Here is a 71,626-nt window from a genome sequence, read left to right as displayed (position 1 = left end):
TTGCCCATTAATCAGAATGGAATACCAATTATTTGAGATAACTCTAAACACCAGATCAATAGTAAATTCACCAAACCCCATTCTCCTCAGGACTTTAGTTAGAAATAACCATGATACTCTGTATATTAGGTGTATGTCTGTATATTGGGTGTATGACATGTATAGAGCTACTTCCTTTTGGTATATTATTATATATTATTGTATGTCAACTGTATATATTCACGTACATATGGCATACGACAATATACGATGATATACAAGTGTACATGGAGAGAAGAAGTTATAAAAATCATGAGAGAGGACTCTGGCGAAGAAGAAAACTTTTGTGGACAAAAAAAAAACATAATTTGAAGATCTCCAAATGGCAACGGAGCAACATCGGCTGGTGACAAAACAATGATGGCTTGGGTTTGTGGGAAGAAAAGATGAGAATTAAGAAAAAAAAGTATAAAGAGCTCCAAAATCTCTAGTTTGTGAGATTTTTTTAAAATTGTATTTATATGTTTTGTTATAAAGCTATTGCTAATTTTTAAAAACATAATTTTACCATTAGATACGATAATTAAGACCCTAATTTTACATCGCTAAGTAAAAGTCTCAAAAAGAAAAGGAGCCTTCAAAAGTAAAATTAGATCTTTGCAAAACATCTCCGATTTTAGGTACTGGCCTTACTTTGGAAAAATTAAAATTAACTTTAGTGACATATATTTTTCACTACAAATATTTATATTTTTGTATGAAATAATTCCTGTAATAAAGAGCTAAATACTTTTGTTTTTTATTTTAAGCTATACAATCTTCTTAAACTTGCTCTATAACACATTTTGGTTTATATTAGTTGCTTATAGTTTCTCAATAGATAAATATCCTTTAAAAACATTAGAGTATTGGTTTTTTAATTTACAAATTATGTTTCTCTAATCCTAATTTATGTGGCACATTTTATTTTGGTAAAATATATCGACAACTCCTTAACCTGCCAATAAATATTTATGTAGATATCAAACTACAGTTTGTTCTGATTCCTAAACACATTATAAAGTGCTCATATTAGACACTTCCAACTCAAATTTATTTTTAAAAAAATTATGCATGTTCTCAAATGCTCATTATGTAGACAAGTTTGTATTGGGAGAAAAGTGCACCCTGAGTTAGCTCATGTGACCGGATGTTCGGAGGGACCGGAGGACCTACACAGCTGGCCTCCACTCCCACCAATTCGGGTCACATCCGTCAACCTCGATCAAAGCACTATGCCATGGAGAGGTCACATCCGTCAACCTCGATCAAAGCGCTATGCCATAGAGAGGTCACATCACCCATACTTTAGGGGTTGAAAAGTCTAACCTTGGCTTGTATAGGGGAAGCTTAGGGTAGAAGGAAGCCATCATCTTGGCTTATATAAGGGAAGCGTAGGGTAAAAGGAATGCATCATCTTGTTCCTACCATTGTAGCTCTATCTTTTCCTCTCAAAAAGGCAATATACAAGTTTATCTATTTTTTCTCAGATATGGGATTATTACTCACTCTCTTGCATGATTATCTCTTGTTAAGGCTTTATTTACACATATCACCACTCTGAACTGAGCTTGTAAAAGAGTTTTCGGGATTGGATACAGTCCACTTGTCTTCAAACCTTATAAATACAAGTCTCTAACAAATTTTTTGGTTAAACTTAATTTCACGGGAAAACAGTTTGGCATCGTTTGTGGGGATAGATAGTTGTGGTGTTGTTATAATTTGTAGCACAGACTCTTAAAATCCACTCGTGTTTGGGGTTGCTCTGTTGAAATATTCCTGACCATGCCTGAAAAAGCTAGTAGCACGTCAGAGGGTAGTGCTCAAATCCGAGCAAGAAACCTGCAGGGCTCGCGATCAGTGCACCGGCAGAACTCTATAATGGAAAATGATTCGGAGTTAGGTGGACGAGAAGAAAGGGAGGAAATAGCATCACCCTCGAAGAAGGCTTACAACAAGATCCCAGCCGGGGAGAACTACTTTGACCACTTGGAGGAAAGTGGGGAAACGTTTCCCCGAGGGTGTTACTCCAGGAAAAGAAAGAGACGCCCTCGCTCTAGGGCGAAAGGGATGTACAAAATGGAGGATCCCCCATCAGAAGTAACTCTATCCATAGTTTTGGAATTAAACAACGCGATAATGGTGCGCACGGATAAGCTCTTAAATTCTCTGACTGAGATAACACCACCCAGTCGCCTTTCAAGTAACTCGGAGGTTATTGAGGCACCTGGGAGTTTCAGAGTAAACTGTTAGAGCCGGTCGAGCAAAATGCGGACTTAGCAAGGCTTACTAAGCTGAAGAATGAGCTCCATGACCGGATGAGTCAGATACCAGGGGCTCTCCCCATCTTGAAGGGAGCAAGAGCAAGGAAGAATGGAAAGATCCCATACAAGCTAAGTACGACCTCTATGCATGTCCCGAAGAAGTTGAAGATGTCGGATATACCCAAATATGACGAGACCACAGATTCAGAAGAACACATAACGACCTTTGAAGCAACCATCACTGGGCACGATCTCAAGCAACATAAGATTGAGTCAGTCATGCTGAAAAAATTCCACCAAATGCTCATTACGGAAGCACTTTCTTGGTATACGTACTCTTTTACCTAAAAATTCTATTGACTCTTTTGCTGCTCTTGCAGATACTCTCGTGGAAACTCGTGCCAGAACCCGAAGAGTTGAGACTCACAAGGAGTACAGACGAACTGCTAAGGATATTCATGAGCATGTTCCGAAGGGAGAGAATGCTGCTACTAGCTATATCAGAGGACTGGGCCTCAACCGCTTTCGTGGATGGTCTAAATCCAAACAGTTCGGATGCATCCAGGAAGTTAAAGAAAAGCTCGAGGGAGTTCCCAAATAAGTCTTGGAATGAGGTGAACAACAGGTACAAGGCTAAAATGAGGATAGAGGATGACCTCAGACCTGATGCCCGGATTGAAGTAAGGGGTAGGCCGCAAGAGAAACCCAGAAATGTTCCCCCGGCCAAACAGAGGAACCCGAGAGATTGGTATAAGCCATACATAGCTCGTCCCCCTATGAGACACCCTACCTGGTCAAAGACAAGCACAGAAAGCAATTAAAAAAATAGCTGGAACGTCAACCACCTTAAGAAGTTTTACCTCTCAAGAGGCAACATGTATGGTCGCATATCTACATCATTTATCTTGCACTATTTTGCTTCTTCTTCCTGACAGGGACTACCGACAATTGGTGTTTGCGTTCCCTCCCCTCTTCCAGCACAATTTTCAAAAACGCTTGATATAACAATAGGACGGTTTTTTCGTCCAAACTTCATGAATGGAATAAGAATCCCTACGTATTCCTCAAATTTTGTCAACAAGACACATTTTGAACTCAAAAGCATACCAGATAATATCCCAACAATCATATCCTCGAAACCTCACACCCGAGTGCCGGGGAGAGAAGAGTGTATCCAGGTGTTCAAAACATGAGATCTCCCTGAGGACAAACTCGGATGGACTGAACAACTTGCAGTCACCGCACCTTCCCTGTTTCTTTGTGTTGTCAATTTGTGAAAATAAAAAAATGAGTCGTCCCTCATAATCTCATAAACGAAATAAGAATCTCCACTTTTTTTTTTTACTGTTGTTAGCAAGGAATCCTTCGCTTAATATCTGAAAACGTTCGGGGCAAAATCGAACTCGGAAGACACACGGCTCCGTAAACCGCTTCTAACATACAAAACAGCCATAGAGCCTCCAAGCGTGCAGGTTCCACGAACCTTTGTGCCATTAAATGGGGTCGAGATGTCCTTCCCATCACCACAAAAAATCGAAGGCCCTCATTTATTGGGAATTGGATGATTAGATCCCCAATATCGGGAAAGCGTTTCTAGAAGTGACATTCCCGGATTGGGTTAGGAATGATGACCTCAAACACAAAACGCAAGAACGACATAAGCGTGCACCGGTCATCATACCTTAACTTAAACAACAAATGCTCGAATATTAGCATGGTTCCGGTAGATGGGCATAACGGTCACGCCTCGACAGTTAAGTGCAAAATTTCAACATGTCATTTTATGATCACAATTGTTGCAAAAACAAAGCGCATGTCAAAGCGTAGAGTCGAGGCTGAAAGCAAACAGGTAGAAGTCATTCATCATAAAATATAAAATGAAAGAGCCCGAGAGCTCGGAAAAAACATACAAAGGGCACGCGAGGCTTGCCAGAGATTTCGGACGACTTCGTCGCCATTATACGACCTTAAGGGGCATGGGTAAGAATCACCGACCAACCTTTTCCTACTTTTCCCATTAACTCTTTGGTTGCAGGACTGGGACAGAGACTATTTGGAGGAGGGATCAACTCGGATAGAAGCAGACAAGAATCGAAAAATACGTGTTGCACTCTTTTCCTTGGCTGAGTTTTTTTCCCAAAGGATTTTCACCGGCAAGATTTTTAATGAGGCAACAACCATAAAACGTATTGCACTTGCAAACACGACCATGACTCCATGTCAAGACTCCGAATAAGTGAAGAGGCGAGTTAAGTGCTTCCTTGGAAAGATGACCGAATCGTGGGGAGAATGCCATCATTTCACTAGTTTCCCGCTTGGAATTTGACAAAGACAGATTCTTCCACTTCCCGAACTTATGCTATAGAGGCCCTGGAAAGTGGGGGACTATCTCTATTGGGCGAAAAGTGCACTTGGAGTTGGCTTATGTGACCAGATGCTTGGAGGGACCGGAGGATCTACACACCTGGCCTCCACTCCCAATTCGGGTCATATCTAGGGGAAGCTTAGTAGGCGTTTGGCCATAGAAATAAAAAACTTTTTCACTTTTTTTGGAATTTTAGAGTTGGAGTTGTGTTTGACCATAGTTTTTGCAAATAGTTTTCTTTTTGTTTGTTGAAATGCACTTTTTCAACAAGTTTTGGTTGTGAATATCAAATACAACTTCAAGTTGTATTTGGAATTTTCATGGCCAAACGCTAATTTTTGAAAAAAGTGGGGAAAAAAATGGAAAAAGTGAATAATTCTTATGGCCAAACGGGTCCTTTAAGGTAGAAGGAAGCCATCATCTTGGCTTATATAAGGGAAGCATAGGGTAGAAGGAAGGCATCATCTTGTTCCTACCATTGTAACTCAATCTTTTTCTCTAAAAAAGGCATTATATAAGTTTATCTATTTTTTCTCAGATAGGGGATTACAACTCACTCTCTTGCATGATTATCTCTTGCTCACTCTCTTGCATGATTATCTCTTGTTAAAGCTTTATTTACACATATCACCACTCCGAACGGAGCTCGTAAAAGAGTTTCTGGGATTGGATACAGCCCTACTTGTCACTATAAGAAAGAAGACATTTGCCAATAAAAATATTTTTATTGCCATAAATAGGCTATTGTTGCAAAAACTACTTTTGACAGCAACATTTATTTTGTTGTTGCATAAATTTTTCCCATCGGTTGTTATTGCAACAACATACAACTTTTTTGCAACAAAATTAAATTGTTTGGCAACAAAAAAAGGTTCATTTTTAAAAGATTCATCATATATGCAAGCAATAAAACTAAATTGTTGCCAAATATTGAATTTTGCCAACTATATTATTTTTGTTTTCAAAAGAGCTATTGTCATTTCTATACTTTCTTGTAGTATGTCTTCAAACCCTATAAATACCAATCTCTAATTGATTTTCTGGATAAACCGGTTTCACCGGAATACAAAGTTAACAACTTAAAATATGTCGCTACTTTTAATTATACGCATTAGCCTCATTTAGCAGTAAAAACTCATGCATGTTTCAATTGATGTTGATGTATATAATTAAAGGAGGAGGCACATTGTATGTTATTAACTTATTTATGTAATGGGCGCTTATGAGCACAAAAACTTTTTCATAATATGATTATGAAGTGTCTAGTAAAAACACTTTATCATGTGTTCAAGTATTTAATTGGAACACGGCATAGTTCGAACATTTAAATTAAAATTACTGTCAAGTTTAAGGAGATGTGGATGTATTCAACCCTTAATCTTTTACTATGTCCCAAAAAAAATGATACGTTTCTATCTTTAAAAATAATTAAATTTTATATTTTATATTTTAATCTTTCACAAAATTATTTATAACCACACACGACTATTTATACTCTGAAATTACAAATTTCAAAAAACATTCTTAGAGGCCGCGTGTTCAATCAAACATAAGGCACCTAAAATAGAATGGAGTAGATTGTAGAGATTGTAAGCACCTCTTATTAAGAAATTTGCCAGGTATACGGATCTAATTTCACGAAAAATTTATTTTGTATTTCACATTGTACTTAATTGATTGAAATTGTGTGAGTCTTTTTTACTTACAAATTAATGAACGCAAAGATGTGAGATTTGAGTTCAGTAACTTGTGGGATAAAAAACTCTCACACAATTAGGATCAATCGTATGTGACCAAAATAAAGTTTTTCGACTTCCACTGAAAACACCCCTCCCCCCACTCCCCAACCTTCCAAATTTCCCCCCTTCCCCATTTTTTAATTTTGTTTTAAATTTAATTTGGTGTAAATTACTACTATATATAAGGAAGAATATCAATTTTTTTTAGTCCTCACATGAATTTTTTTGTCTCTTTTTACCCCTAATTAAAAATTTTATTACTTTGTGAACTCTGACAAATTTTGAGAACTTTAATTTGGTAGGTAGTCAAAATTATCCCGGGATTATAATCCCGGGACTAATTTATCCCATCTATTGGATTATTTTATACCATCCAAAAGATGATATAAAATAATCCCAGTATAAGTGGGATAAGAAGGGATATCCCATCTCTTGGGATGAGATGCATTTTATATCTTGTTTGGTACAAGGTATAAATGTTTTCTACCAAACATGGTATAAAAAATTAGTATTGGGATATCCCAGCTTATACCATGCACCAAACGACCCCTAAGGACTTTTTTTATGCCACTAAAGATGATGTCATGGAAAAGATTAGTGGTCCCCACAAAACATGCTTATACATATTTGAGTCTTTTATGAAATATATTAAATTTGTTTATAATTATATTTTTCCTTAAAAATTTATTACAGACACTTAAAGAATATAATTATCATGTTAATCAAATTCTATAATATAGGCTTAATTATTGAATTAAAATATTATTTGTATAATACTATTTATTATTTGTTGATGTTAATTACCAATTATCATTTGTTATTTAAAATTTTTATTCGTCCGGTTATAGATAAAGTTTTTTATTTTCTCCTGTAATTTTGTGTCGTACATGCTGGCAAAAATAAGTAATTAACAAAGATTTCACTTAAGGTAAGATTAGGTTTTAAATCAAAAGAATAAATACAAATAGACTATCATTGTTAAATATACTTAAAAGTGAATCGAAATTGTAAATTATAGTCCGAAGTACATTAATTAATTAATCAGATTTTACTTGCGCACACTTTCAACATAAAACTTATCTAATAAATTACTATATTAAAAGAGGAACTATAAAGTATTATAGTTATAAAAACACCGTAGTTAAAGAAACCAAACAGTAATAATACTAAATAATTGCAAAAAGTGGAGTATATTTTTACATTTTTAATATTAAAATATTTTGAAAAATACCGTATAATAAAAGACAAAATAGTTAAATTCAACATGAAAAAGTTATTACAATGTGAATTTCATAAAATGATTTATTAAATTAAGAAAAAGAAAAATATGTTATTGTTTAACATGCATTTTTGGAAGGAAAATCAAAGCTTAAAGTAAGAACAATTTAATTTTATGGACTTTTTAATATTTTTTTCGTGTGTTTAATTTGAGAAAACATCTACAAAAATATCTTGCTATATCATGGGTTTTTATTATTTATATTTATTTATAAGTTAAATTTATTGATTTCATCATACAATAATATTTTTTCGCAGTAAATATTTTTGACATTAGTTGAATATTGTAATATTTTTTGGTAAAAATAAGTAAGTTTAATTCAAAAAAACAAACGAAATTAATTTAACATATGAAAAGTTGAATTTGAATCATCGGAGATTTTAGTCTAAAAATATCTGAGTAAAATAGCAATTAGAAAAGTCAATGTTTGATTATTTTAAAAAAAATCTAATATATAAATTAAAATAATGTTTTCCCTCAACTTTCATATAGAGATCTATTGAACGTATCAAATAAATGTTAGAAAAATAGAGAAACACTAGCAGAAAAAATTTACAGCATCTACAAAGTGAATTTTATAAGATTGATCTGGTCGCGGGCTCGGGCCAAATGACATAGTTATATTATTATAATTATAAGTATGCAAGTGTTTTTGTCAGCCGCTGTCAATTCGATATGTATGGGAATTTAGTACGTCAATGTCGATTTCATGTATACATTGCATGATATGATGAGAGATGTCATGCATGCATGTTATCATCAAGGTTAGGGTTTCTTGTAATCCAGCTTTTGTCTATTTCGTCCAACGCTTTCTCCCAGTGTATTCTAGTTCCAGCAAGTTGAAAAGACTAATTTGCCACCCCACTATTTATTGTTTTCACACGGTTCAATACATCAATAATTCTTTAAATTTATCAGTAAAATTTATTTAGACACTTGAATTACGATTTGTTCTAATTGACCACCTAACATGACAAAGTATTTTTATTAGACAATTTTCGGTTTAAATTTTAGCAAAAACTTTTATATTTATTTTCAAGTGTCCATTACATAGATAAATGAATAACTTACAATATGTCATCTCCTTTAATTTTACGAATTCATTTCAATAAGCCATAGAACCTCATACTTGTTCCAATGGAAGTTGATGTATGTAATTAAAGGAAACAACATATTTATTGGTTAACATAATTATTTAAGAGACTCTTGAACATGAAAAAAAATCCTCATAATTACCGAATGTTTCTAATAGAAACATTTTATCATGTGTTCAGATGTTCAATTAAATAAAATTACCGTTCGAATAATTTAAAATGAAATTTATTTCGTTTTTGACTTAGTTAAATCTTGAAATCTTAAATAAAATGAGAAGCAGTATGTTTTTGTGATAGATGGGTAAATAAAAACGAGGCAAGGTGGGGAAAAGCTGTCAAAGAAATAAACTAAGAGGAGGGCTAAGAAAAATGTGTCTAAAAAATAAAACAAACGAGATTATGTGACAAAAAGGGAAAGCTAAAGAAGATTACATTGTACTTTGTTACTAAAGAAAAGAAGAAGATTACATCATAATGACGTCACTGATCATCTACCCAATTTAGTAAAAAAGGCAAAATCGGTGTGCCATTAAACATAGGGGTAATAATGCAATTTCAAAAGCAGTCTCGAGATCGCTAAATGTAATGTGTGGGCATTATTGATCATTACAAATGATTTTCCCGAAGATACTAACGTCACCTGTGGTAGCATGAAAATATATATGCTTCCTCCTTCATGTTTGTTCCGCATCAATTTATGTAGCACTATTCGAATTTTGAAGGTCGGATAGTTTTTTTTTCGTGATTTTTTCATGTCTTTTAAATATTTTGAATTGTTAATATTGTGACTTATACCACATGAAAATATATATGCTTCCTCCTTCATGTTTGTTCCGCATCAATTTATGTAGCACTATTCGAATTTTGAAGGTCGGATAGTTTTTTTTTTCGTAATTTTTTCATGTTTTTTAAATATTTTGAATTGTTAATATTGTGACTTATAATTTTTTTACATAGCTTTTAAATATGTGAATTTTATAACAAATAACTCTTAAAAATATTTATTCAAATATAGCATTAAAATTAATAGATTTGACTTTTGAAATTCGAATTATGGGAGGTAGACGAGGACTACGAGCACATCCCACATGAATTTGTGGTGACGTTATCATTCCACTTTTTCCAGCCGTTGTTTTAGAGTAGTTAATTGCTTATCACACATTGGATGACACGTGGTCATCAAAATTGGCGCGCATGGTTCTGCCATCCTGGGTGTTTGGCCTTCTGTTTTCATTTTATTATTATTATTGACGACAAAAAATATCCTCCTGCAATTTTGGATTTTAGGCGAGGTGTTTTTAGAGTTTTTATTTTCCCCTCCGGTTTTCGAAACTCATATTGAGGCTCGATTAAATTTTAGATTCACACCCAAAAGTCTCACATTGAAAGTTAAAGCATTTTCTAATAAAAACGATTTCGTGTCAAGGGAATTCGAATTCAGAATTTCTAATTAAAGATAAAAGAGTACTTATCACTCCGTCACAATTCTTATTGGTAGGTACTTTTAGCGGTATAATAATATATAATTGGTCCTTGCACATAATATGTAAACATACATTCAAATTTGATCTCAACTGGTAAATAAACATTTTAACTTTAGGAGTGCACGTATAAACAGCTCAACTTTAATAAAGTTGCCCTCACAAACAGACATTTCCGAGAGATTTGATGTGTGAGTTACACATGCTCCCACGTGGATAAGTGAACCAATCAGCGGCAGACAACAATTTCACCCATATTAATATAAGAATTAAAAAACACCTGCAACTATATAATCGGGGTATAAGTTTTGCTCCTTTTAATAGTCTATCAGGAGAAACAATTGCAGAAATAACCCCCAAGTTTTTTCGGCAAAAGAGTGCGGCGATTATAGAGCTAGTTGCTTCAAACTTTGTTTAATTCTATCTTTAAGATGAATTTCATATTTGAAATCAAAATTTTAAATTGCTATTGAAGTTTTGGCAAATGTCATAAACAAATAATTTCAAATCAAAATTTCAAATTTGAAGTCTAAATTGCGCGGACAAATGACACCTAATTATCAATTACAAACCTTTCTGGTGCATAGAAAAAATAGATATTCAATCTAAAATATTGAATTACTTAAACTCTCAACTTGAAAAGAAAATCATGAATAAAACTTTTAGAACGTTCCAGTTTCATTGGTCAATTACTTTTAAAAACTTATTTTCAATTTTATACATATATATTTAATTTTTATTAGAAGGGATCTTAAAATTAACACAGAGATCTTTGCAATTTCTTCTTAATTTAACTTTTAAAGATTATAGTCACCAATTTGTCATTTTTGTTACCAGGCGTCTGTAATTATAAATAATTACTCGGGGTTATCTGTAAATATAGTCGACATCAAGTGTCAATTATAACAGAACAAGCGGTGGTGATGTATGTGTAATGCAACATTCACATAAAATTTGACATAATACATTAACAACCCCTTGAACTTGTCAACAAATTTTATTGGCACAATACATAAACAAGCCTTTTCACTTGACACGAGTTGACAACTATGACCTTAAACTTTGCTAGTGCATAAGTAAGCACTTAAACTTACCAAAAGTTGAACATATAAACACATATGCTGACGTGATGCTGATGTGGCAGTAACATAACACTGAACAAAATCATGTGTCACGTCACCATTTGTGTTTACATGTTTGACTTTTGACAAGTTTAAGTGCCTACTTGTGTATTAGCAAAGTTTAACGTCATAGTTGCCAGCTCGTGCCAAGTTAAAGGGCTTGTTTATGTGTTCTGCCTATTGACAAATTTTATTTAGATACTTAAATTAATATTTGTTCCAATTAATCAGCTCAACACATAGTATTTCTATTAGACGTGTTCAGTTAATTTTTTTTTGCATGTATTTTGAAGCCTCTATCAGATAGTGGAGTTAATCACATAAAGTATGTTATCTTATGTGGCCATCTTATGTGGCCTCAACTAAAATAGGCCTGAAATTTTACAACTTATTAAAATAGGCCTGAAATTTTACAACTTATTAAAGCAAATGCATATTATTAAAAGAGAAGACATACTTTAAGTGCTCGGTTGAGAACACGCGCAATTTGTTTTTCAAAATTCGGACTAAAAATATTTAATATGAATACTTTATTATGTATTCAAATGCTTAATTGGAACAAACATTAATTTAAGTGTGTAAATAAAATTTGCTGATAAATTTAGGAGCTATCAATGTATTAAGAATCTGTTTGGATAGGCTTACAACTCATGGGTCATAAGCCAAAATCATAAGCTAGAAGTTCTAATTTATGATTTTTAACTTATATTTGTTATTTTAATTTTAAAAAAAATGCTTAAAAATATTTTTTTATGTTACCCAAATATTATAAAACTAAGACACATAAAATAAGTCAATCCAAACAAGCTTTAAGCCTTGAAATGTCCCATCATAATTTCACATGGATATGTTATATGTGTATATAACCCCCCACTCCCCCTCCCCTTCACCCCACCAAAGCTAGAAAAGAAAAAAGAGAAGAGGATTTGACTTAGTTTTGATTTAGAGAAAACAGAAGAATTGGTAAAGAATGAAGCAGACAATTCAATCCGATTGAATCCAACTTTGACGTCCGTAAACAAACACTCCTCTTTCTCTCTCTAAAAAAATAAAAAAAATACAGCTAAAGAAGCTGAATCTATCTACTGAAAAAAAAAAGGAACAGTGAACTTGAGCATTTATTCTTATACGTGCTCATCGTTATTAACATAATATATAAAAGGTCACACTAAATTATATGTGTTTTTGCTTGTAGTTCAGTTTAAGGAATAGTCAATCTGCCAAGCTGCGGTGTGTCGGTGTTTAAATTGTGTCCTGGTAAGTCTTTTTTTTTATAGCTAATTTAAGCTGTGGATCGACTTCTTTCTATTATTTATTGTGTGATTTAGGGCTCGATCAAGTGTTCAAATAAGTTGTATTCAGTTTTGTTTCTATTTTTTGTTCGAGTGTTTAATTAATTACGGCAGCTTCTTATATTTACTATTTTTTTGTTTTAGAAATTTGGGATTTTTTTTTTTTTTGGGGGTATATTCTGTACTGTTGCTTTTCTGACTAAAGTGATAAAGAATGAAGTTGGATTTCTGTCTTTGAACTGTTGAGCATAACATTCTGATTTGATGATTTTAAGTTAAGGTTGGGTTAATGGTCATTAAAATTGAATAACTCTTGCAGTGGATTATGGGAAAAAGCGGCGAAAAGACTGTTATTTGAGTGGAAATAAGTCAAGTTTGCATCTTTGGGGTCAAAAGTGGAGACTTTCTAATGTCTACTTCAGATCCAGATAGTATATTGCTCGGTTAATTGATTGATATTATTGGTTTGTTTTGGTTTGGAGCAAAATTGAAGTTTCTTGAGCTTAGTGTGGGTTTTGATGCCATTTTAGGAAGTTTCTATATTTACTCAAGTGTTTGTAGATTGTGTATTTCTTGGTGAAAAATGGTTCCAACAGGGTCGCCTCCGAATCCACTTGGAGGTTCCCAATCTGTACCGTCTTCATTACTGCGATCGAATTCGGGTGTAATGGGTAGTGGTCAAGGGGGTAGTGCAATGCCTTCACCAGGTGGTTTCCCTTCTATGGTTTCACCTCGGACCATGTTTGGTAACATGAATATGCTAGGGATTGGAGGTCCCAATGTTTCACATCAGTCCTTTGCAAATGGAGGTCCTAATGCTGGTTCTCAGCGTGGTCCGGTTGATAATGGGGCTGAGACTGATCTGCTTTCCGGTGTAGGAAATGGGGGGATGGGTTTTAGTGCTTCTTCAATGTCGTTTATGTCATCAGCTATGGCGACAAATCCAAATAGCAGTCAAGTTCAAGGACAGCAGTTCCCTACCCCCCCTGCTGGTAACCACATTTTGACTGACCAACAACGATCCCAACAGCTTGATTCTCAGAATTTTCAACGTAATCAACAGTTGCAGCAGTTTTCTTCCCCTAACAATTCCCAAACACAGCAACAGCAGCATCAATTTCAATCCATGCGTGGTGGATTAGGAGGCGTGGCACCCGTCAAAATGGAGCCACAGGTGACTAATGATCAAACACCGCAGCAGTTGCAAGCTCTGCGAAACTTGGCAAATGTAAAAATGGAACCGCAACAGATTCAAAGTATGAGAGGTCTTGCGCCTGTCAAAGTAGAGCAACAACAATCAGACCCATCTTTGTCTCTACAACAGCAACAACAACAGCAGCAACAGCAGCAGCAGTTCCTTCAGATGTCAAGGCAGTCCCCTCAAGCTGCTGCTGCTGCACAGCTTTTGCATCAGCAGAGGCTAATGCAGTTCCAGCATCAGCAGCAACTCTTGAAGACTATCCCTCAACAAAGAAACCCACTTCAGCAACAATTTCAATCACAGAATCTTGCTATAAGGCCTCCTGTAAAACCAGCATACGAGCCCGGGATGTGTGCTCGTCGGCTGACTCATTATATGTATCAGCAGCAACATAGACCTGAAGTAAGAAGAATGGGTCAACTATATCATTGCGTGGCATCTATGCACTACACCCTACCCCACAGCTTCCCCAGATAATGAAAAAGAAAGTATGATATCAACTCTAATTTTTTAACAAATTGCTCTACCTTCTTTATAGGACAATAACATTGAGTTTTGGAGAAAATTTGTTGCTGAGTATTTCGCTCCCAGTGCCAAGAAAAAGTGGTGTGTCTCTATGTATGGGAGTGGTCGTCAGACTACTGGAGTTTTTCCTCAGGTTCACTGCTTATATGGAAGCTATTTACATTTTTGTTTTTCTTAATGTCTGTTTGTTCTCTCATCAAATGAAAATATGAGTTATAATAGGTTTCATGCTACAGGTATGGTATGCTTTTACAACATAGAATTAATGTTTTCATCTCAGATGCTCCTTTTAGAGCTCGTTCTGTAAATGCTGCAGATTAATTGTAGAGCAACTGTTAGCAAATCAGTATGTATCTTTGATCAATATTGTGTAATTTGCAGGATGTGTGGCACTGCGAAATATGCAATCGCAAGCCAGGCCGTGGGTTCGGTATGTTCTTTGCAGCATCAAGTGCTTGAATATTTTCTTGTCTGAGAGACAGTTAACAAACTTTGTGGCTTTACAAGACCCTTGCTTCAATTAATTCATCTTATTTATTTGGTTTTCCTCATAGCTGATAGTTCTATTTCAGCATCTGATACTTCTCAACTCATTGTTTCAGAAGCGACTGCCGAGGTCTTGCCCAGGCTTTTCAAGATAAAGTATGAAAGTGGCACTTTGGAAGAACTTCTCTATGTTGATATGCCCCGTGAATATCAGAATTCATCTGGCCAAATAGTCCTAGATTATGCAAAAGCAATTCAGGAGAGTGTCTTTGAGCAACTTCGTGTTGTCCGTGACGGTCAGCTTCGCCTAGTGTTCTCACAACCTGATTTGAAGGTTAAATGAAGAGCTGATTAGTTTTATATTCAGTAAAGTACTTATTCATGGACAATTGAGACCTAGCATGGTGCATATTAATGCTATCATTTGTTTGATCCGGATTCCTTTTGTATCAACTGGCAGATAGTTTCTTGGGAATTTTGTGCTCGACGTCACGAGGAGCTTATCCCTAGAAGATTGTTGATACCTCAGGTTAATCAATTTTAACCCTAAACTGCATTCCACTGATGTATTATGAAATCATGCTACAGTGATTTGAATCATATGCTTCTCTTCACTGATAGCAGAATATTAGGCGGCCTTTGTTTAAAAATAGGTAAATTTTTTTTTTCAATCAGATACAAAAACTGAGGAACCTTTCTCTCTAGGTGCTTGGTTGAATCTTTTCCCCAAAAAAATTGAAGATGCTTTCCGAAAAAAATTTCAACTCTAATTGATAAGTAAAAGAGCTGCCATCTAAGTTCTTGCCATTTCTGCAATAGCAAAGGCTTTTTCGTTTCAATGACCTCGAAGTTATTGGTCTTTATTATTGACATTACTTGATATGGAATTTTATGAGAGTGTCGTGTGAGTATTTCTGATCACTATTTCCCCTTTTTTGGGTCTGTTGGTACAAATTAAATATACATGGAAGTACAAGATTTCAGTTGCATTTTTCTTCTTCTCTAGTTTCAAAATTTACCCTGTTTTTTCTTCTCAGCAATATAGAATGGTTTAGACTTATTCTCCTTCCTCATCTTGTGATATTGAAGCGGTAAGGGCTGCAGGATGGACAGCTCTAAACTGCTTATGGTTGCCATTTCTGTCCATTAATGGAAAAGAACTGCCGTTTGTATGGCATTTCTACTTGTTTTTTTTTTTCCTTTCCAGTTTTGGGAAGAGTTTGTTTCTCAAAAACATTTTTGGAGACAATTGCATGGTTGGATTAGGTGTTGGATTGTGTTTGGTTTATCTTTTTTGTAAATCAGTTGGTGGATTGTATTTTTGTTGCATCTATTTGTTTTAGCGTATATATATATATATATATTTTTGAAACTGGTAACTGTTTAGCATATATTTTGTCTTAGCTGGATGAACTTTTAGCTTTGAGTGTTGATGTTGCATGCGAAGTAGTGGCTATTGAATCATTTCTGATTTGCCTTTTATTATTTTGATATGCTGTACAGGTTAGTCAACTTGGTGCTGCAGCTCAAAAGTACCAGGCCACCACCCAAAATGCATCATCCAGTGCGTCTGTTTCTGAGTTGCAGAATAATTGCAATATGTGAGTCCAAAAACTTACATTATGCCGTTTACTCCAACTATTGGGGCTGGCAATGTTCCATAACTTTGTTTGATCGTAGTTGTTGCCTAACAATTTCTATTTAGCATATCTAATCCTCCTTGTTAAGAGGTCTAGCTAAATTTGTTTTATGGTAGTTGTTGCCTAGAAATTTCTATTTACAATATCTAACCCTCTTTATTAAGAGGTTAGCAGTGCCTAATTATTAGATCACCGTCATTAGTGGGCAGTGATGATGAGATAGGCTCTATTTGTATTTCTAACTTTTTACAGCTCTGCTTTTGGCATTGAGCTTTTATGGTCTTTACTGGTGTTGTTGCCCACTCTTTCTTAACTTAGGTTTGCCTTTGATGCTAAGGTGGGATATTCTACCGATGAGTTGCCCTACTAAGCTTTTGGCACACCAATAATTTTCTTAAAGCTGAAACTTACTGTGATCTGATTCACAGTGATTTTACTGTGTACATATTTTCATGTCTACCATTGTCGGCAGACGTAGCTTAGAATTTAGTATAATGGAGTATGGTCAATTTGTCATACTGTTGAGACTTAGAAGCTCAAACTCTTGAATCATGATTATGAATGCCTAGTTGATAAATATGCTTACCACAATGATATGGTTAGGTGCATGACTGTCTACCTTCTTTTGAAACACAAAATTTTGTGTTAAACCAAAAGTTGAACTTTAGAGTGTCGGTTTGAGTTCTCATGTTGTGAGGGGTGGGTGTGGGTGTGGGTTGAGGATGTTGACTGTGACCCGTTGGAGTGTTGCTTTAATTCTAGTCCTCTCATGCTCATCAAACTTCTCCAATTAGTCTGCTTCAGTGTTATGGTGACATATGGGAGGGGGTTGGGAGCTAGGGGTGTCATCTGGTGTCTGGACCTACCAAAAGGGAGAGCGAGGCTTGAGGAATAAATCTTCTTCCCATACATTAATCTGAGGAGCTGCGTGTAGTGGTAGGCGGTGGGAGGAGGGAAGGTAAAGATATGCATGCCCTTTGAAAGTCACAAGTGATGCATGTAAGCATAGAGTCGTAAATTTATGCTTAGAGATTCTTTGATTCTTGGAAATTCCATTAAGATTGTGTATCTGCTATCATCCTGTGTTCCTTTATATAGCTTTAGATGTATGAGTTATTTAGTAATTTTGACTTCTAATTGTGCTTCAGGTTTGTTGCTTCAGCTCGTCAGTTGGCAAAAGCTTTGGAAGTTCCGTTAGTAAATGATTTAGGATATACAAAGAGATACGTGAGATGCCTTCAGGTATGCACCTTGTCCTGATACAGAGAACTACTCTTTTTTTCCCTTCTTCTCTGTCCCTTGTGCAGGTTTCCATTGCAGGAGTGGAAATAGTCCTCGTGCATCCATTGTAGCTACTTATGCGTTTCTCTTTTTATATCTGTTTAAAAGTCAATTAGTTCTGTCGACCTGTCTTCAGTTCCTTGCTTTCCATATCTCGTCCCGTTGTATTCAGAGCATACTTCAAAACTGAGACAAATTCAGTTCTTTTAACAGCCAGTAGGTTGGGATGGATCAGTATATGAATTCAGTTGGGAATTATGTAACTTGAACTTATTGTAGGGATGCTTATTTCTGTACTTTTATTAATAAAACTCTTACCTTGTCCCAAAAAAAAAAAAAAAAAAAAAAAAAGGAAGAAGAAGAAGAAGAAAGAAAAAGAAAAAGAAAAGAGATGGTTGGTAATGTTATGGATTTTGGAAATTCTTTTTAGTAATCCGTATAATTAGCTCATGTATAGCGCTTCAGCTTTTCTCTTGCTATCTATGTGATGTAATGTTTTTCCTACTGCTGGGAATGATTATTTTACTTTCAGAACTTGACCTCATTTGAAAAATGCTCGTTCTAGCGGGAACTCAAGGTTTATTGGCTTAAGGCTCTTCTGAGTTCTGATTCAGTTTATTTTCCCAAATGTTTTATGACCGTTAATTTTGAAACCAAAACAAAGCTGCTTTTGTGTGATAACATCTGGTCAGATGATAAATTATTGTATTTATAATTTCCATTCGGTTAAAAGAGGCTTGTGATTAACTACGGATGTGTTGTGTTCTTGGTGGATTGCAGATATCGGAAGTGGTTAATAGCATGAAAGATTTGATCGACTATAGCAGGGAGACAAGGACCGGACCCATGGGTAAGTTCAACCTACTTAACCTTTCTATTAGTTCCTAACATCACATTTCAATTTTCCTGATGATGTGACAAACCAACAACTCATGAAAATAGGATAGGTGGGGTTGTTTTACTGTGATTTAGTGGTTGTATAGATAAGAAAGAGCGATTTTTCACAATGAGGCATCTGATTGTCCTTTAAAGGTGTCCCTGGGCTTTAGTTCAATGGAAAGTGGTACAGCGCGAGATGTGTGGTAGGCTTCTGCTGCTCCAAATTCCGGAATTTAAGTGGAGAAGGGTAGAGAATTAGGCCCTATATTCTTTTTATAAGTTAAGTAAAGAATGGCACCTCCTAAAGAGGATTAGGACCATTATCCTGAGTTACTAAGCTGAAACAAGGGATTTCTCAGTCAATCAAAAACAAATGAGAGCAAAATAAGGGGAGAAAAATATAGAAGATTGCCATTTGAAGTAAATTTTGCTCATACCGTGAAATTGCTTCCGAGGGATGAAAAATAGAAACTATCATATCTGAGTAGAGAAGCCATTGCAATTGTGTGACAAAGCAGATTCTGTTGCATATCTAGTCAACTTTGTTGGTAATATAGCTGACATGTGATAACTTGAGCCTCGCAATATGCATGAATGTGGGGGACTGAAGAGTAGGACAATCCAACTTTTGCAAACTAAGTCTCAATTTTCATATTGGACATTATTTATAGTTAATGATCTCGCTGGTGCTCATTGGTCCAGTACCACAGTTTTTCCCCTGAATTTATTATAAATTCCCTCTTTTGTCCCTAAATATCTCACTATTCCTAGTTCCAATCTGGATTTGGTGTTTTATCTATTTTGATAATGAGGATTTGGTGTCTTATATCTTAGTGCTACCTTTTGTGCTTTGGAGTTTGCTGTAACATTTAATCCCAGAAGACAGGATAAGTGGCAAGTGTTTCCCTAACATTCATGAAGTTCCAAGTGGTAATCTAACAAACTAAATGTAATTTGTGGGGTTCATCAAGTCTTATCAATAATCAATTTTTATGTATTGCCCAATGTTATCCTCTCAACTTGTGATGCGTATCTCAGTGGACCATATTTGTGTGTGCTATTGATAATTTAAAGTAGATACTCAACTTGCCGTGATGAACTTTTTCTATTTTCATCTAGTGTTAATAAATGCCTACATGTTTTACATGTTACTCTTACAGTTCACATTGTGCCCGACTTTTAATTTTGCAGAGAGCTTGGCTAAGTTTCCTCGTAGGAATGGCTCTTCAGCTGGGGTAGGTCCAGTTCAATCATCTGACGATCACTCTCAGCAGTCACAGCAACAGCAACAACAGCAGCAACAGCAGCAGCAGCAGCAGCAACAGCAGCAGCAGCAGCAGCAGCAGCAGCAACAGACACAGCAAACAGTCAGTAACTCGAACCATGAGACCACTGCCCAGCCTGGTGTGATGCAACTAGCTTCGAGCAATGGTATGTCAAATGTAAACAACTCTTTGAACCAAGTGCCTGCTACTTCGTCTAGTGGTACTATTGTTGGACTGCTGCACCAAAATTCCATGAACTCCAGGCAACAAAATCCAGTGAATGGTGGAAGTAGTGCATACTCAGGCAATGCTATCCAAATGCCTTCACCAAATTCTTCAAGTACAATGCCTCAGTCTCAACCCAACCCCTCTCCATTCCAATCTCCAACACCATCGTCATCCAACAATCCACCACAAGCTTCACACAGTGGCTTATCATCAGCACAACACATGAACTCTGCAAATTCCCCAAAAATCTCAATGCAGCAACCAGCCGACGTGGATGCTAATGACTCTCAGAGTTCTGTACAAAAGATTATACATGAAATGATGATGTCTTCACAGCTAGGTGGCGGTGGCATGGTAGGTAGTGGTGCTATTGGAAATGATATAAAAAATGTACATGGAATGTTGGCAACAAGTAATAATTCCATTCTCAATGGAAGCAACTGCCTTGTTAGGAATGGGACAGCCAGTGCTAATGGTACAGGTGTTGGTGCTGGATTTGGGAGTATGAACAATGGACTGGGCCAAGCTGCAATGGCTAATGGAATTCGGGCTGCATTGGGTAATAACCCTTCAGCCATGAATGGGTTAGTGGGCATGACAATGGCGAGAGAGCGAAGTATGAGTCAACAGCAACAAGATATTGGAAACCAACTGCTTAGTGGTCTAGAAGCAGTCAATGGTTATAACAACCTTCAGTTTGACTGGAAAACATCTCCTTAAAAAGGTTCAAGTTGGCAATTATTAGTTCTGCTGCTTGTGCTGCAAAGATAACTTTGAGGAGTTTGCTTCGCATGATGAGAGTAGCCATGGTTGCTGAAGCAGAAGCGGCATCAAAACTTACCTCAAAGCGTGGCATCTGAACGACTGAAATGTCATTTCATCCAAAGATCGGATACACTCTTCTAACTTGATTTTGCCTGGTTTATCACAGCTGCTGAACAGGCCTTGAATGGGACATTCAGGGAGAGACTTGGCTAATGGACTGCCGCATGCTATCTATTTATACCATGTGGAGGCGTTTGTAAACTACATATCTGTTGAGCCATCTGTTGCCCCTATTGGGCCTGTATCTCCGCCACCACTCCAGAGCATGCGGTTGTATATATTCGGGATTCTGTTGTAGCACTTCCAGGAGCTGCTGGAATTGGTGCCGGTAAAATCATCATTTCTTCTCTCTTTCCACTTGTCTTTCTATTGGGCTTTTTTGGAGTGGCTTGATGGGGCAAAAAAAAAAAAAAAAAAAAAAAATTAGGAATGCCTATCTGAAGGAATCGCTTTGACACTGAATTTTCATAGGGACATAATTTGAAGAATTTCTATTAACCTGTTCATTTGGAAATGAATAGCTTTTTCTTCACCCATACAGATCTTTGTTCTAATTATAGTATTTGACAAAGTAGAAAGAGCCAGTTACTACACTCTTGTTGCCACCTTCTGTAACTTGGCATTTTGGAGTTAATCTCTTAATTGAATTTGGATTGCGAGGGGAGTGGCTCTATCGTTAGTGCAAGGATGCTAGTCATAAAGGAGAATCTTTAACAAACCAACCTTTGCAGAAGTCGATGGCCAAAATCATACATAGAAGCGTATCACATTTGTGGATGGGAGTTTGGTCCAATTTCTTCACGAAGATTGAAGAATCTATTTTGCAGCAAGAAATACCAAAGAGGTAATATGATTGTAATGACATATGAACAACCTGGGACTTAAATATGTTTCGTCACTTAGGTTAAATGTCGGCAGATATAAAGAGTGTCATATCAAAATGTTAATTTTACGAGTAGGTGATTCAAAAGCATATGTGTGCCCAAGTGCACAAGTTTACCAACACAGCAATTTATAGTGTTCTTTCTAGCATTTGTCATGCTCTTTTAGAGATATGACGTCAGATATATGTATTTTCTTCCCTCCAATCATAACTCAAGAAGGAACTGGTGCTACTACCCTAATGATGCGTTGACGATGGTGAAGTTCTCTCATCTGCGTATGCTACTGTCCAAAGAAATCAGCTCTGATAAACGTGCTCGACACCTTAGGCCAGCCCTTTCCAAGCCCAATAAAATATCCTCATGGATTAAGTGAGACGCATACATGGGAGCTAAAAGAATGAGTAACAGTGTTGACTAAAGGAACATGTGCGCCATGTAGAAAAAGGCGGAGTCAAGCTACAGGCACGATAAAATTATGTAGTTACTCATTGGCTTGCGGTCGTGGAGTTTCTTGTCATACTTTATAGGAAAATTAACGAGAGAATAGGTAGGCGGAAGTCAGATACTCGGGTATATGCTGGGTGGTTACTCCTTTTTCTTTTCTTTTTTGATAACTCTTTAATTTCAACTTTTTACATGGATATTTAAAATTATAAGATTAGAGGGCATTTTGTGTACATTCTACATATCTTTTAGTTGAAGACCACAAGATTTAAAAGTATTTTTTATTTTTTTAAACTCCGTCCAAGTCAAAACCAAACAAATAAATTTAAACAAAGGGAGTAATTAACTAACAAGGCGACAAACTTTATCTAAAACTAACTAACATGAACAAACAGATTAAGAGATGAAACAGAGGCCAATGACGTTTAAAATTTGGCGAAGAAGTATTCAATATTATCCTGCTCAGTCGGATTTTCTCTGTTTATTGGAACTAAGCTTTCCTTATAACTAATAGGCCAAACGCTGCCAGAGCCTATATTGGAGAAATTTAAACCAAAATCTGTAACTTGTTTAGTTGTGTGGTCATAATACACCAAATTGTAAGTTTGCGTCATTTCATAAATATACTTATCATACTCCCATATGCCAAGAGGCCAATGCGCCGTTATTGGCGGATTCACAGTAACAACTTTGATCCAATTATTCTCTCCGATCCTCGCCCATATATCGTAAAAGGACGTCATAGGTTGAGCCATTTCGCTACAAGACATGGCAGCAAGAGATCCCCCCCGCAACATTAGCGCACCCCAATGATCATATGGAATTGGTGGCCCTTCCATCTCCCCAAACATTTCAGTTGTGAAGTCAAATGTTGAGATAATATACACATTGTCTTTAGTGACGCACAACCAATAATAGACCCCATTTAGATGAGTGCAACCAAGGGACGCACATAAGCTATTGTTGTAAGGGAAATTAGGTTCAATGTGCTTCCAGGAGTCATTTTTCAACGAATAAATAGCAGCAAACACTTTAGGATGAACCTCCCTTTTCTCATCGTTCATGTATGTTCGAAGCGATAAAACTTTGTAGTCTTGGCTCACCGCGTCGTACCCTATCCCAACAACATTTTCGTGCTCATCGAAGAATCGCTGGAGTTCAAATGAAACCATAGGAATAATCCTACATTCTTTGGTAGCAGGATTCCACCAAGCAAACCGAACATTACATAGAAAAAATCCCTTCTGTAATAGGAACAATCCATTAACTGGACCATAAATAGCTCTGAAATCACTAACATCTTCCCAACGGAAAATACTCTGACGGGAAGGGACAATGCCTGCGATTATTTTCTCAGGGAACAAGAATAAGTTAATAGCTCTTAAAGGGGGCTGTGGTGTATAGTTAACCCCGAATTTACAAATACAGAGACGAGGACGACTACTCTTGCTACTGAAATGCTTCTTGATAAAATCTGGGCTTTTAATAAGATCTTGCCAACTTTTGCATACACATTTGAATCGCAACAGTGATCTCACAGGTAACCTGGTCAATAAAATATCAGTTACAATTTCTTCTCGCGAATAGCTTTGGATACTAGTTGCCATTCTGCTCCTTGAATTTTTTCCTACAATATATGCAAATATCTTGGTTATTTTTAAAGCTTACATAAACATTAAAATAGAAAATTGGTATCGAATACATATATTGATGAACTAAAAGTCTAAAATCAAAAAATTAATCGACAATTGGAACACTAACCTTATATGAAGATGAAGAAGGCGCCTTTTCATATGAAGACGTGTGACAAACAAATTATACAAATGCTGAACGTACAATAAGAGTGAATTTTTCTCGCGAATTATTCAGAGTAAAGAATATGCAGATCACAAAAGGCACAAAAAATAGTGAATTCTGATGAAATTAGTCTTCATGTAGGCTGAACGTACAATAAGAAAACAAGAGATTGAGCTTATAATTAGGTAATAATCAATGAATTTCTTTATAATAACGATTAAAATAATATCCGTTCAATTCCTAAAAGACTGGGTAAAAGAATGGAGCAACATAAGGGGCATTTAATTTATAGTATGATTTACGTTTTTCTTCGAACAGTGTGTTGAATCTCATAATTGTCAAAAAAAGATCATATGGAATCTTACGAACCAGTTTGTATAATATTTCCATACGTGTTAAGCTTTAAAATACCAGGGACTGCACCTATAATTAAGTAAAGAATTAAAGTGAAATAATCATAAGGAAAATTAAATGTAAGGTAAATTGTGTGTTCAACCAGTTTATTGCCATGAACATTACATAGGAATTTCAAGCACCCCATCTCAAAAACAAAGATTGGGGACTATTGGAAACAATGTCAGAGATCTTTGAGATGTATAGTTGGTGATCTATCTGTTGAGCGAGCTAATAATTCCCACGTTAGTAGCCCAAAATAAAATAAAGTTATATATAATATGCATGAGATAGTCCTAATGGTGTAAGGTCTTTTGAGTGAAACTTTGTGGATTTGGCCCAAAACGGACAATGTTATACTAACCCGGAAGTGTACAAATTGTCTTTTTTAGGCCCCCTATTTAAGAAAGTAAAATTTACTTGGTATAGCTTACATTATTACCTATTTATGGAACATAACTAAACTTTACCATAATTATATTCAGTAGCTAAAATATAACACATTTACTTCCTATAGCTACCACTTTTTTACCACTCATCTGATAACTTCCACGCCCCTAAATTTAAGTAAAAAAAAAAAAAAAGGTCCCTCTCTCCTATCCCTCTAAATACACGCCATTATGCCCAATGTCGCTTAATTTCCTCCAATTTCAAATCAATTTTACAATAGTTCAACTTCCTTGTTTATCTCTAATTAACTACTCATTAATTCACTCATAATTCAAATCTAATTCCAAAAAAAGGTAAGATTCAATACTGATTTTTACGTTTCACCATGTATTTAACTTATATTGTATTTTTTTTTCGTTTGAATCAGCATTGCAACTCTAAATAATTAATTATCACTGTTTGTTCTTGGTTGTTTTTTGTTAGATTCAAGTGAAATGGCTAAGAAAGCTTCTACTCCGATGAGGACTAGAGGTATAGAACCCGAATTTTCAATTCCTAATGTTTTGGATTGATGTTTTAATAGTTATTTTTCATATATATTTTGGCTATATTTTAATTTTATTTTGATTATTATTATGTTCAACATTACTTGTTCTGGTTTCTGTTGACTATATTTCAGATATATTTTTCATATATTTTGACTATATTTAGAAAAAATATAGAAAAATAAAAAAAATAAAAAAGTTGCAGTGAAAACGTTGCTACCTCAATTATGAACTCAATTATGGCTATATTTTGGCTATATTTTAATTGTATTTTGATTATTATGTTCAATATTACTTATTCTGGTTTCTGTTAACTATATTTCAGATATATTTTTCATATATTTTTCAAAATTTCAGAATAACCAAAAAAATAAAAAATTTGCAGTGAAAACGTTGTTACGTCAATTATGAACTCAACTTGATTTCAATATTTCAACAGATGAATTCAAATATATATATTCGTTGTTTAAAACGAGCTTTGTTCACTGGTTTGATATTGTTATTTTTCAAAGTTTGTTGATGACCTAGTTTTTGAACTTTTTTTTTTTTGGGTTAAAATATGAATGTACTTTTTGAATTCAATTTTTTTTTTTAATTTGTTAGCTATTTAAATGAGATATGAGATCAGATATGGAATGGGAGGATATTTGCGTGAATCAGGGAACATTAAAAACTGATTTTAATTTAAATTGGAATAGATTTTGTTTCCATAAATATAGCACTTTCAATTTTCTCAGCGTGTGTATTTCCGTTATATTTATCCTATATTTAAGTCGACGTATCTATTAGCTAAATATAGGTCCTCCAGTTAATAATTGTAAATATAGAATATGTACTTACAGATTGTTAGAAGGAGCTAAAATGTAGATGTTTGTGAAAATTTTACTTTAAGAAATACGCTCCCTAGGAATCAACTTCAGACCATCTGAAATTGAAATCCCGAGTCTAAAGTTTGAATGCAGTTCATAGAACTTCAATAGAAGAAGAACTTTTTTCACTCGTGCTTGTCATCCGCTTATGAATACGGTTCAATTATTCTTAAATATGGTTAGTAACCAGATTCTCATGGGATCATTCACACAAATCCCAATTTCGGGATGGTCTTTAATTTTTGCCCCTCAAATTTGTGGTTTTTAATTTTTGCTCTTTAGCACTTGTCGTGCCGCATAAGTTTAGATTTCGCTTGGCATAATTTATATTTTCGTATCATAATGCCCCACAAGTTATGCCGGACACGACAAAACTTTCAAAACTCAACATAAAAATAGCCAAAAAGGGGCACGAAAAAGGATAAAGAACATAAACAAAAGGGCAACCCGGTGCATAAGCTCCCGCTATGCGCGGAGTCCGCGGAAGGGCTGGACCACAAGGGTCTATTATACGCAACTTACCCTGCATTTGTGCAAGAGAATATTTTCACGGCTCGAACCCGTGAGCTCCTGGTCACGTGACAACAACTTTATCATTAAAGCCAAGGCTCCCCTTCACGAAAAAGGATAAAGAACATATGTCCCAAAATCATAACTCCAATTTCTGAACTTTACAACAAATTCTGAAAAAAACTACACAACTTATGCCGCATAACTTAATTCGTACAGAACTTATGCCGAGCGAAGCAAAAGTCCAGTTTCCCAAGATAAATGTTATAGAACTTATACCAAGTGAAGTGGTTTGGATATTTTCATTAAATGAGCACCAGAGGCAAAAATTAAAGGTCACAGATGCGAGGGGCAAAAATTTAAGATCATTGCGTTTGAAGGGAAATCCGTGCAAAAACTTCATTCCCATGTTTATATCAATAATTTCATTCCGAGAATGAGTTCTTTTTAATCACAATGACGTCCTAAAATTGGAGGTCTTTTTCTAAAATTGAATTTTCAGTTGTACTTTTTAGTTTGAGTGCCAATAATAGCATAGTTGCTTAATCCTTCTTCCTTTTACCTATTTCAATACAGGTGCTTTTCATGCTACCTTTTAGGGAAAACTGATTTGAAGGTCTCTCTGTGTCTCTGAAGCATGTTTGAGCTAGAACGCGAGGGCTTTTTCGCACCCTTCCAATTTTTGGAGATTAAATTTTTTATTTTAAAAAAAGATCGTAATTACATGGTGAAAACAGGTCTTTTTCTATTTTCCAAGCCATATCAAACAAGTGCTGTGATTAAAATTCTTCTTTCCCCATTTAAGTTTGAGAGACTTCTGCAATTAGTGCCTAAAAGAATCTGATGCTATCATCGGTCTTACCAATTACTACTATTACGAACTTCGATGTTAATTTTTATCATGGTTTGGTATGGCAGCTCGTTTGACAATTCCTTCGTGGTAATACGGAATTCTCAAATTCTGAAAGTTTCTGTATTTCATTGAAGTTCTTTTCCCTACAATATGTGCACAGTGCACTCAGTAACAGATTTGATTCATTCACACTCCATTTATACTGACGAAGCAGTCCAAGTATAAGCACATACAAAATTTCTAGCGTTGTATGCTACTACTTAAATACGCAGCAGCAGTCCAAGTATGCTACTACTTAAATACGCATTTTGTCACATTTTGCACTTTTTTCTTTTAGTCATATCTTTGTTTTTAATTAGTTACATCGGAATCAGCTCCTAAGATTCTGGTCGTGCTCTTTAAATGTAAAGACTCAGTATTGAAATACATTGACAATAAGTGTGTATACGGTAAAAATCGGATATATGTTAAACCGGTGAGATCGAATACCGAAGGAGGAAAGGAACAAGAAACGTACATGAAGGCTCCCGTTCTGAACCGGAGGAATGTTTGGATTGAAGCAAAGGGAGGGCGTCATTTGGGCCGGTTCCCCCATGATCGGGTTGATTGTTGCCATTGGTCCGTTTGGTCGAGGCCGTTGGCCCGTTTGATCGTGGCCGGTGGTCCGGTAGATCCATTGTGCGGTTGTCACGCGTCGATAACGTCCTATCATGTTCAACTGCCAATCGTACGGGTGTCAGATCGTACGGTCAACCTAATCCAACCTAACCCAACTCAGAGCTTTTTCATTATTATTTTATTATTCATATTGTATGACGTCCATAGGGCACTACTATAAATAAGGGGCTTTGTCCTCCTCTTAAAGGGTTGGCTTTTTCATATCAAGAACTCTTGTAATAGCAAAATATATACAAAATCTCCCTCCAATACATCAGATTCATTCCGTATTTGTTGTGCTTATCTCTTACGTTTCTTCAATCAAGTAACACTCGTACATTAACAAACATACACAAGTGCATAACAGACCACCAATTATTAGTTGCTTCTTTATAGCATATTTATAGATTTCTTTCCTCTATCAAACAAATTCAAGATATAACCACATACCCTATACCTCACCAACAAATTTAATTGATTATCCAAATTCGGGGTAAACAGTTTGGTGCCCACCATAGGCCTAGGATAATAGTAGTTTTGATCTTAATCTCTATCTTACCCATCAAAGTCGAAAATATCTTCTGTTCGTCTCCGAAAAAATGGACCAAATGGCTGACAGTGGACAATCTGGTCACGTCAACAACAATGAGATTGTGGCCGAAAATGAAGGCAGCGGGCTACGAGGATTGTCAAACTCTACTGACCTTATCCCCGTTAATTCGAGGGAGGGCCTCAATCGTCAAAACACCGTGGACCAGGAGAATGCCACCTTACCGGCCACTGATCCTCTAAATACCCATAATTCTGTTACTTTGTCCCGGGCACAGGGCCGGAAAGAACCGGATACACCTAATGACAATATTGACTTACGTTTAATCTTTTAAATGTTGCAGGAACAGAGAGCAGCGATTGCCGAACAAGGGATTGCAATTGCCCGGTCGCAAACCCGAGGGGATACAACGACCCCGGAGAAGACGAGCGGTATTGCTGAACCCAGAAGGGATGAGGCATGGGTTATTGAGAGCAATGGATCCGGAGCTGGCTCCTCCAACGAGGTTCTAAAAATGCTCGAAACTTTGGCAAAACGGGTAGACTTGACCGAAAAGAGGGTCGAAACAAACAACTCTCGGGTGGATCTGATCCCGGGGGCTCAGCCTCTACTGAGAGGGCCGGATTCGAAGAGGTATGTCCAAGGGCCTTTTCCTCCGTGTGCGCTCCCTAAATTAATCCCGAAGAGGTTTAAAATGCCTGATATCCATAAGTATGACGACACAACGAACCCACACGAACACGTGACCTCATACACATGTGCCATAAAAGGCAATGATATGGAGGAGGACGAGATTGAATCGGTATTGCTGAAAAAGTTCAGGAAACTTTGTCAAAAGGAGCATTGACATGGTACGACCATCTACCTGAGCATTCGATCACCTTTTTCGAAATGCTCGCTGATGCCTTGATCAAAGCTCACGTCGGTGCCAAAAAGGTGCAGGCCCGTAAGGCCGACATTTTTCGTATAACCCAAAGAAACAACGAGTTACTGCGTGAATTTGTCAACCGATTCCAAAGGGAGCGGATGGAACTCCCCTCGGTTCCAGAAGAATGGGCTGCACAAGCTTTCACAAAGGGGCTCAATGTTCAGAGCTCAACGGCTTCGTTCAAATTAAAGGAAAACTTGTTGGAGTACGAGGCTGTGATATGAGCTGATGTCCATAACCGATACGAGTCGAAGGTTCGGGTGGAGGATGATCAATTCGAGCTTCCCCGGGGCCAATAAATGTGAATAAAAATTTTGAGAGACCAAGTAAGGGTTACGAAACAAAGGTTGAATCGTCGAGGGAAAGGTATCGACCATACTCCCATTCAGAGAAGCAAAGCTTTAGGCCGGAGAAATCGAGGGTTAGCCCAAGCCGTTTCTCCGGTCGGGGTAATAAACAGGTCGAGCGCCCGTCGAACAGTCGGGTCTCTCATTCAGGAGCGATGCCGGAAGCTTTGCCGGCAACAAGGACTTACCAAAGATATCAGAGTACAACTTCAACGTCAGTACATCGGGCCTCGTCTCGGTTATTGGTCGTGTCCTGGATATAAGATGGCCAAGACCTCTAAGGTCGGATCTGGGCCAAAGGGACCCGAGCATGGTGTGTGAGTACCATGGAACCCACGGTCACAGGACCGAGGATTGTCACCAGTTAAGAGAGGAGGTAGCCCGGTTATTGAAGAATGGTCACCTCCGAGAATTGCTGAGTGAACGAGCCAAAGGTCACTGCAAAGAAAGGGAGGCTCACCGAAGGGCCGAGCCAGTAGAGACCCAGCATATAATCAACATGATAGTTGGAGGTACCGATGCCCCTCGAGGGTCGGTAATGAAACGGGCTAAGGTTTCTGCTGTTCGCGAAAAGCGCAGCTGGGATTACTTACCCGAGGGCTCTATCTCTTTCAGCTACGAGGATGCAGAGGGCATCATTCAACCGCACAATGATGTATTGGTAATTTCTGTACTTATCTTTAAAACTCAGGTTAAACGTATTTCGATTGACCCAGGTAGCTCGGCCAACATCATCGATCAGATCGTGCCAGTAGCCCAGGTACTCAGCGGGTTCAACATGGCGAGCGAAATCACAAAGGGGGAGATGTTGTTGCCTGTGAACATCGATGGCATTATCCAGCAAACGGTGTTCTACATGATCGAAGGGAAGATGAAGTATAACGCATTACTGGGCAGGCCCTGGATACATAGTGTTATGCCCTATTTTGAACGGGTCCAAGATAGTTTGCAAACTTTCCGGTTCTTCTAACTAGTATAAAAGGGTTAGAGTCGCCACCTTATTTTTAAGGAAAAACAGGAAATCTATATGTATTTATGTGTCTACTCCATTTTTAGTCCACGAAACCTATGAGATTTTAGATAAGGGTTTTGATTTACCCCGAGGGGAAGGTATTAAGCATCCCTCAGAGCTTGTCCAAAGACAGTCCTTAAACTTAGTTTAACTGAACACTAGAGGGGGGTTATCTATCCGTTTATCATTATTATTACATGTTTTCAAAATGTTATGACTTCATGAAAAGCTACACTACGTGATAGTATACTAAGTATATACAGTGTATACAAATGTATTTATATCAAGTATCAAATGTTTTATAAAGAATGTATATTAAAAAATAATGTACCTCGTAAGTATAAAAGTGTATAAAGATTCGATGAAATCTTCGGGTTCCTTCCGAGTGTCGTCTTCGGGATGTGTCTCCGGTTACCTGTATAAACACTTAGTAAAAGTGTTAGTAAGAGAATGAATAAATAAATATCGAATGAATTAAAGAAATAATAAATAAACTTAACATAAAAACCCGTCTTTTGTATAGGGGAAGCCTTGGAAATCGACGAAATTTTTTTCATTGGCCAAAGAGTGTAATATTTGTAATAAATTGTAAAATGAAAGAAAAATATTTTAGTTAAAGAAGTTTGAAAAAGTCAAAAAATAAGGAATGTGACATAAAGCTTTTAAAAGGTGATTTGACACAGCCTTTGAAAAGTGATATGGCATAAAGTTTTTGAAAAGTGATTTGACATAAAGTCCTTTAAAAAAGCGATTTGACATTAACTCTATTAAACTTGACAAAAGGGAGATAAAACTTATTTTGACCCTATAATTGGTGTGTAAGAATGTATATGTATATGATATATGTAAAAAATATAAGAATAAAAAAATGAAAATATATATAAATGTAAAAATAATGTATAGACAATGTAGAGAAAATATAAAGAGCAAAATGTGTAAAAAATAATAAAATAAAAATGAGCATGTAATGTGATTATATTGACAAAAAGGTAAAAGAAAATGCTTGCAAGTGTATGAAAAATATTTATAGAGGAGTAAAAAAAAATGTATGCAAATTTAAAGAAAAAGTAGAGAAAATGTATGAAGAAAATATAGAGACAATGTATGAATAAATATAAACAAAATGCATGAACAAATATAAAGACAATGCATGAATAAATGTAAAGATAAATGCATGAATAAATATAAAGACAATGCATGAATAAATGTAAAGATAAATGCATGAATAAATATAAAGACAATATATGTAATGTATATAAAAATATAAAGGCTATGCATATAATGAATGTAAAGACAACGTGAAAGTTAATTTTCATCTTATCATTTCAGAATAAAAAAATCGGGCCGAATCAGTCCACATGGGCGACCTGCGACCCATAACCAATATCCAACAATCTCAGAAGCCAGGCATTCTGTACCAGCTCAAAGCCTTATAGCTAGATCAAAGACCGCCTTAAACTGCATCTTGAGTCTTAAAAATTGAATCCCTTAGCCCCTGGATTAGTGCGCAAGCAAAAGAACAAAAAAAGGGTCATCCCATTGTGCAGTATATATATGAACCTGTTCATTATGACTTATATATACTCAATCACATTGAATTTCTACACTTTTTGGTTGAACATATAACAGTCGATGAGTATTATTCTTTGTCCACTTCGAATAGTAGTAATTAAGATTATACATTTTTACGGTTACAGGTCCAAAGATAAAAATATTTCTCTGATCACTTTTCCCTGTTTATTCTCGTTGTTTTTTGTTTTCCATTTGTAAGAATATTTGACCATCAGAAGTGGAAATATAACCCCAAAATGACTAGTTCATGTTAAGGTAAAACATTTTTTTTTTTTTTAAATTTCTCTTGATATGCTAAGGTGGATAAGTAAAAGTCAAAATTTAATATTGGCTTAAGTGACTAAAACGCTCCTGAACTTGGCGCGTTTTGCAACTTCAGTCCCCAAATCATTGATGGACTTCAAAACACCCCTAAATTCGGTTAAATGGGTTTTATTACACCCTTGAGCTCATGACTCGGAGTGAGTGTAGTCACTCGCGGGTCCAGCTGTAAAATAAGGCTTATGTGGCCCTCGAAGTGTAAAATATTAATGCCACATGGCATTTTCATCCTATGTGTCCTCCACATAGATAAATTGTTTTGAAAAAAAATGTAAAACCGATTTTTATAAAAAAATATAGAACAATGAAATATTTATTTTAAATATGAAAAAATTGATTTAAAAAAAAACTGAAAAACTACAGTTTTAATTAAAATATCTGTAAAAAAAATAATGAAAACTTGATATTTTTTTAAGTGTCCTAAAAATACAGATTTTCATGATTCTTTTAAGACACTCTTTTAAAAAAGAACTGGAAAAACTGATTTTTTTTTTAAAATGTACAAAACCCAATTTCTTTTTAAAAAAATAATCCCGAAAAATTAGATTAGTTTTTAAATCTAGAAAAAAAATATCAGTTTTTCACTTTATTCTTAAAAAAATCAGTATCCCAGATTTTAAAAAAGTTCAGTTTTTTAATAAAAATTCAATTTTTTTTTTATTCTTTTTTAGAAAAATGGGTTTATTTAGTTTTCCAGATTTTTAAAAAGTCCAGGTTTTTTTATTACGAAAAATAAATTTTCCAGATTCTTTTTTAAAAAATAACGGGTTTCTCAGTTTTCAAGATTTAAAAAGTTCCAGATTTTTTAATAAAAATCCAGTCCAGATTTATTTTTAAAAAATGGGTTTTCCACATTTAAAAAAAATAGTTTTTTCTGATTTTAAAAAAATATACTCATTTTTTAATGAATTTTCCAAAATTGATTTTTTTTTTTTAAAAAAGCTAACGTGGCGCCTCTCACGCGCCTGTTGGCGTGTGACTACACTTGTTGTGCCACGTGGCAGCTCGGGGATGAATTAAAACCCATTTTGCCAAGTTTAGAGGTGTCTTGAAGTACAACAATAGTTTGGGGACTAAAGTTACAATTCGTGCCAAGTTTGGAAGTGTTTTAGTCACTTAAGTCTTTAATATTAATATAGCGGATAAGTAAAATGAACGGAGAAAGTAACAATTATCTGTTATCGACGCTCTGTATATGATTTCTAAGACGACACGCACTTGCAAGGCTGTATTAAATCAACATCATTTGACAAATTGTGAGGGGTAATAAGAATTCTCATGTATCTAAAATTTCAGTATTTCCTGATGCATAACGCACTCATTTACTTAGATTGGAAGAAAAAATGAAACTTTTTTTTTTTTTTGAGTGTGTGAAAAAAGAAACAGAACACTGCAAAATGGAAAAAGAAAAAAAAAATTAATCGCTACATTTACAATGGCAATCTAATAGAGTAATTAATTTTCCCTTTCTCCTTTCACCACTTTAGGCTCATTTGAGATTCATCTCGTGCTTGTTTATATCCCAAGTTATTCGGACTCTCTAAAAATATTTTCACATCCGTGTCGGATTCTCCCAAAATTAACTAATTTTGGAGTATTCGACACGCACCCATCGATATTTTTGCAGTAACCTAGTTTAAAACTTTGTGAAGAAATATTCAATATTAGACTGCTCAGTGGGATTTTCACTCCTTAATGGAATTGGAAATAAGCTCTCCTTATAATTTAAAGGCCAAGCCCATCCAGATTGTAAACGTTGAAAAAAATCGAATCCAAGATTCGTTGCTTGTTTAGCGCTCTGATCATAAAACACCAACCTGTAAGTTTCCGTTAGTTCGAAAATATACTTATCAAACTCCCACATCCCATTAGGCCAATGCCAGGGTATCGGGGGATTCAACGTATACACTTTGATCCAATTATTCTCTCGAATCCTTTGCCATATATCATATGTCGCTATCATAGGCTTCGCGACTTCATTACTGGCTGTAGTCGCAAGTGATCCACCGCGTCGTCCAGCTATTGCCTGGAATAGGTGGGCCCGGCATTTCCCCGAATAATTCAGTTGCAAAATCAAATGTTAGAACTCTGACCACATTGTCCTGGTCACATATCACCTGGCTACTGGCCATCCAATGATAAAGTCCATCTTTGTAAGTGAAATTCTGTGTCACTGATATTTCACATTCGTGTGAGTAATTAGGTTCCAAGTACTTCCACGAGTCATGTTTCGTCGAATACAGAGCAGCGAAAATCTTGGGATGAAGATCGGTCGTCCATTCATCCCAAAATGTCCTAGTCCTGAGTTGTTTGTTTTGTCGTAACCCATTCCAAGCACACGACAACAATCATTGAACGTTTCTTTGAGCTCAAATTCGAACTTAGGAATAAGCCTAATCTGTTTCGTTGCAGGATTCCACCAAGCAAACCGAATATTATCCATGAAGTGTCCCTTCTCTAATAGGAAAATTCCATTCATTGGACCATGAATATCTCTGAAATCACTTACACCATCGATATAAAAAGTCCTCTGATGAGTAGGGACAGTTCCAGCAAATATTTTATCAGGGAGTAAGTAAAAATGAAATTGCCTTGTAGGCGAAGGTTCGGTGTCGTAGTCAACACCAAACTTGGCTACTATTTTACGAGTACCAGTGCTCTCGTTATCGAGGTGTTTTTTGATGAAACTCGAGCTTATGATGAGATCGCGCCAACTTTTACACACACGTTTGTATCGCAACAATGATTTAACAGGTAATCTCGTTAAAACATGATCATTAACAAGTTCTTCTCGGGAGTAACTCTCTGTATTACTTGTCATTCTGCTCACTTATGAAGGAGGCTTACCTAAAGTTATTATTATAATAAAAAGATTGAATTACTTTACGTACCTCATTGAGAGGGAAAAATAAATAAATTAGTGCAACGAACTATATAACAATATCACTAATATGGTAATTTTTGGTGCTATTTTGACATAGATCATCTGAACTAATTACTTCTTAGCACTTGTGGGAGGAAAATTTATATATATGGATCATAAAAGATAGAGAAGTGAATAATTTTCGTGCATCTCTTATTTTTATAGATAAAAAAAAATAGATTGACAAGAAAACAACCAAATGAGCGTAAAATTAGCTAACCGGTAATTTTTCCTATAACAATGACGTAAAAAAAAAACTCCGTTCAATTCCTAAAGGACTGGATAAAAAGGGATTGAGTACCAGAAGGGACAGTAAATTCATATGATTTCAATTTTGATCTGAGGAGAAGAATCCTTGTAAACCATTGTTCTCCCTCTCTCTCTTCCACCCCCCCTCCCCCCTTCACATTGGGCAAAATATTATTTAGGAAAAAATATACTCCTAGATTGTATAAAGAAAACCGACAAACTACATCAAACCGATAAATCGAGTCAAATTGAAAAGAAAACCCGATTAGTCGTTTGGTTTGATTTGGTTTGGTTTGGAAAAAATAACGACCATAATTGGTTTGGTTTGGTTTCAGCTAAAAAAAAGTCAAACCAAACCAACCCGACCCGACATTACATGTATTCAATTTTAAAAATATTTTATACATAAAAATATTTATTTGTAATGTAATTTGTAAATATTCTTAAATTTTTTCGTAGTTTTTTATCTTTATAATTTTATTTCAAGTTTGAACTTAGAATTTTGAATGTCAATAAGTTTTATATCTCATAGATGTTAGTAACTCAAATAAAGTTTGATGGATGTTAGTAACTCAAATGAAGTCCAAACCAAAACAAATTCAACACAAATGCTAACAAAAGAAATTCAGTTACACTACTAGGAATGACACTAATGTTCATAATTGGTTTAGAGAGTGAAAATACATAACTTTTTTTTCCTTTGTCATGTAATTAATACTTATTAGCCATACTTATTTTAGCACGACTAGTATTTTTAGATTATGGTCATTTTCTTTATGACTTATTATTTAGCAATATTTATTTTTATCGACTTTATTATCTTTTTTATTGAATACTTTAATACAATTCACCCATTTCACATTTTGTATTATTTTCTTAAAAAAACACCTTAATTATATAGTTGTATCTTATTAGGACTAAAAAAATATTTGAAGTAAAAGTTGTATGTTTTGTATGAAGACTTTTTTGGGAAAAAGAAACTTGAAAAAATCGAATAACCCGAAAACCCCGAGGTTGAAAAACCCGAATTTAATTGGTACCCGACTCAATTGGTTAGGCTTGATATTTAAAAAATCCTAACCAACCCGATCTATGTACACCCCTATATAAGACCTCCATCCAGATTTTCCTCTATAATATTTTGCTTCCTTATGGTTTAAGATAGTACACATTTCTTCCTTAATCGTTTAATTTTTTTTTGAGTTACGGGTCAAAAACACACCTTAAGTGTCACTTTTTTTTAATCTTCCTATCTGAAATATAAGGTGTGAGAGTTTGCTACTTAAACTATCACCAACTAGTTAGCAAAACAAAACACGCTTAAACTATCATTTGTTCACTTTTCCTACCTGATAGCTGAGGTAGGAAAATTGAATAAATGATAGTTGAGATGTGTTTTGCTAACTAGTTGGTGATATTTTAGATTGAAAACTGTCACATCTGATACTTCAGGTAGAAAACTTAAAAAAAAAAAAAAAAGCAGCATACTTGAGGTGTGTTTTTGACCATTATCTCTTTTTAAGCCAAACTAGTTTTAAATGATAAGTGTAGTGCTAGATATATTACAGTCTTGTGATCGACTTTACCATTCATTCACAGCTTCGGTCATCTTCTTTTTCTTTTTCTTCTTAAAATTTAGGGATAATAACAGTTTTGGTCATTGGTGAATTCTGCTTAAGGTCCTTGTTATTTATAATTCAGTATATTTATTTTTAATTAAAAATGTATGTTTTTTATCCCTTCATACAAAAAGTATTTTATATTTGACTATTTATAGAACTATATTACAGTAAAAATAAAGTAACAATACAAATTTAACATAACACATGAGTAATTAAGTGGTGGAGAGATTAATACTTACGATAAATTTATGAATATTCACAAGCAAAGGGTTCAAATGCGCATAATTCAGTTAATTGAAGGTTTAATGTGCTTAGTCAGATATCATAATGACTAAAATCGAAGTTATCATAACTTAAGGATAAGAAGTGCTATTAACTTTTTTTTTCCTTCTTATTTAATAAAATATTTTGTTATGTAGTAACTTCTATTAGTTCCAAGGACCAAGTGCGCACATTTATATTAACTAAAATTTAAATGTGTTTAGTCGAATAATCTAAGGGATAACTTTTGAATAACCCAATAATTTTGGAACCAAAAGCGTTATTTCCTCTTTCTCCGCTCTTTGTTATTAAACAGATTGTATTGGTCAATCTTTTCTAAAAATAATAGTCCATGCAGTCAAACTTCTTTGAAGCTAAAAGTTTTTTTATTTTGGTGGGGGGGGGGGGGGGGGGGGGGGGGAGGGGGGGAGGGAGGAGGGGGGGTAAAAAACCACTTATTTTTGGAGATTGGAGGTGCTTGTCCAACAAATGTGTTTTTGAGCAACAACAAAATTATTTTTCTGATAAGGAAAGAAGCAAACAAACTTTTGCTTATAAGAAGTAGAAAATCAATGTTTTCAAGACAAAAATATTCGTAACAAAAACTTTTAAGCACCAATACATTAATCTTTTTTCATTTGCTTTTCTCCTCCCCTTACTCCTCTTCAAGACGGATTTTCAATTTATATTGAATGATGTTTATGGTATATATAATATCTAAATCATCATGTAAAGCTAAGTACTACTTCCATCCCAATTTATGTGAAGGTATTTTGGATACATAAAAAGAAAGATTTTTAATTTATGGTCTAAACACTTCAAAACATTGAAGTTTTCATGACGACTTTCTGCGCGATGCTTTAATCGTAAGTTTTTGTGACGACTTTAAAAGGTAGCCACAAAATATTAAATTAGAGCTATTTCCCACGAAAAAAGGCGAGTTTTAATGGTGACAAAAAATAAGGTTTTTGCAGCGATTTTTAGATGATATAATTTGGGGCAACTTCTAAGAAATCTGTTGTGGATTGTGGCGATTTTTTGTCGTTGCCATAAAAGAGTTTCAACCACAACACTTTTCTCAGGGATCCTCAAGTAGCCACGAAAATTCTTTTGTGGCGACATTCCCACTCTCTGAGGCGAGTTGGGTCGACACCGAAGGTTAATTTTGTAGTAGTGAAATTAAAACAAGTCATTTTTGTGGTTATAAATAATATCATTTAGGGTATAATGTGAAGTTTAAAGTTAAATTGTTACTAAACATAGAAAGATGTCATTATTTCAAGGTAAACTAAAAAGAAATAGTGTTACATAAATTGATAAAGAGATAGTAATAAATAAATAAATTAAGAATTATTAAAATTCAACCGCACTTTTTGAGAAAAGCACTTCTTAAATTATGTTATGTTTATCAAATGTTGAGAAAAGCACTTCTTAAATTAATTGGCCAAATAAACTGTTCCTATCCAAAAGTACTCTCTTCTGAAAGATTATCTTGACAGAAGTGCTTCTCAAAATAAACAGTTTTTTGAAATTTGGGAAAACAAGCTCATAGTTATTAGTTAAACTAATTTGCAATTGAGATAGATATACATCTTATTGCCTCGTGCAACCACAATTAGGGTTGAATTAATGTACTTTCATTAGCAGTATCCTGTAGACACATAGATGGTCAGTTAAGGAATCAGATAGACTTATAAGCAACTCAAAAAATACTTTCAAAGTGTGTCAGCCCCAGGCTGATAATTTAATGCATTGAAATTAGATGTGAAAGAAGCAATTGCTTAGGTAAAGTATTATTAGGGAAATGAAAATCATTGGCTTTACTCCCTTGAATTTCGTAATCACTAGTTAGATAATTATTTAATTTGACAATTAGTTGAATACCTTCATTTACAGCCATTTGAACAATACATGATTGTTATAATATTGACCCTAACACTAATTAGTATCAATTCCCAGTTTGATCGAGATCATTCATCATTCACTCACACTCTAATATCATCTCTAAGCCGAGGTCACTTGCAAGTCCGTTTGTAATCAACATCGTATGGCAATTTCTATGAGGTAATTAATAACTACTAAAAATCCTCAGGTTCTGAATATTTCAATATTTCCTGATGAAATGCACTCAGATGTTTGGATCGGAAAAAATGAAACCTTTCTTTGAGAAAGAAACAGGACACTGCAAATTGAAGAAGAAAACATATGCGCATGTCCGATTTAAAACGGACTTGTGCATATGTTTAAATTAACTCCATAAGCAGGACCAAGCATATTGCAAGATTTCTTTCAGAGAATCTCCTTATTATTTCATATCAACTAAAAAGAATTTAGTTCAGCTGTAGGATGTCTATTGACAGATTTTCATGACTGAATTATATAGATAATGAAATAATCAGAGATTGAGTTTTTCGAACTTTATATGTAACTCACTGCTCGTGCTTGTTTAATACTTTACGAAAAAATGTTCAGCATTATCCTTCTCTGTCGGTTTTTCTTTCTTTATTGGAACTAAGCTCTCCTTATAACCCATAGCCCAGTTAGAGCCAGAGCTTAGTTCCAAAATTTGAAATCCCAGATTAGTACCTTGTTTAGCTGTCTGATCATAAAAAACCAACTTGTTACTTTGTGTTAGTTCAAAAAGAAACTTATCATACTCCCAAATCCCAACAGGCCTATGATCTGGTATTGCAGGATTCACAGTATAAACTTTGATCCAATTATTCTCTCGAATCCTTACCCATATATCATAACAAGCTGTCATTGAATGTGTAACATCATCACTAGACATAGTTGCAAGTGAACCCCCTCGTAACATTAAAGATGCCCAATGGTCACCTGGAATAGGTGGTCCTTCCAGTTCCCCGAACAATTCAGTCGAAAAATCAAATGTCCGAATAAAGTACACATTGGTCTCTTTGTCGCAGAACCTCGCGCTCATAGAAATCCAGTAGTACATTCCATTCTTGTAGGTGCAATTTTGGGATGTACATAGTTGACATGTGTGCGAGAAATTAGGTTCTATGTGCTTCCACGTGTCATTTTTCGTCGAATAGACAGCAGCGTAAACCTTAGGGTAAATATCGCTTTGCATGTCATCCCAAAATGATCGAACCCATACGATTTTGTAGTCATGAGTGACGGGGTCTATTCCTATTCCAAGTATACGATTCATGTCTTCCCAATATTGTTGTACCTCAAAAAAAACTCGAGGAATAAGCCTACACTCTTTGGTTGCAGGGTTCCACCAAGCAAATCGACCATTCTCCATGTAATGTCCTTTCTCTAATAAGAATAAGCCATCAATTGGACCATAAATACATCTGAAATCACCAACATCGTCGCAATGATAGATTCTCTGATGTGTAGGGACACATCCGGTAAATATTTTTTCATTGAGCAAGAATACATCGAAACACCTAATGCCCCCATCTTTGTCGTATTTAACACCGAACTTGCAAATCATTAGACGGAGGCGATTACTCTCACTATTGAAGTGCTTTTCAATAAAACTCAAGCTTTTGATGAGATCATTCCAGTTTTTGCACACACATTTGAATCGCTCCAGTGATTTCACAGGGAACCTCGATAAAATATGATTAGTAACAATTTCTAGTCTTGAATAGCTCTCATTGTTAGTTGTCATTCTGCTCAAATTATTTCCTGTAATAATATGTGCAATCATCCTGGTTATGAACAAGCTTAATTACCCAAACCTAGAAAATTGACAAACTCATAAATAAATGAAAAAAACCATTAGACATGTGATAGATTGCAATATACGGAGAACCATTTCCCCTGTTAATGTACCTCTTTCTTTTCAACATTTCTTCATTCCTAACTAAAAGAAAGTGCATTTCCCCTCATAAAGTAAATTGATTCTTCCCAATCATATTCATTCAATTTTGTGATCTTTCGACAATTCACTTTTCTTTCACTTCTGCATCTTGTAATAAAGTGTATAAAAGCATCAATTTTCCGGATTAAACATGCGATTTAAGGACGCTTTCACAATAAAAAAAGATAAAGAAGGCAAGATAAAGGAGAAAGTAAAGGTAAATCGTTAGCAATATATAACTCACTATTGGGAACAAACAGAATACTACCAAAGAAGTAAAAACTAACTAAAATCAACGGATGAATAATCTAACCTTATATGCAGGAGCGTATTAGGAGTTGGTGGCTATTTTTATCAAGAATGGTGGCTCACAAAAATCAAACAAGCAAGAGAAAAGAGAGGTCAATGGTGATGTTATAAATAAAGAAGAACGCAGAGTAAAAATGTTTAGATCATAAAATACACACATGTAAATGGTTCTAACAGGAACAACAACAACAAACTGAACGTAAAATTAGCTAACCACCCGTGATTTCCTGTTACAACAAGGACAAAAACAAATTCCGTTCAGTTCCTAAAAGAATGGGTAAAAGGATTGACCAATGACTAACATGTAAGAATGAATAGAATTATTGATGTTAATAATTACATGTACAGTGGAGTGTTTGTTTTGTAGTTTTAACTACATTCGAACAAGGTTTGCACATTTGAAATGTTTGGCTTTCTTACCGTTAATATAATCTCAAAAGGCATATTCTACATGGCATTATATTCCAAGTTCGGAAAGAGACGTCACATGATTTTCATAATTTGTAAGAGAATTAGAAGGAAACTTTTACTTCCACACGACTAAATTCTAGGATTTTTAGTGCAACTACACTTTAATTTCAAATAAATTGGAATCAGCTATATGAGTTTCATTAGTTATATTTCTCCGTTTATACTCATATAAGACCAATATTATACAGAAATTTCCAATACTGTTTATTGTGACAAAGGCTAAAAGACCCCTATGCTTACTTTGTTTAATGTAAACTTATTAATATGGCCAAACATATTCGCAGCTAATTATGATCACCTGTAGAGATTTTTTTTTTCGCAACTACTTGCATTAAAAAATTAAGAAAAATCTCCTAACATTAGTTCTTCATGATTGATCTTTTTTTTTTCCAGATTTATAACATCTTTAATATACTCCAGGACCACCTCCCCTTTTTTTTTTTTTTTCCCATGATGTGATCTTTAATAGGAGCTACTGTCTCACTTGCATGAGCACTGATCATGGCCTTTGTGCTGTGGACCCTCTTTTTTTTTCAGATTCCAAGGCCACTACATTATTTTATAATCTCACAGTAGAGCCTTAGGCCCCAATAATACACATACCAATATCATTGTTGTTGCCTTTCTTCTATTCGATCTGGTATGTCCCTTCCTCTCTCTTTGCTATATTTACCTTCTCTGTATCTCTGCATTTGATTCTTGCTTGTTTTGTAATTTCCATTGTTCTGTCTTCTCTATGTTTCGATTGAAAAGTTTAGCTGAGCAAATATGTATCTTCCTCTTTGTGATTTAACCCATATAAAATTGACTTTTGTCCATTCAATTGAGCACAACTTGGTGCTAATACCACAAATTGAACATCGATCAACCTTATATTAATTAAAATCCCCTTTGAGGCTTTCCTGAGTTGGATCTTGATCATATTTGCTATGCATATGTATTCTTTTTTGTTTTTTCTGTTTCCTGAATCCTGATTACACTGTGTTTCGCTGCTTGTTGGTATTCCTTCAGTGTGATTGTTCTGTGGTACCTGTTGAATTAAAAATCCTCCATTTATGTTAGATTGTGTACCTGCAACCATTAGCAAACAGTTAGTGTAAATCAAATCCTTCACATTCTCCTCCAAAAGGATTTGAGTGTGAGGACCTCCTTTTCTCCCACCTTCCCCTATATTCAGTCTCCTTAACATGATCTGATTCTTAGATAGGGCAGCTGTAATTTGTCACTGTTCACAATTCTTTTACAGTGACTCTCCATGTCATGAAAGGAATTGAATTGTATGTCCCTATGTCCAAAGCTAAATTAGCCAAGTGATCTGCTAATTTGTTTCCTTCCCTATAAGTATGCTCTATCACTACCACATTTTTCTCAATTATTCTCCAAATTTCTTCCACCATAGTAATGATTTGCCAAGGAATTTCCCATGTCCTTTGAATAATGTTCTTCAGCAATAATGAATTTGTCTCTATCATTATTTGATCTCACTGATTGTCTTTTAAATACCCGAGAGCCTGTAAAATGGCCAGGGCCTCTGCCTCGGTGTTGGTGCTTTGAAGATCTTCTATTTCTCTGGACTGTGCTTGTATCACATCTCCCCTTTCATCCCTTACACAAAAGGCCCATGAACTCCTACCCGGGCTTCCTCTTGAGGTTCCATCAGTATTGACTTTTATCCATCCAATATCTGGAGTTCTCCAAATCACTGGTGTTACTCTTCTCTTTGGAGAATATCTCTGTAATGACTCCACAATCACACTCCAATTTTATAGTGCATATCTAAAAAAAAATCTTCTCACCTTCATGAATTGAATCAAAGTATGCATCACCTGGTAAATGAGTTTTGTGATTGACACCTTCCCTTCATGTCTTATAGTGTTTCTCCTCTTCCAAAGTTCCCAAATAATAATAGCAGGGACAGCTTGGTTGATGCATTTGACAGTAGTCCACTAGGCATGTCCCACCATCTGTTAATTATTTGGGTAACTTGCAAATTCTCAATATTTATTCCCACTGGTCCACAAAAATACTTCCAGATGGCTTGAGCTGTTAGTGAGTGTAAAAAGACATGGGAGGTATCTTCCACTTCTGGATGTTGACAACAATAGTATCTCGAAGGGAATTAGTTTCACCATTTCTTCAACTTATCATCCAGTGGTAGCTTGAACTTCCAAAATCTCCACATAAAAAAAGATATCTTTATTGGTAGTCCTTTAATCCACATCTGCTTAAACAAATTACTGGGATCTTTTCTTTGTCTGAGCAATTGAAATGCAGACCCAACTGTGAATTTCCCCCTCGAATCTAACTTCTAGAAGGCCTTATCTGCTTGGCCATTTTCATTTGGTGGATTAATGTGCTGCACAATATGGTCTGCTAGATCCTCAGGAAGGATTCTTCTTAGCAACTGTTCATCCCATTTCCCCACTTCTGCAGTTTCTTTTACAAGGATGATTGTGGGATCACACTCAAAATCTGGTGGAGTAATATGGTATAGGGCTCCCAGTCATGTCCAATTATCAAACCAAAAATAAGAATTACCTTGTTGAAACTTCCACCATATCTCATGTTCCATCTCATCTCTGTGTTTAATCATCTTCTTCCACACATAAGTACCTGATCCGCTAGGGGCTATCACAGCATGAAACTTCTTTAAGTACTTATTACTCATGAAAGTTCTCCATAAGGATTGTTTGGTTCTCATGTTCCACCACAGTTTAGCAAAGAGGGATTTAGATATATCTTGTAGGCTTCTGAACCCCATGCCACCTTCTTTTTGTGGATGACATAAGGTTGTCCAAGTTGCCCAGTGCTTACTTGAGTTTCCCACAGAGTTGCTCCAAAAGAACTTAGCAAACAAGCTATGAATCTGAGCAAGTACAACACTAGAAGGGTCACAAGCGGATAGTAGGTGTATATGCATGCTATGTAAAACATGTTTAATCAGTGTTTTCCTTCCTCCAATAGATAACAGCTTACCAGTCCATGAGCTCAGTCTATTCTGAATCTTTTCTATTATCTCCTTGTAGTGAATGTTCATTCTTCTCCCATAGTAAATTGGTACACCCAAATATGTGAATGGAAAATCCTTTTCAGGAATCTGAGTGGCAGAAAATACCAACTCCTTAATGTTATGAGATGTCAAATGATGCATATAAACAACACTTTTCTGCTTGTTGATCTTCTGACCACTCACCTTCTGATAATTACTCAAAGTCTTCATCACTAATCTCACAGACTGTTCATTAGCAGAGGTGAAAATGATAGTATCATCTGCATATGCCAAATTATTGACATATGGACTCCATTTTGGCATCCCATATTCCTTGTAATCAGCCTCAGTAAGCAGTGCATTCAGAGCCCTAGACAAACATTCTATAGCCAAAATGAATAAAGTAGGGGACAGTGGATCTCCTTGCTTTACTCCTTTAGATGATTTGAAAAAACCATGAGGTTGTCCATTAATCAGAATGGCATACCAATTATTTGGGATAACTCTAAACACCATATCAATAGTAAATTCACCAAACCCCATTCTCCTCAGGACTTTAGTTAGAAATAACCATGATACCCTGTCATACGCCTTTGTCATGTCAAGCTTAATGACAACATTTGCAGGCTTTCCTCTAATCCTAATATTATGTACAATTTCCTGAGCCAACAGAATGTTTTCTACAATAATCTCGCCTTTAACAAATCCTGATTGCTGAGGTGAAATGATCTCAGGCAGCAGATATATCAACCTTTCATGAATTATTCTTGAGATAACTTTGCTAGTGATGTTACTCAAGCTGATTGTCATATCAGAAAATGTATTAATTTCTTTCTTCTTTGGTATCAAACCAAATTGATACAAGTTACATACCTTGGGAGTTCATGCCCACAGAAGAAAGATCTCACCATGTTCACCAAGTTATTTGCAAAAATTTCCCAACAAGCTTGGAAAAATCTTCCTTTGAAACCATCAGGACCCCCTGCACTGCCTCCATTTAAACCAAAAACTGTTGTTTTCACCTCTGCTTCATCTGGCATTTCATAGAGTTGTTGATTTTGTTCTTTTGTAACCATTTTAGGAATCTTATCTAGCATAGAGAAATCTGTAGGGATATTTTCCTCTTTGAATTGGTCTGAGAAAAATCTGATTGCTTTCTGCGCAATCTCCTCTTCAGTGTCCAGCCATGTACCTGTATGATCTTGAATTCTCTGTAACTGCAGCTTTCTTGTCTTTCCATTGACATGAGCATGAAAGAATTTTGTGTTCCTATCTTCATCCTGAAACCACTTCATCCCTACTTTTTGTCTCCAAAATTTTTCTTCAATAGAATAAAACCTGATCAGATCAACTCGTACCCTTTGTAGCCTTTCCCTATTAAGCCCTGTAGGATTTTATTCAAATTCCTGCTCATGCACCTGCACCACTTCCTCCAGAGTTGCAATTTGCTTGAAGATATCACCATAAGTGTCCCTACTCCACTTAGAGAGAGCTCTTCCCACCTTTTTTAACTTATTAAGAAAGTTAAAGAAGGGGCCTGAGCCATAAGATTCCACCCAATTTTCTTTGACTACATCTAGAAAAGATTTATGCTCCACCCAAAAATTAAGAAACCTGAAAGATTTCCTAATTGGTCTACTATCTGCTCTCATATTTACCAGAAAAGGAGAGTGGTCAGAACCTTGTTTAATGAGATGCTCTACCTCCAAATTAGGAAAATAATTCTGCAGAGCCTGATTTCCCAAACATCTGTCCAATATTTTAAATATACAAGCCTCATCAGATCTCCCATTCCACCATGTGAACATACTTCCAGTAAAACCAAGATCCATCAGTTGGCAAATGTCTATACATTGTCTAAAATCCTCTGTTTCTGCAAACTATACAGGAAGACCCCCAAATTTCTCAATGTTATTTGTAATGAAATTAAAATCCCCACCCACAAGCCATGGGATGGTGATGTGTGAAGACATGTCATATAGATCCTCCCATAGAGTTATTCTCCCACTTCTATCAGTACTCGCATAAACAACTGTAAGCACCAACTCTTGCCCATCACCCAAATGAGTGAATCTACAAGATAAGAGTTGTTCTGTATCTCTCATTATTTCTACTTGAATTTCTGCATCCACAAAAATCCAAATCTTTCCATTCACATTATGCCATGTTGTCCCCATATTTAGCCACAATTTGTACATGTCAATATGTCTAACATGCTAGAAAGGCTCCAGTAAGGCAACATAATTAAAATGTTTCTGTCTATACAATAGTACTACCCTCTCAAAGGCCTGTTGAGTGTTTACATACCTTATATTCCATATTAATGAGATATTAATTGAGAAACTCCTTTAGAATAGGCCTTCCTTGTTTGTACTCCTCCCACTGTCTTGGGAGGAACACTTTTATCCCTTGCCTTGTGACCCTTTTTAGTTTTTGTCAAGTGTTTAGGGGAAATATCTCCTTTATTGTTGCCCTCTATTAAATCAGAACTAATAGTTTCATCTGCTTCCTCCTCTCCAATATCTATTTTATTCTGATTCACTTCTTCTTGTGATGTATTTTCATGATCTTTGGCTACCAGTTGAGACTTATGATTTCCTGAACTTGCCTGCTTTTCTATGTCTGTATCTTTGCTGTTTTGATCTCTCTGATCCCTTGCTTGTATTGCCCTTTCTTTATTTTGTGTCCTGGCTTTATTATTTTGTTCCTTATTTGCAGATGATGTTGTATTTCCTTCCCCCATATTGTTTGCATCAGGTGGCTCTTCAGGTTAGTCCTTCATTTGATCCACTTGTTGTCCAGCTGATTCCACTTGCTGATATGAGCTTGAATTAACACTGTCTTGTATTTCTATGGGTTGAAGTACGTCTTGGCCTTCAGGAATCTGTTTGTTATCATCTTCTTTTTTGTTATCATTTTCCACGATATTTGTAATTGTTCTTTCTGAATCTTGTATGGCTATCTCCTCTGACATATTATCCCCTACCCCTTTCTCCTTCTTATTATCTTTCTCCTATCTGCTATCTATCTTTCCTTGCTCCTTCATAGCTTTGTTATTTTCTGTTTGTTTCCCAAAGGCAGCATCCACCCATGGCCTAGCTGTCTCTTTAACAGGATTGCTACTATGTGTGCTTCCTTCTTGTGTTTCATTTTGATTTTCTTATTCCTCCTCCAAGTCCACCAAAGTGCTAAAGTTGTTGCATGTAGCAGTGGCTGTTGTCTCTTTCTGTTTGCTATGATTTGCCCTTCCTTTCTCAGCATTGAAGTTTCTATTATCTTTGATGGGATTCCAATTTCCCGAATTTCCTAACAGTCTTCCACCTGCCAACACTCTAGCAGAATAATTGTACAAATTATTGTATTTTTTATAATTGTATTTCCCATAATTCTTTTTCCCTTCATATCTTTGTTGGTTTCCCTCCTCTTGCTTTTGTTTGCCTTTGTCATTAGCCTGCTTTTTATTATGTTTCTCCTCTACTTGTAATCTTTTGGCCTTTTTTGCTTCAGTTTTTTTGTCCTCTTGGAGATCTTTATTGCTTTCCTTACTATTATGCACTTCATCAGAGCTTTTCTGAAGTTTTGTCTTGTCATTCTCCTTTGGCATTTCCTCCCTTTCATTGTCATACTGAGCAAGCTCTGGATTTATAATTCTACAATCATACTCATCATGTCCCTGTAATTTACATTCCTTGCAATACTTAGGAAGGTAATCATAATGAATCTGAACATTAACAGTCCTTATTGCTCTTGTTTTTTCATTTTCAATATCCATCCTCACTGTTTTGGGTAAATCCGCTAACAAATCTACTAAAACCTTGACCCTAGCACAACTAGGTCCAGTCTTGTTGATCGTAGCCATATCCAATTGTATAGGAATACCCACTGCAGATGCAATTGAAAAAAGAGTTTCCTTCACAAAGTATGTAGGCAATAGATTTGGGAAGGAAATCCATGCCATTGTCTTTGATGTTTCTTCATCAATCTTGAAATTCGAATCATAGATCAGTGGTCTCATTTGGTACGAGTATCCCTCTCTATCTTGCATGTATATATAGGCTTTGATGTGAAATTCACAAAGTCTTCAAAAAGACTTAATCTGATAAGCACATGGCGGTTTCTTAGAAAACCTGTTCTACACTCACCTTTTATTCCACATTGTGCAGGGATTATCAAACGAAGTTGTTCAATATCTGGCTAGCCATATGAGAACTTCCCTACCACAATATACTGAAGATTTTCAATGACATTCATCTGATCAACTTCTGCTTCAGTTTATTTAATGTATGGCACCCCATGTAGGAAAGTTACTGGTTTCATTGGAATCTGGGGCAGTGATTGTATCTGACTATGCAATGAATCATTCAAGGTTTTTGGTTTGAACAGATCTGAGTATTGTAATGGATTAAGATTGGTTTTTGGAACAGTCGTAGTTAGTGAGGGTTGGCCAGCCTCCATCGTGGACTGGCCACCGGTCAATGATGAACAAGCTGAAAAGAATATATTCAATGATGAAAAGTTTCTCTCTCTCTAACTTCTCTCCAAAAATGATGATATATATTAGATCTTAGTCACCTATATTTGCTCTTGATACTCATTTTCTTATTGTAATCTCAATAGAGCACATTTATTCTGACATTATATTTCACGTTAGAAAAAGAACATATTACAATTTTCCTTATAGGAAAATCAGTAAGAAAAATATTGCTCCTACATTTCTTAGATCCTCATCCTTAGGGCTCATTTGGTTGGAAACAACTTATCCCGGGATTAGTTATTCCACCCTCAAGGTGAGATAAAAAAAGAACACTATAATCCCGAGATAACTAATCCCGATTTTTTTCCCAACCAAACATGGGATAAAGCGGTACTAATTTTTATCCCAGGACTATTTTTGCTTATCCATCATACCAAACGAGCCCTTAGAGTTCACCACGCAAACCCATGATATCTGCGGTATGCTCGGGGTGAGGGTATTACATATTGTTCCCCAAGAGAGAAGAATTGGCTTCTGAAAGCTTATAACTGGGAAAATACTCAACCAGCTACAATACAACTGAAGGACCAAAAGGTTAATCAAACAACGTTAGCAGCTCATTGTCGAAGCTAGGAATCCGCGACTTAAATAGCACAAAAAAAAAAATTGAACCAAACTAGTACAAAAAAAAAAAAACATAAGTAGTATTCACGCACGAAATTCGTGCGTGAAAGGACCAAACTGCAAAAACACAGTTTTGGCCTTTCACGCACGAATTTTGTGCGTGAATGGGGTCACCAAAAAAAAAAAAGAGAACATTAGTAATCACGCACTAATTTTGTGCGTTAATGTTGGAGCTTTTTTTTTTTTTTTTTTTTTTTTTTTTTTTTTTTTTTGCGTTACCTTTCCAATCACGTTTTTTTTTCATACTTTGGGCAAAGATTAGTCATGTTTTAAAATCCCAAAATATCAATATTTTATATAAAACTTAATATTTTTTTTGCGTACAATAATGTCGGCTCATTACATGAAGTCCACCTAAACGTTTGGATCGTCGTTTTAGGGGTTCTAAAGTGCCCCAAAGCAAGTTTTGAAACTTGTAATATTTATAGGGTTTTGATTTAAGTGTTTTATTATATTTGAATGTACAAATTTAAATATTTGATTTAATAATAATTCATCCAATACGAGAGGTCTATACTAATTAAAAAATAATTCATTCCATTTAATTACAATACAATTGAATTAGTATTGTAATTAAATGGAATGAATTATTTTTTAATTAGTATAGACCTCTCGTATTGGATGAATTATTATTAAATCAAATATTTAAATTTGTACATTCAAATATAATAAAACACTTAATCAAAACCCTATAAATATTACAAGTTTCAAAACTTGCTTTGGGGCAATTTAGAACCCCTAAAACGACGATCCAAACGTTTAGGTGGACTTCATGTAATGAGCCGACATTATTGTACGCAAAAAAAATATATTAAGTTTTATATAAAATATTAATATTTTGGGATTTTAAAACATGACTAATCTTTGCCCAAAGTATGAAAAAAAAACGTGATTGGAAAGGTAACGCAAAAAAAAAAAAAAGGCTCCAACATTAACGCACAAAATTAGTGCGTGATTACTAATGTTCTCTTTTTTTTTTGGTGACTCCATTCACGCACAAAATTCGTGCGTGAAAGGCCAAAACTCTGTTTTTGCAGTTTGGTCCTTTCACGCACGAATTTCGTGCGTGAATACTACTTATGTTTTTTTTTTTTTTTTTTGTACTAGTTTGGTTCAACTTTTTTTTTTGTGCTATTTAAGTCGCGGATTCCGAAGCTAGCTAGTATATAACATAGACGTCAATAGCATTACATTGGCTTTCTTTGTTCAATCTTCAAATAACATTTCTTGATCAAAGCTCCAATCCAAAGTCACAGTGTCTCGAATAGATTGTTGTCTTTCAATTTATTGTGCAAGAACAATACACAGTCATCTGATAATCTTCCAGACTTCAGCATAGAATAAGAGACTGAGAGGGACTGCTTCGCTTTTCCCTTTGTTTATCCTGACAAGGATAACTATCCAATGTATCTACATGTATTTTACAGGGAAACCTTGCCACATTTACAAACTTGACTTAAAAGTGTTTTATTCTTCTATACAAGTAGATACATCTCTGTTTAAGATCAACTATTAAGTTAGGAACTTTTCCAGTAAGCCTCCAAAGAAAAAGCTTGTCTTAGCCAGACCGCCGGTTACAGGTACCTTTGCAGATGTCGGGACTTTCTTCACGTTAAGCTTCATTGTCTGACCAATTTCTTCATGCAGTCTTTCAATCGTCTTCATCTCTACAGGGTTTCCAGATGCATCCCTTACGTAGAAGAAATTCTTTGCTTTCTCTCCAATAGTTGTGACGCCAGCTCTAGTAACTGATAGCCCATTTTCTCGTAGGACTCTTGTAACTTCAGAAAGTAGACCAACTCGGTCCTTGGCACATAACTCTAGGCTGAAACCCTGTATATCAAAGGAATTAAGTAAATTCTACCTGGGGGCATTAGAAATTTGAAGTTTCTCGGAAGGTCCGTGCATGCCATAATGGTATAGATTGAAGCAACATATGAATGATTGAAAGGCAATGGAAATATTTGATGAAAAAAATGCGAGTCAGAAATAGAATATTACCCTGCCTAATTTTTGAAAATATAATATTAGTGGGCCACATCCTACTACAACCAAACTTTCACATTCATCCCAATCCCAAATTTAAAAATTGCACATGTTCATGGACCTAAGCTAGGAAAAAAATCAGCTTTACATAATTCACTAGATTCAAATGGGCGAACACAGACTCATAAAGAATGGAAAAAAAAAAAATTGACCATGTAATACAGTTAGGAGCATTGTTTCCATAAAGACTATTTTTTATCCAAAAGATGAGAAATCAGCAATTTCATCAAGAGACAAAAAAAGATAGGAAGAGATGTAACAGTGAATTGGCATGTCAAGTGAAAAACACCATAAACAAGGAGTTCACCACAATTAGGCCTGAGCACCGAGCTGAGACAAGCTAGAGTCAGCTTAAACCGAGCTACTATGGTGATTGGTGCTGAAACTAGCCAAGCCCGTGTTTAATCGAGCCGAGCTTTGCTACAGTATAACTGAGCTCAAGCTGAGTCCAAGTTGACTCTTTAACATTTGCACGCAAACTCTTCGCATATAGGAGAATTACTTTCATAATAAGTTGTTTGATTATGAAAATATAAGCATAAATAGTTTACTTAAATATTGATATCATATGCCATCAAATTTTAGACAATACTAGACTATTTGAACTTAAAATCGGAGGTGGTTTATTAAACATAAAAGATAATTAAATTTTCAAAACACGAAAAAGTAACAAAATTCGAAAAAGAAATGCTAAGTAATTTCATTATTTCGAGATTATACTTAATTTTTAGTTATGTTTCACCTAAACCATAAAGTAGGCTTAGATTACAATAGGATTAAAAATTCATGGGCATCAAGCAAAGAAGTATGAAATTACAAACTTATTACTATCTTTGTTCCATTTTATATGCATTATTTTCTGATTAGTCTGTTCCGAAAAGAATGACACCTCCCTATAATTGAAAAAAAAATAAAAAATTAAACTTTCCATTTTACCCTTAATGGAATGCTTTTATAGCCACAAAAATCTAATGGCATGCTTAAACAACACGTTCTAATAGACCTTTGTTATTTCATAAACTTTGCGCTCAGTCAAATATCGAAACATAAATTGACACAAATTTAGTGATTACTTAGTATTAGTTTCCTAAACGCAATCTTGAGAAACATCCAGGACAAATAATTTAGAGAAGTAGATAATCTCCCTTACCTCACTTATCCTTCGCCGAATCGCAGCTTCAAGACACTTCACAACCTTGTCCTTCTCCTCTTCAGATTCCAGAGTGCAACCATCCATGTGGCGAATAAAATATTCCTATAAACTCAGTCATCTTCACATTACATATTGGAATCAAATCCAAATGACACTCCATCACTGATTCCAACTTAGAGCCACTTTGATACTGGAAGGAACTTAGATACTATAGCATAAGCTAACTAGATATCTTTTGGGGTGCTTTTCATGTATTTTATTTTCTCCATCTCCTTTGGTAGTTCAATTAAGAATTACATAAATCAGTAACCCAAAATTAAAAGGTGATGCATGAAAATACTTCTAAAGTAGATACAGGCTTAGAGAATTCTAACATGGTAAAGGTTGTTGAGAATATAAGTAAATGAAGTGTGCTCTCTCTAACAGCTTAAGCTTTTAGATGAGATGGCCACACACTTTAATCAAGGTAGTTCAGAAACTCAAGCAAGGAAACTATATCATTGATGCTATCAGTTCTGATCCTTCTGCTCCCACTGAAAGAATTGAAATCAATTGGAGCTACCTATATAATGCTTTAGCATTTATCTAATAAGATGATAGTTCTAAAGACCATACAGATAACATTCCTTTTCAAAGTGTGGGTAGAGGCTGGGGCAATGTTGACATTGTTAGCCGGAAATAAATTTTAAAAGAAGTATTGTAAAATAAAATGATCTATCCTCCATATGTATGTTTATCTTAGCAGTCATCAGAATTATAAAATGAGATTACCTGTGATGCAGAGGGACCATCTGATGAGATAGTGGCATGGAAAACAGCATACTGCATGTCTGTGAGGGTGCATACAATGTCAAACATAAGCTTTGGTCTATCCTTGCAACTTACACTGACCACTGAATACCCTTTCTCGACACAGCTTTCAATTCGGACTTCTGGTTTGGAGTTAGGAGGGTATTGATCTATCTCCATTTCGAGGCAACCACCTTCGTAGTCCCTATCAGCAAAGAACATCTGATGAAGCCGCCGATCAACATGAGTACTACCAACTGAGAAAGTAGCATATGCCCCACTCTCATCATCCTCACGTCCACGAAGAATGTTATTGAGTTGCTCTTCCATGACACACAATCTGGATTCCTCATCCTCATCAAGGGATGAACAGTTGTCATTAATATAAAGGACACATGCTATGCGCCTATTATGAGTCCAAACTTCGGCAGCAGCAACATTAAAATGAAGATTGGCTAGAACAGCAGAAATTTCTGATAGCAGACCTGGACGATCCCTCCCTATAAGCTCAATGGTGGTGTGATCACCCACAGAGCTCACTCCTGCCTTTCTACCTGGCCGAGTCTTCAATATCCCTGATGTGTAACCTTCAGGTCCTAAAGCCTAATGTAAGAAATTCAATGAAATCGTTAATAACTTGGGTAAAGCTAGTTCTTTTTCTCAGGGTAGCTATGTTTTCACTTTTCATTAGTCACTTACATAACACACCTACATTTTCTCAGGATAAAATATGATTTTTGTGGGTAGCCACTAGGCCAATTATATGATCTTGAATACAAAGTTCAGGAAAACCTAACTGCAACTCGTGTGAGAGATAAAAAAAAATAAAAAAAAAATGGAACAAAAAAATTCTGCAGTAAAGTGAGGATTAAAATAGCAATAAGCTCATGACTGAATCACACAGTAAAATAGGCAAATCCAGACATATTATCAGGAACTATTCAGTTTGTGGAATTGGGATCTCTTATGTATACTAGGTGCGATAAAATGCTTGAGTACAAATGGCATTGATAATGCCTGCATGTAAACCTAAAGAAACAAAATATCAACTACAATGTCTAGCTTCGAGTGCATGATATTATAGAAACTTCTGGAAGATGCTACATTTTAACTTATCTCTCTTTCCCTTCTTTTGTATACTATCATACGAGGAACTGTCAAAAGTAATTGTTGTCTTGTCCCTGCATTAATTGTGTATAGACCATAAACTATGAAATCAAAAGGTGAGAAAAAACAAGGGATACTTTACCTTTTCTATGTGACCAATGGTATTGCTGTCTGTAACCTTGTTGCCATGTTGATCAATAACATGAAATACTGTTAAAGTTTAAAGGAAATGAAATTAGTATGAATTTTCCCAACTGAGTGCCCTAAGCCTTTAGAATATTATATGCAGATGGGACAAAACTAGAAAAGAGTGTTAATGAAGGAACAGAACAGAAGGTTGATAAATTTTTCAAATGGCCAAAAAATGATGAAAGTGAAAAGGTATACATGGCCACCAATTAAAACCTACTACCCTACTATTTTTTTCTCCACAAGGAATTGACACATACAAGTAAATCTGTAAGCACCAATGTCGAGGAAACCTGCATTTAGGTACTTATTTGGATAGCAGTCCAAGTTTATAATGAAAAAGTGCAGACCATCCATATCCAGCAGTAGCGGAAGAAGAAATTTATACAAGGTAATTCAAAAAATACTAGAATGTCATGTTTGGGATTTGAACCTATGACCTAAAACAACTTTTCCATCCCCTTTATCACTACACTGGAATCTCCCCTTATGTCAAGGGAATTCAACTGTTTATATAACCAAAAGAATTCGTTTTAGACCTTACGTTGTATCATTTTTCAAGGAAGGGGATCCAATTGAACCCACTTACTTATACCTGGTTCCACCCCTGATATCCAGTCCCCAAGATTAGCTCTGAAAAATGCAACTACTCCCTCAGTTACAATTTGTTTGTTTGGTTTTGACTTGACACGGAGCTTAAGAAAGAAAAAAAGACTTTTGAATCTTGTGATCTTACACAAAAGATATGTAGAATGTACCAAAATGCCCTTTAATCTTGTGGTCTTAAACATGCCATGTGGAAAGGTTGGAACTGAAAGAATTTCAAAAAACGAAAGAGGCATTCTTTTTTAAACGGACTAAAAAGGAAAATAAAACAAACAAATTGAAACAGAGGGAGTAAAAGAAATTTTAAAAGAACTCAAATGAGAACCTCGAGCAAAAAATACTTGGACGTGCCTTGTTTTAGAGCTTCAATAATCAAAAATACTAACAAGAAACAGTAGACTCACCATCCATGAACCACCCGCCATCGGAGGATATGTAGGCTTTGGTAATTACAAGATCAAGGTCTGTTAGGATTTGCACCACTTCCAGCAGTATTCCAGGTTTGTTGATACTGTCTACCTGAGGAAAAACACGAAAATCTCAGGGTGTGTTTGGTAAGGAGGAAAACAATTTCTCGAAAATGTTTTCTGATTTTCTCAGTTTGGTTGGTTAAAAGTTTTGGAGAACATTTTTCTTTAGGAAAATAAATTCCTTAACAATGAGGAAAATGACTTCCCTAGTGAAAATAGGGAGACCAAGTTTCATGAGTAGCATTCCACTTAATGTAAACTGAAAATTATAGAGCATCTTCGTCAAAACTCCATCTTCCTCCACAGGGGGTTTAAGGAGGACAGCTTGATAGATTTTACTAACTCTATACAGGCATAGCCTTCTTGTTTATGTTTTTGAACACTTTGGCATCTAAGAAGGTGCTAAAGGATGTTCATCAATAAAATACTTTACCTAACCAAAAAAAATGTATCAAAGCAACTGAAGGACATAGAGTCAATGTGAGACCCCTTGTCTGACACAGACTAGTGATTTAATTCATGCGTATCAGATCACCAAGCTTTAGCTTACATAGATTAGTAGTTCTACTTATGAAAGCAGATTATGAGTTCAAAAAGTTTGACAACTTAAATTAATGAAATATGCTCCCTATGTTTGGAAAAGTTTACTCCTTTCTTTCAGTAAATTTTTTGACAGTGCACCATAGCAGCCTGAGATGATCACTCTCACTGATCTATCAAGATTTATTGTAGTAATCTTAAGAGCCTATTGAACTGTGGCAAGTCAGCTTCATCTCATTAAAGGTTCTGCGGCATCTTGAAATTTAAAAAAAAATAATAAGAAAGGAATATCACTCAAGATTCTTAAGGTAGAAAAATTACCTTTACTAGAGTGCAATCCTTGTAACTCGCATTGTCCACAGATACCCTAAAAGTATTAAGTTATCCTTATCATTAATAAAACTAAAGAAAAAAGATGAGGCTGTTACTATGAAGCAATTCAATTAGACATCCATAATATTCTTTCGTTGGTTCAAAGAAGACTGACAGGTTTCCATATCTTGGTAGAAGTAACATTCTAAAGGGGCATCATAACTGCGATGCTTCCACAGTTAATAATATTTAGGCTGGCCAATGAAAGTAAATAAAAACATAGTGAAGACAAGCAGTGGATGTGGTAAAATGATAAAAGCTAAAAGTAGAGAATCTCAACCTTGGAGGATTTATTCTGATACTTAAAGTCTCATATTCAGGATCAAAATAAGGCCCATAACTCCTTGCCATATGAACAACACTTCTGTAGCCAACAAGGATACTTCCCTTTTCTCCTTTACATCGAAAGTAGCCAAATTTGTTCTACAGCAGCTGACTGGCCTAGTCACCCATGATACAGTGATAGGAAACTAATCCAGCACTTTACCTGCCAAAGATAATAATAAAAGCGCAAGCAAATATATTTCCTGTAAGTAGAAGGGTGTTGAAATAGAAATGCAATAAACTTATAAAGCAAAGTACTTTTCTAGCTAGGTAGCCAATCCCGTTCACTCAATTTTTCTTGACATGCTCCACATGATGGTGGCATTGGTATTTGGTAGCATATTGTCAAGTCTAGATACTCTGAAGGAAAACTCAAAATGCATTCGTAAGATCAAAGAGAAAGTAACATGAATCCGTAATTAAAAGTCATTCCTTGTTAGCTTCTACCTAAAAAAATGCATGCAGTTCAAAATTTATAGTTCTGTCACTGCTCTGATTACCAACTTGTTGAAGTCAATCTATAATGCAAAGCAGATTCAAGAATAATGATGAAACGGGCAAGCGCCTGGACTTTAACTCCCAGGTCCTCGTAAAATACTCATAGTAGAATACAATGTTCTTAAACTAGCATGTGAGGTCTCTTATTGGAAGGTCCTCTATTGCTTAAGATCTCAAGAAACTTGGCGTTTGTTTGAAAATTTTCAAAAATTATCTTACGCAATGCAACTTAATTCTTGTGTTTCCCCAAAAAGTGTTCGCTTGAATTTTTTATTTTTTTTTAATAAATTTTTCAAAGATTTTCAAACTCAGTTCCTAGAAAACTTCAAAAAAACAATTTCTTGCAAAACAACTCAAACAAACAAAGTTTGCAACTAGCTGATCATTAAACATTTCTTTCCCATCTTATAAATAGCACCAGAGGATCAAGACAGTGATTGACAAAGAGAAATAGCAAAACTAAGTATTTAAATGTATGTAATACTTTGGAATTTAACAAGTTTGTGCTAAACAACAGCACAAGGAATAACACACTAAAACAACTAATCATTCATGCATTAAACAATTAGTCACATTTGGTTGCGGTTTGACTAATCCCCCTTTCTAAGAAGGGAGTATAGAGTATAGCTCCCAAAAGTCTAATTTTCTCAAATTATTAAAGAAATAAATAAAAGGAACTAAAATTAAATAAGTGTCTTCCAAATTTAATTACCTAAACTATCCATAATTAAATAGGTGTTGGGATTTGACCACTTAACACTTAATAAGGGCAATTCTGAAGGAAAATATTTTATTAATAAACTTTATGAATCTCTAAACGCTCTCTACAATCTCCACAATCTCTCTTATTCTCTCTTGTTATGAAAATAGCTAGTATCACCCCTATTTATCATAGTAAGAAACTTACTTTAACTTAAAACATGAAAACATATTCCTATAAATCCTAACCGGACACGTATTAAAATATCAAATTCTAATAAGTTTGGTTTCCTACGACTTTAAATTATTATTTCCAACAAAGCTTGAAAAAATAAGATTAATTCTTTCTTAATTTGATGAGTAACCACTCTTTTTAAACCAAAAGTAAGGTTAAGTGGGCACTCTTTTTAACTGGAGGGATTACTCAACAAGAAAAGTGTAGGTTGTATTTATTACAACATGATTGGGTGTCTTGACAATTATTAGAAACTAAGGATATAATAAGATAATTCCTCCAAAGTGAGGGTAGAAGAGGAATTTTAGGGAGTTATGACCACAATAAAAAAAGGGGGTATCTTGGGGAAAGGGCAGTTAAAGGATATGATTCCAAGACTTTGAAACATTAGCAAAGATTCCCAGAGTATCAGTCTCAACCACAGACCTTTAACGGTCCAGATTTAACAACAAAAATGACCACCAATTTGACCATCAAATCTAATCTGCATAGACATGCGTATCAAACTGTTGAACTCTTCCACCAACATATCTCTGTCATCACATCGCCGAGAAAATAACAGAGCGTATTGTCACAAACTTTCTCGGGAAAACAACAGCAATGAAGTTACTACAAACTTCTTTTTTAAATCAACTTACTCCCGCCGCCCCAATTTAAGTGTTTTAATTGTACTGATGACAGAGTTCAAGAAACCAAAGAGATTTTTGAATATTATTGTCTTAAATTAAAGATATTAAACTTGACAAGTAAATGTTGGAATTGTCAACTTATTAAATATATAACTGACTTTGAAAAGGAAACACTTAAATTAGCAAGTGAGGAGCACCTCTCAATTGGCATGAACATAAGCATGATCAGTAAATATCAAAATAAAGAAGCTATAACTTACAGATAGTGAGAAAGTTGTGGAAAGAATTTTAGAGATGATCCAAGTAGAGAGGCGCCTGAGAAAATTAAGTAGCAAACAAGTTCATGCATTCACTGTTGAAGAGAAAACAGAGAATGTTACCAGTTAAAGGTCACCTTAAATAGAAGGGGAAAAAAAAAACAAGCGAAAGTGGGAAAAGCTTTAGACGTAGGAGAAGCACTTGTTGTTGGAAAGAAGTGCCCCTCCTTAGCTTCCACTCTCTCTTTTATGAGTGGCTCTAAGTGCAGTGCTATAGTAGTCTATAGCTAAAGGTGGGTTGTATGTGTGTAATGTAAACAATTTGCCCGCTTGCTTTTTTGAGACATTATGAGATGAGAGAATATATTATTTGAGTGTTTTTATATTAAGGTAATGACGCGGCGTCCAAACGTTTAACTGACACAGATGCAGCTCTCAGACGCTAAAATGACCCCTGGGGCTCTACTCTCTCTGTCACGCGTCAACTGCCGTCTCTTTCTTTGCAATTACTTAGGACTTAGGAGCACTGTTTTAAACGGCTTCGCGTTCTACAATATTTTTCACACCCATCACAAGGTAAAATTAAAATGACTATTATATATAGGTGTTGGGATTCTTCTTTAAAATAAATTGGAAGATAGTGTGATAATAAGTTATGCGAATATGGGAGAACATGAGTTGGTAATTACAAGGAACAGTAACCACTTTCGAGATCATAGTAAAGAGTTAAAGTCAATTTCTCCGTTTAATATTCATGATATGATTTAATATAGTTATTTTAATACTAAAATGTATTCTAACATTTCCCATTAATTGACAGGTCCCGAATTCGAACTTTAATAATGAAGTATTTTTAGTAGAAGCCATTTATCTTTTTAGCATGAATTTGAATTCATTCAGTTTCAAAGTCCGTATAGAATATTCAGCGTGAGAAAAGAAAAACAAGTTCAACTGAAGACATTGATTTATTGAGTCAAGGCTCGTTGAACCTAATTGATCCTTGTTGTAGTATACCTCTGCTCGAGCATATTGGGAAATATTATACGATATTTCCTTCCTTATTTATTCCCTTATTTCTTAGTATATTTTGTATAGAATATTTACCTTGTATAGGGGTCATATATAGCTGTAGTTTCCATGTAAGGAATTGGATCCTAATTAGGATTGATTGGTTTCTTCTTGATATAAACTTGGAACGTGAATCAAAGGGGCTGATTTGAACCTCAATATTTCTTGTAGTCTTTCATGGTATCAGAAGCCATGGCAACTAAAGAAGAAGAAACCTATGGTTCTAACAAGAAAACTACGAGCCCTTACATACTGAACTCGAATGATAACCCCGGTAATATTATTACCTAAGTTCAGTTGAAAGAAGAAAATTACGATGAATGGGCACGACCGATTCGGACTGCTCTTAGGGCCAAGAAGAAATATGGGTTCATAGATGGAACTGTTAAACAACCATAAGAAGATTCCGGAGATATTGAATATTGGTGGACTGTCAATTCAATGCTTATTTCTTGGATTTTCAACACCATTGAACCTAAACTTCGTTCAACCATATCTCATATGGAGAATGTGAAGGAATTGTGGGAGGATATTAAGCAGCGTCTCTTTATCGGAAACGGTGCAAGAGTGCAACAGTTGAAATACGATCTTGCAAATTGCAGGCAAGATGGGCAGACAATTGTTGCATATTATGGTCGACTCAAGCTCATCTTGGATAAACTGACCAACTATGATCAGATCTCAATTTGTCGATACGGAGGATGCAAATGCAATCTCACTGCAGAACTAGAAACAAAATGTGAGGAAGAAAAAGTTCATCAGTTTTTGATAGGTCTAGATGATGAAGGGTATGGACCCGTGCGTTCCAATATACTGAGTACAGAATCGTTGCCAAATCTGAACCGAGTTTACTCGAGAATTGTTCAGCAAGAACGAGTGTTGTCCATGACTCGAACTAAGGAAGAAAAAGGGAACCCAATGAGCTTTGCAGTGTAGGCTGATGGTCAAAGTTCATGGGGGGATAAAGACGTTGTTTGTTCACACTGCAAGCGAGAAGCGCATGATGTTAAAATTTGCTTCCAACTGATAGGATATCCAGAGTGGTGGGGCAACAAACCTCGTTCCAATACACCTGGACGTGGTGAAGGAGGCAAACGAGTGACTAGTGGAAGTCACGACAAGGGAGCAAACGCACATGCCAATGTTGTTCAAGCACCTAGAAGCGAAGGAGAACAGGGAACCATAACTGATGCAGATAGAAAAGGTTTCACTGGCCTAAATGATGAGCAATGGAACAAATTGGTAAGGATGTTGAACAGAGACAAAAATAGCGGTAATGAAAGGATGTCGGGTAAGAATTTCCTGACTTGGATTATTGACAGTGGCGCTACTCACAATATGACATGAACATATAATTTCCTTGAAAAAGTTTGTGATATAGAACCGTGGTCCGTTGGTTTACCCAATGGTGAAACCACGTTGGCAGTCAAAGAAGGAATTGTGTCTCTTGGAGGGGATTTAAAGTTGCAACGCGTTCTTTTGTACCTAATTTGAATTGCAATTTAATTTCTGTATCAAAACTTCTACATGATTCGAAGTTGGTGGCTTAGTTTACTAACAAAATTGTGTTATACAGGATCTAAATACGAGGAGGCTGATTGGAGTAGCTTAACAACTTGAGGGGCTTTACTGGCTCAAAGGAGTGGCATCGGCTTATGCTTGCAAGACGATGGTTGCTGCAACCTTTGGACTATGGCATAGGAGACTGGGCCACCCTTCTCCGAAGGTGGTAAAATTAATTTCTGGTGTTGGTAGTTTTGATAGGAATAGTAATAAGGCTTGTGATGTTTGTTTTAGAGCAAAACAAACCAGAGAAGTGTTCTTTTCTAGTAACAATAAAGCTAAAGAATGTTTGATTTGATACATTGTGATTTGTGGGGACCTTATAGAGTTTCGGCCTCTTGTGGTGCAATTTATTTTTTGACTATAGTCGATGATTGCTCTCGTGCTGTTTGGATATATTTGTTGAATGGAAAAAATATGATTGCTTCCATTATTCGAAAATTCATTGTGATGATTCAAATACAATTTGGGAAAAAATTAATAGTTGTTAGAAGCGACAATGGGAGTGAATTTATGTGTTTGAAAAATATTTTGAAGAATATGGAATTTTGCATCAGACTTCATGTGTAGGTACACCCCAACAGGACGGGAGAGTTGAAAGAAAGCACCGACATATACTTAATGTGGCAAGAGCGTTGCGATTTCAAGCAAAATTACCCATTGAGTTTTGGGGTGAGTGTATACTTACAGCCGGTTACTTGATTAATAGGATTCCCTCTATGGTTTTAGATGGTAAAACTCCTTATGAGATTCTTTTCGGCCAGCCTCCCTCTTATAATCTTATAAAGACCTTTGGATTCCTCTGTTATGCACATAATTTATATCGGGACAAAGATAAATTTGCAATTAGAAGTAAGAAGTGTGTGTTTGTAGGGTACCCATTTGAAAAAAAGGGATGGAGATTATATTATTTGGAGAGTGGTGAATATTTTATTTCAGGAAATGTGATTTTTGTTGAAACTGAATTTCCATATGACGGAAAAACCATCAGGGATGTGGAGTCGGCAGAAAATAAAACTCTAAATTGGGGTTTTGACGCTGTTGAGGAACAGGAGGATCATGGGGTAGAGGTAGGAGGAGAAGGAGAGGAGGTACTTGTTGATAATACAGAAAACACAGAAAATAACGATGATGGTGTAGTTGGGGGCAACGATGCAGATGAGCAACTTGGCAGGGACAGAGAAAAAAACAGCCTTCGGTTTGTTTGTAGGATTATGTAACTCATGCTGTCCACGTAAGCCCTCAACGAGTTCCTCGTTCCAATCAAATGCCTTAGGTATTCCTTACTCTATAACATATTTTGTGAATTATAATAAATTTTCCTCGCAACATCGTTCTTTCTTGGCTGGTGTAACTGTAGGATATGAACCAAGGACATATGCAGAGGCAGTGAAAAAGGAAAGTTGGAGAGAGGCTATGATGAAGGAGATACTAGCTTTAGAAGAAAATGGTACATGGACAGTAGAAGACCTTCCCCTGGAAAGAAAGCTATAGGAAGCAAGTGGGTCTATAAAATAAATATAACTCAGATGGGAGTATAGAGCGGTGTAAAGCACGTTTAGTGATACTTGGAAATAATCAAGCTGAAGGAATTGATTATCATGAAACATTTGCTCCCACTGTGAAGATGACTACAGTCTGTACTTTTCTTGTTGTTGTAGCTACAAAAAGATGGAGTCTGTATCAGATGGACGTACAAAATGCATTTCTACACGGTGACCTAGACGAAGAGGTATACATGAAAATGCCTCCTGGATTCACTTCTCCAACACCAGGAAAGGTGTGTCACCTTCGAAAATCATTGTATGGATGGCGAAAAGCACCTCGATGTTGGTTTGCTAAACTGAATGCTTCGTTAAAAGGGTATGGATTCAAACAATCTTGTTCGGATTATTCTTTATTCACATTTCGAGATGGTCCCATTCAATTAAATATTCTCATTTATGTGGATGACCTCATTATTTCGGGTAGTGATGAGACAGCCATAAGGAAATTCAAACATTATTTGAGTAGATGTTTTCATATGAAGGATTTGGAGAAATTAAAATGCTTTCTTGGTATCGAAGTAGCACGCAATCCAGATGGCATTTTCTTGTGTCAGCGTAAGTATGCTTTGGATATTATATCAGAGGTTGGTCTGCTTGCGGCTAAACCGGCTAATACTCCTCTGGAACAAAATCAAAAGCTAACTCTAGCTACAGGAGGTAACATTGAGGATCCGGGTCAGTTTTGACGGCTGGTTGGCCGACTAATTTACTTGAAAATTACTAGACCTGAGTTATCATATTGTGTGCATATTTTAGCTCAATTTATGCAGCATCCGAAGAGGGAGCACTTGGATGCAAAAATGAGGGTTGTGCGTTATCTAAAGCGGAGCCTTGGTCAAGGTATTCTACATAGAGCTAAGTGTGATTTGAGATTGTATGCTTATTGTGATTCAGACTAGAGTGGTTGTCCATTGACTCGACGTTCTTTGACGGGATATTTGGTGCTCTTGGGAAATTCACCTATTTCTTGGAAAACAAAGAAGCAACATTAAGTGTCTCGTTCATCTGCTGAAGCTGAGATCACTCTATGGCAACTATCGCTTGTGAAATCAGCTTTGCACATTGCTGCTAATCCCGTTTATCATGAAAGAACGAAGCACATTGAAGTGGATTGTCATTTTATTCATGATGAGAGTCAAAGTGGAAACATTCAGACTGCTTTTGTGAAATCCTCCATGCAACCTGTTGATGTTCTTACAAAGGCTTTGGGAAATGATCAATTTGATTTCCTACTTTGCAAGTTGTGCATTTTCTATCCTCATGCTCCAACTTGGGGGGGGGGGGGTATTGGGAAATATTATACGATATTTCCTTCCTTATTTATTCCCTTATTTGTTAGTATATTTTGTATAGAGTATTTACCTTGTATAGGGGGTCCTATATCTGTAGTTTCCATGTAAGGAATTGGACCCTAATTAGGATTGATTGGTTTCTTCTTGTATATAAACTTGGAACATGAATGAAAGGGGCAGACTTGAACCTCAATATTTCTTGTAGTTTTTCAGAGCAGAGCTGGATTTTATCTTTTAAAAAAATTAAATCTATAACAAATTAATGGATAAAAATCATTACATCCTCAATTTTATTTTAAGAATAAAAAATTATCTCTCAACTTTGAACAATAGACTCCCTCCCCCCCTCCTCCCCCCCCACCAAAAACCCCCCACCATCCGTGTTTGACAATTTAAATTCTCCATCTATGTATTTTCTCACTTTTCTTCTTTCTTCTCATAAATGATATTTATATTCTAAAGGTAAATTTCTCACATAGAATAAGAAAATTTTAATTTTAAAGAAGTTAATTTTAATTTTAAAGAAGTAAAGTAAAAAAGACAAATGTTGATAGTGAAAGTATGAGAGTTTAATTTTTAAAGTAAAGTCGGATGTGTAATAATTTTCACCCATAAATTATTTGTTAAGAAAATATATTAGAATTACCAATTTAAGTTAATACTCACCAAATTAAATTAAATTCACAAATTCATGTGTGAATTACAGATATAAATAGCGCAATATCTGGAATCTGGTGAACTACCGATATAAACTAGAATATTTCTAATTTATGATCTATTGTATAGTATGTTTATTTTCTATATATATAATTGGTATACACATGAGATTAGATATTCATTTAAAGTAAATGAACCTATTACATCAAAGTGTTAAAATAGTCGGTCAGGTTAGGATAAACAAAGCTACTTTTAGCGTAGGACTCATAACTTTTGCAATGGACATAATTTATAATCCTTAGGTTTATGAATTAGATAATCAATATGTCTACTTTGAAGTACGAATTAGGAATCCAATCATACGCTAATGATAAGCATTTCTTATTATGATAATATTTGTTTAGCTCCAGTTTATGGCTCTCAGGGATCCACGCTAGTTAGTCGAAAGTCAGAATCATTTAAGCCATATAAGAAAAAATAAATATGTATTTTTAAGTAAAGTGAAAAGGAAAAAATGAAAGAAAAAGCCCAATCAATTCAAACTTTGCATATATACTTGATGAACCAAGAGAAGTAGAATCACATTCTTAACGTTCCTAAAATATATGCATAGAGTTAGCATCAAAGAAAGTTTCATACTTGGCTATGCTCTAATGCATAAACATCATATACCATATTTGATTCCTTTTTTCCATTTTATTTTTACCTTTTCCAAGTATCTTCATTTTGTAACTATAAATCTCGAAACCTTTCCTTAATATAACTCGTGATTATTCTGTTTGCCTACCCCTTTTGAGGGAGTTATATATATGATGTGACCAATTCATACTTTTCAAATATCATGTGGAATAAAATTACATCACTATTTAAGATAATACATTTTTAATGAACCAGCAACTATCATCCAATTTTTTGTTATTTTTTGCATGATGAAATAGAAGAGTACATGACCTCGTAAGATCATACTATACAATTTTTCTTTACCCATTATGGAGATTATAATTATAATGAATATGTAAATATTACTCCTATCTTGTGTGAAACAATCATATTTGAATTATATAAAAGTTACCTACATTTTGCTCTATTCATTTTTCGGTTTGTGAGACATAGTCCCTCCTAGTTTCTCTGATAAAGTCATAAGCGGTTATATTTACAGGCTAAAAGTGAGATTATTAGTTTTCATCCAAACTTCAAACTGTTATAGTACTCCCTACCTCTGTTTAAATTTGTCTGTCTTACTCTTTTTTTTTTTTTTTTAGTCAGTTTAAAAAAGAATATTTCTTTCCCTTTTTTTGGCAATGTTTCTTTCCTTTTTTTTTTGGCAACTCTTTAATATCAATCTTTCACGTGACATATTTAAGATCACAAGATTAAAGAACATTTTAGTACATTCTACATATCTTTAGTTAACAATCACATGATCCAAAAATTTCTTTACTTTCTTAAACTTTGTGACAAGTCAAAACTAAACAAACAAATTGAAATGGGGGAGTAGTAAATAATTCTTTTACTAAAACGGAATAGGAAAAAGAAGGGGTTGCAGGAGGCTTGGGTGTTAAAGATCTTAATATAGCTTGTACTTTATGTTTTACACCTTGTACCTTGTTAAGTTGTATAAATGCAATACTTACCCTTGTAAGTGTAAGAATATGCAGCTAACAGTTTATCATCTCAAGTCAATATTGTATTATTTAATTACTATATATACTACACATGAGTATATTTTGCCTAGAACATTCCTTTCACCGTTGTTATCAAACATAGATAGATACAAGATTTAAAGTCTATATGTTTCTGAGCGACATCAAGTAAATATTATAATACTGTGTTTCTAGTTAAATATTTATAGAAATTTAGTAAATTTGTTAATTATAATAGGATATATGCAAAAGCTAATAAAAGTTTTGTCATTTTAGTCTGATCATATTGTATTGTTATGCTATTAGGGCATGTGATTACATAACTAGAGAGTTCCTTTACCAAACGATCACTCTCTTTTTAAAGTGGCCACTAAACAACCACAAACTTTTCAACTTGGTGAACCATTTGCTAAGTAGTGGAGAACTGTGGAAGATTCAAAGAGAACAGGTTGGTTGAATCTAATCGTAAATTTATCCCTCTGATCCACTGCTCCTTTGACATTCTCAAGGGGTGCCTATTGGAAATATAAAAGGTGCTGACACCACTTTGCACTATCTTATGATTTGTCTCTTTCAATTTCTCTATAATAAGCAAAGCTCCAAATTATTCATATCAAAATGATAAAATAGATTACCAAAGTTATCTTTTAAAATGCTCTGTTACAAAAATATACTTATTAAAATAAAGGAGGGATGTAATATCTCGATTCACACATGAGGTTAATGTCACAAAATCAAATCTAGAAGGTGGTCGCTAAAATTGTCGTTCTCTTTATACTAACCATTTACACTACATATTTTATTGTATTCCGATGTGGTTCATTTGTTTTGCCAAAATTTGGGACGGAAAGCTCCGTCACATTTCTCCACTAATGGTGACGACATATTCGTCGCATTTTTGTTAGGATTTTCCTTGTTAAAAAGTTTGTTGATGGATGGAGTCCTTTTTTCCATCATATTTTTGGGACAGAATCACAAGTCTGTTATAATTTGTGATGGAATAATTACGGATCCTTATTGTCGTCATATAATTTTGATAAAATTGTGACAAAACATCACTTTCGTCACAAATTTGTAACTGAATTATGACGGATCATCATATGTCAGAGACATATTGATGAATTCTGCCATAAAATCATCACAAATTCGTCACGAAATTGTGATAAACTTGTTTGTCACAAATATTCTGTCACAGTTTTGTATTTTTCTTGTAGTGATACTTTAACCACTTGTCTTATCAAGTTGGACATTAGCACCAAGAACCTAATAGGATTTTATTCCCTTTTCTTTTTTCTCTTTCTTCTGTAGGTAGGGCGTGATATATAACTTTGTACACGATTATAGTTGATGCATGGAATGACAATTTAGTTGACAAATATCAAAATTGACTTTGCATCAGCATGTAGGGGTGGTAAAATTAGCCCAAACTCATTTGACCCGCTCAATTCGCCCAAGCTTATGGGTTTGGGCTAGAGTGGTTTTGAAGATGGCTGAATTAGGCTAGCCCAAGTTGACCTATCACAAGTCATCAACCCAAATTAACCCATCAACTGCCCTCCGTTCAAAAGTATAAAAGCTACAAAACATGATTAACTTTTTTTTAATCATTGTTTAGTTTTTTAAATAATTTTTTATTTGATTTTAATTTATTTTTTTATTTCTCTATGTCCAAAAAATATTTTGATTTGATTTTCAAAACGCCATTTATTTGGAAAAGCATGGGTGAGAGAATATTTGCAATCAAAGAGTATCAATATTTTTAGTTTCTCAAATTGTTTTAAAAGTAGGTTAAGTTGGGCGGTTGAGTTATGACCCATCATTTAGCCTATCTTGACCCGGCCCATCTTAGCCTAAGCAAACTTTGGGTAGGGTTGGGCATTGACCCATCGATTGATTCAGCCCATCTTGACCCGCCCAACTTTAGCCCAAACGGCTCATCCCCCCCCCCCCCCCCCCGATGCAAGCCCACTTGCCTCAAGGCCATTTACAAGGAGCCACGCCCGGGAACTACAACACTTGCAAAGCCTATTCATGAAGCAGGAGGCTCTTGAGTATACTTTTGATGAGCACCTTAGATCCCAAGTCCATTTGTTGATGAAGATTGCTTGGGGAGAAGAAGAGGAAATGGCTAAAAGATGAAGAGTTGGCTATTCTTGCAAAGGAGATTTCAAGATTTTGAAGAAAGAAGAATAGCCAAACAAGACCCTTGTCTCATTAAGGATGTTTATGTCATTTTGCTATCTTTTATTTCTAGCATAGTATAAATAGCTCTCTTCTTCTTCATGGAAGACTTAGACTATTTTGATTATTCATATTTTGAGATTGTAAAACTCTTTTGAGTGTTAAGAGCTTGCTAAGCTTGAGATTGTGAACTTGTGAGAGGATTGGTTATTAGGGTGTCAAATCCCTATTGGTCATCCTAAGACTTTGGTGCTCTTTAGTTCCTAAATTAGAGGTCAAGTTAATCTAAGAACTTTGGTTGCTAATTTGGGTCTTTAGTTGTGTCAAATGATCTATCCTTTACTTTCTTGTCCTTCTTTCTTCATTTTCGTTTTGGTTATTGTATCAATTGGTATCATAGCGTAGCTTAGGTTTATTCCAACAAATCTAGTCTTGGGTTTTGATTCAACCAAAAAAAAAAAAAAACGAAATTCAAAAAAAAAAATCTCAAATTTTATTGTTGATTTTGTTGAATCTAGTGTTAGATTTGAGTTCCTTAGAGTTTTAGGGTTTGAAATCTGAAGTTTCGAGTCATTCCAAGTTGTTTTGAGCTTTCCACCATTGTTGAGTTGAAGAACTTGAAAAACTTGAAGTGGGCCTTGTTGATTTGGGTGAAATTGGGACTTCAAACTTATTGGGCTTTGTTCTACAAGTCGTGGGGAGTCTAAATCTAAAATTTGAAGGAAAAACAAGTTGATTTGAAGGTAGTTGAAAATTTGAAATTGTTGGTGTTCTTGAATATCTTCAAATTCTCATAGGGAAGAAGACTCTCCACAAGGGCATTTAATCCAAAGTTTTCAAGTCAAGATTTGGGAAAAGTGTTTTTTTACCCCAAAAGGGTAAACAC

General features: G+C 35.3%; 6 protein-coding genes across 9 annotated transcripts; 1 reads left to right on the top strand and 5 right to left on the bottom strand.

The window, feature by feature from the left end:
* Positions 1–12,250: 12,250 nt before the first annotated feature.
* LOC132641764 (transcriptional corepressor SEUSS-like) lies at positions 12,251–22,010 on the top strand. 3 transcript variants are annotated; one of them, XR_009582963.1, is made up of 11 exons: positions 12,251–12,618; positions 12,973–14,256; positions 14,393–14,512; positions 14,761–14,809; positions 14,982–15,199; positions 15,326–15,394; positions 16,369–16,466; positions 17,654–17,747; positions 18,567–18,636; positions 19,857–21,311; positions 21,715–22,010. XR_009582963.1 is itself a non-coding variant. In XM_060358855.1 (11 exons), exons 3-11 carry the CDS (start codon positions 13,237–13,239, stop codon positions 20,876–20,878), a joined length of 2,760 nt encoding a protein of 919 aa, XP_060214838.1. In that variant the 5' UTR covers positions 12,264–12,371; positions 12,562–12,618; positions 12,973–13,236; the 3' UTR covers positions 20,879–21,519. The 3 variants fall into 3 exon arrangements, 2 of the variants coding, with proteins under 2 accessions (XP_060214838.1, XP_060214846.1); XM_060358855.1 differs by lacking the exon at positions 21,715–22,010 and having other exon boundaries at positions 12,264–12,371; positions 12,562–12,618; positions 19,857–21,519; XM_060358863.1 differs by lacking the exon at positions 21,715–22,010 and having other exon boundaries at positions 12,284–12,371; positions 12,557–12,618; positions 19,857–21,519.
* Positions 22,011–22,274: 264 nt separating this feature from the next.
* LOC132641780 (F-box protein At3g08750-like) lies at positions 22,275–24,230 on the bottom strand. Its single transcript, XM_060358873.1, has 2 exons — positions 24,073–24,230; positions 22,275–23,938 (listed from the first exon to the last, which is right to left on the bottom strand). Exon 2 carries the CDS (start codon positions 23,916–23,918, stop codon positions 22,737–22,739), a length of 1,182 nt encoding a protein of 393 aa, XP_060214856.1. The 5' UTR covers positions 23,919–23,938; positions 24,073–24,230; the 3' UTR covers positions 22,275–22,736.
* A 10,995-nt stretch (positions 24,231–35,225) lies between these two features.
* Positions 35,226–35,876, bottom strand: LOC132615640 (F-box/kelch-repeat protein At3g23880-like). Its single transcript, XM_060330260.1, has one exon. It carries the CDS (start codon positions 35,874–35,876, stop codon positions 35,226–35,228), a length of 651 nt encoding a protein of 216 aa, XP_060186243.1.
* A 4,039-nt stretch (positions 35,877–39,915) lies between these two features.
* LOC132612630 (F-box/kelch-repeat protein At3g17530-like) lies at positions 39,916–42,500 on the bottom strand. The gene is made up of 2 exons (XM_060326770.1): positions 42,262–42,500; positions 39,916–41,773 (listed from the first exon to the last, which is right to left on the bottom strand). The coding sequence occupies exon 2, from the start codon at positions 41,754–41,756 to the stop codon at positions 40,557–40,559; it is 1,200 nt and encodes a 399-aa protein (XP_060182753.1). The 5' UTR covers positions 41,757–41,773; positions 42,262–42,500; the 3' UTR covers positions 39,916–40,556.
* A 1,709-nt stretch (positions 42,501–44,209) lies between these two features.
* On the bottom strand, positions 44,210–47,012 carry LOC132615631 (uncharacterized). The gene is made up of 5 exons (XM_060330252.1): positions 46,591–47,012; positions 46,021–46,516; positions 45,267–45,825; positions 45,046–45,200; positions 44,210–44,461 (listed from the first exon to the last, which is right to left on the bottom strand). The coding sequence occupies exons 1-5, from the start codon at positions 47,010–47,012 to the stop codon at positions 44,210–44,212; spliced, it is 1,884 nt and encodes a 627-aa protein (XP_060186235.1).
* Positions 47,013–52,133: 5,121 nt separating this feature from the next.
* Positions 52,134–61,143, bottom strand: LOC132641747 (ACT domain-containing protein ACR3). 2 transcript variants are annotated; one of them, XM_060358842.1, is made up of 9 exons: positions 60,793–61,143; positions 58,730–60,436; positions 58,428–58,634; positions 58,097–58,142; positions 57,170–57,284; positions 56,113–56,180; positions 54,846–55,466; positions 54,072–54,176; positions 52,134–52,708 (listed from the first exon to the last, which is right to left on the bottom strand). In XM_060358842.1, exons 3-9 carry the CDS (start codon positions 58,496–58,498, stop codon positions 52,388–52,390), a joined length of 1,347 nt encoding a protein of 448 aa, XP_060214825.1. In that variant the 5' UTR covers positions 58,499–58,634; positions 58,730–60,436; positions 60,793–61,143; the 3' UTR covers positions 52,134–52,387. The 2 variants fall into 2 exon arrangements, with proteins under 2 accessions (XP_060214825.1, XP_060214817.1); XM_060358834.1 differs by lacking the exon at positions 58,730–60,436.
* Positions 61,144–71,626: the final 10,483 nt, after the last annotated feature.

Source organism: Lycium barbarum, chromosome 1, assembly GCF_019175385.1.
Source record: "Lycium barbarum isolate Lr01 chromosome 1, ASM1917538v2, whole genome shotgun sequence".
Lineage (NCBI taxonomy): Eukaryota > Viridiplantae > Streptophyta > Magnoliopsida > Solanales > Solanaceae > Lycium > Lycium barbarum.
The sequence above is the reverse complement of the archived record's forward strand: the minus strand, read 5'-3'. Positions and strand labels throughout refer to the sequence as shown.

Bases quoted from the DNA above. Each gene is read 5' to 3' on its own strand.
- LOC132641764 (XM_060358855.1), top strand. From the start codon at position 13,237: ATGGTTCCAACAGGGTCGCCTCCGAATCCACTTGGAGGTTCCCAATCT. The intron at 14,810-14,981 runs GTATGTTCTTTG...TCATTGTTTCAG, and splicing joins CAAGCCAGGCCGTGGGTTCG to AAGCGACTGCCGAGGTCTTG. The intron at 15,200-15,325 runs GTTAAATGAAGA...ATCAACTGGCAG, and splicing joins TCTCACAACCTGATTTGAAG to ATAGTTTCTTGGGAATTTTG.
- LOC132641780 (XM_060358873.1), bottom strand. From the start codon at position 23,918: ATGGCAACTAGTATCCAAAGCTATTCGCGAGAAGAAATTGTAACTGAT.
- LOC132615640 (XM_060330260.1), bottom strand. From the start codon at position 35,876: ATGACAAGTAATACAGAGAGTTACTCCCGAGAAGAACTTGTTAATGAT.
- LOC132612630 (XM_060326770.1), bottom strand. From the start codon at position 41,756: ATGACAACTAACAATGAGAGCTATTCAAGACTAGAAATTGTTACTAAT.
- LOC132615631 (XM_060330252.1), bottom strand. From the start codon at position 47,012: ATGAAGTGGTTTCAGGATGAAGATAGGAACACAAAATTCTTTCATGCT. The intron at 45,201-45,266 runs GTAATTCTTATT...TTACTCCACCAG, and splicing joins ATGGTGGAAGTTTCAACAAG to ATTTTGAGTGTGATCCCACA. The intron at 44,462-45,045 runs GCCTTCTAGAAG...GAGTCATTACAG, and splicing joins AAAATGGCCAAGCAGATAAG to AGATATTCTCCAAAGAGAAG.
- LOC132641747 (XM_060358842.1), bottom strand. From the start codon at position 58,498: ATGGCAAGGAGTTATGGGCCTTATTTTGATCCTGAATATGAGACTTTA. The intron at 56,181-57,169 runs GTGAGTCTACTG...AAACTTTAACAG, and splicing joins TGGCGGGTGGTTCATGGATG to TATTTCATGTTATTGATCAA. The intron at 55,467-56,112 runs GTAAAGTATCCC...TTCTTACATTAG, and splicing joins CCATTGGTCACATAGAAAAG to GCTTTAGGACCTGAAGGTTA.